The sequence below is a fragment of the Anabas testudineus genome, chromosome 24, assembly GCF_900324465.2.
Source record: "Anabas testudineus chromosome 24, fAnaTes1.2, whole genome shotgun sequence".
NCBI lineage: Eukaryota > Metazoa > Chordata > Actinopteri > Anabantiformes > Anabantidae > Anabas > Anabas testudineus.
In genome coordinates, this window is record NC_046632.1 from 7,169,405 (window position 1) to 7,239,622 (window position 70,218).

The 70,218-nt window shown below is 40.7% G+C and overlaps 7 protein-coding genes across 11 annotated transcripts; 4 read left to right on the forward strand and 3 right to left on the reverse strand.

The window, feature by feature from the left end:
- Positions 1-876: 876 nt before the first annotated feature.
- On the reverse strand, positions 877-2,108 carry rps29 (ribosomal protein S29). Its single transcript, XM_026340804.1, has 3 exons — positions 1,991-2,108; positions 1,407-1,506; positions 877-1,200 (listed from the first exon to the last, which is right to left on the reverse strand). Exons 1-3 carry the CDS (start codon positions 2,050-2,052, stop codon positions 1,192-1,194), a joined length of 171 nt encoding a protein of 56 aa, XP_026196589.1. The 5' UTR covers positions 2,053-2,108; the 3' UTR covers positions 877-1,191.
- A 1,261-nt stretch (positions 2,109-3,369) lies between these two features.
- On the forward strand, positions 3,370-7,428 carry mgat2 (alpha-1,6-mannosyl-glycoprotein 2-beta-N-acetylglucosaminyltransferase). Its single transcript, XM_026342172.1, has 2 exons — positions 3,370-3,647; positions 5,212-7,428. Exon 2 carries the CDS (start codon positions 5,473-5,475, stop codon positions 6,880-6,882), a length of 1,410 nt encoding a protein of 469 aa, XP_026197957.1. The 5' UTR covers positions 3,370-3,647; positions 5,212-5,472; the 3' UTR covers positions 6,883-7,428.
- A 3,448-nt stretch (positions 7,429-10,876) lies between these two features.
- Positions 10,877-17,687, reverse strand: wdr20b (WD repeat domain 20b). Its single transcript, XM_026341588.1, has 4 exons — positions 17,407-17,687; positions 14,478-14,660; positions 12,894-14,309; positions 10,877-12,672 (listed from the first exon to the last, which is right to left on the reverse strand). Exons 1-4 carry the CDS (start codon positions 17,653-17,655, stop codon positions 12,616-12,618), a joined length of 1,905 nt encoding a protein of 634 aa, XP_026197373.1. The 5' UTR covers positions 17,656-17,687; the 3' UTR covers positions 10,877-12,615.
- Positions 17,688-19,298: 1,611 nt separating this feature from the next.
- On the forward strand, positions 19,299-23,785 carry hsp90aa1.1 (heat shock protein 90, alpha (cytosolic), class A member 1, tandem duplicate 1). The gene is made up of 11 exons (XM_026342041.1): positions 19,299-19,599; positions 20,424-20,573; positions 20,684-21,050; positions 21,165-21,298; positions 21,447-21,752; positions 21,865-22,030; positions 22,196-22,386; positions 22,465-22,612; positions 22,694-22,962; positions 23,102-23,435; positions 23,539-23,785. The coding sequence occupies exons 2-11, from the start codon at positions 20,424-20,426 to the stop codon at positions 23,646-23,648; spliced, it is 2,175 nt and encodes a 724-aa protein (XP_026197826.1). The 5' UTR covers positions 19,299-19,599; the 3' UTR covers positions 23,649-23,785.
- A 432-nt stretch (positions 23,786-24,217) lies between these two features.
- Positions 24,218-29,188, forward strand: hsp90aa1.2 (heat shock protein 90, alpha (cytosolic), class A member 1, tandem duplicate 2). The gene is made up of 11 exons (XM_026341624.1): positions 24,218-24,396; positions 25,421-25,570; positions 25,725-26,091; positions 26,221-26,354; positions 26,467-26,790; positions 26,892-27,057; positions 27,225-27,415; positions 27,655-27,802; positions 27,930-28,198; positions 28,311-28,644; positions 28,748-29,188. Exons 2-11 carry the CDS (start codon positions 25,421-25,423, stop codon positions 28,858-28,860), a joined length of 2,196 nt encoding a protein of 731 aa, XP_026197409.1. The 5' UTR covers positions 24,218-24,396; the 3' UTR covers positions 28,861-29,188.
- Positions 29,189-30,866: 1,678 nt separating this feature from the next.
- ppp2r5cb (protein phosphatase 2, regulatory subunit B', gamma b) lies at positions 30,867-54,298 on the forward strand. 5 transcript variants are annotated; one of them, XM_026341016.1, is made up of 16 exons: positions 30,867-30,978; positions 31,529-31,588; positions 34,050-34,215; positions 44,326-44,525; positions 46,909-47,019; positions 47,139-47,231; positions 47,371-47,501; positions 47,605-47,664; positions 47,772-47,880; positions 48,006-48,059; positions 48,556-48,726; positions 48,861-48,988; positions 49,111-49,212; positions 49,412-49,484; positions 49,918-50,034; positions 51,349-54,298. In XM_026341016.1, exons 1-16 carry the CDS (start codon positions 30,952-30,954, stop codon positions 51,478-51,480), a joined length of 1,734 nt encoding a protein of 577 aa, XP_026196801.1. In that variant the 5' UTR covers positions 30,867-30,951; the 3' UTR covers positions 51,481-54,298. The 5 variants fall into 5 exon arrangements, with proteins under 5 accessions (XP_026196801.1, XP_026196802.1, XP_026196803.1 ...); XM_026341017.1 differs by having other exon boundaries at positions 34,053-34,215; XM_026341018.1 differs by lacking the exon at positions 49,918-50,034.
- Positions 54,299-66,058: 11,760 nt separating this feature from the next.
- LOC113149138 (thyroxine 5-deiodinase-like) lies at positions 66,059-67,740 on the reverse strand. Its single transcript, XM_026341021.1, has one exon. The coding sequence runs from the start codon at positions 67,430-67,432 to the stop codon at positions 66,626-66,628; it is 807 nt and encodes a 268-aa protein (XP_026196806.1). The 5' UTR covers positions 67,433-67,740; the 3' UTR covers positions 66,059-66,625.
- Positions 67,741-70,218: the final 2,478 nt, after the last annotated feature.

The following is a 70,218-nucleotide window of genomic DNA, read 5'->3' on the forward strand; positions in this document are numbered from 1 at the left end:
TGTAAGTACTGATACACTCCAAGTAATGCTGCAGCAATCACTGGTGGTTAACAGTTTCTGGCAGTGACAATGGAATCATTAGAACTTCCACAGATGTATTTTAGCAACACTACACTGCACTACTGGATAGCACAAACTGTGTAATTAACTACATTGTAAGATGAATTCAGGTATATTGGGATGTCAGGTAATTTAGGACAACCTGGCTAAAAACACAGGAGTGACTCTACTGTAAAGGTGCATTAACTGGACTGAGGACTGAATGAAGGGAGCATCATAAAATGTCAATTGGCTAATAAATATCAAGTACCTTTAGACATATTTCTGGTTAAGCAAAACAAAAAATCTGTTTATAATATTAATTACTAAATGTTTATAGTTGACTAATGGTAAACTATGCATTAGAAAAATTGACCTAGAGGAAATCTGAAATGTCCCATGTTGGGTCAACAATCACAAAATATAATTACAGAAAATGTCAATACCTGTAGCTTCAACCACATGTAGAGTGACACCAGTAGGTAAATTACTTTTGCTTTTTTTTGGGTGGCATTTTTTGCTAGCAAGTGACTTTCTTTGTGGTGCATTTCATAACCATTTCATTTCTTAAAAGGTACTTTGAGGTAAAGTAGCTGTAGTTAACCAAACTAGACTTGTCCCTAAGGCAGCTTTGCTCCAGTTCAGTTGTTTGTTGTCACGTAGATCCCCCAACACGGCTACTGTGATAAAAATTCTCAACAATGTAACCGTTATGTTTAAGTAGGCCATCCATGATGGGATACACAAGACACCCCAATTTCTAATAGCAAAAAAGCTTAAACTTCTCAATATTAATACACATAACATACATAAACATAGTCGGATAAGAATGTAATGTGAACTGTGGGATTTTCATTTATTAGAAAGCTGAAATGGACAAAACCAAGTCAAAGTTCTCTTCAAATATTCCTGTTAGCTTTGGTTGTTTCTGCATTGTGTCTTGAGCAGTTTGGTGATAATGTATTATGTTCCATATCAAGACCATAAACCGTTTCTAGAAAATCTCAGATAAAACAGAATGATCCAAATGCATAAGTAAACACAGAAAACAATTAAGTTGGACAAAGAAACATTTATTTGCAGTGAATTATCCCATCTTGGCAAGCTTTCCAAAGATCACAGCCCACCAGAGGACATGTCAGTGCATGACATCTAGTCCAGCTGTGTTATAAAAAGAAAAAAATAAAACAAATATTACTTAAGATCAAATATACAAATATCCCAGTGAATCACACAAATCGACATTTTCATCTTAATTTTGTAGCTGTATTTTAGAACTAGTCGTGTTTTCGTCATTAACAATGGGTCTACACCTGCGTGTGGTATGTTGTTACATGGAAGATAACTCAATGGACAACACTACTTACCTTGACGAAGCCGATGTCTTTGGCGTACTGCCTGAAGCACTGGCGGCACATGTTGAGCCCGTATTTACGGATCAGACCGTGTCTGTTCGAGCATACCCGGCTGGAATAAAACACAAGAAGGTGTTAAACGGTGAACCTTTATACGACAGGCTGCGTGCAACTCCAAGACTTAAACTAACGAGTGCGGAAGTCCGCACAAACTCAGACCCGGTTGTCGTTATTGTATTACCTCCCTATGAGCATCCATGCTAACGCTAGCTTAGCTAACCTCAGTTTAGCTCCAGAACACTTTGCGACGTTCAAAGAATAAAAACCCCACTCTAACATTCCCTGCTAAACATATTTTAACATGTTAGCCATAACATTGAACACGAGCAGTTTCGTATCAAAGCTGCCGGCGGTAAAGAGAACAGTGCTATGAAGATGGGGAGGCGCATCTCCACACCGCCATATTAGCTCAGGATCAGCACCCATGCGGTGCACATTTGGCGACAAATTACTGAACAACGGTAAACGCAAACACCGTCAAACTGCCTCGCTTTAGCACATCTGTCGATAACTGACACACTAAAGGCCGCACTGACCAGGATCGGGATCCCTGTCCGAATTTTCTGGGGTGACTCCAATAGAGCTGCTGATGGCCCATCTTGTCTCTTTCGCTCGAGTGTCAGAAAGGAAGAACGAAGCACGCGCGTGCGCAGATGAAGCTCCAATCGGGAGGTGTTTCCGGTTGTGGGGTTGTTGTGTAGCGCCTCTTAGTGGAGCCTCCGAGAACTACCAGCGAGTAGCTCTACAACTGCAGTGGGTAATCATAGACTACAGTACCTTCCCTAAAGTAGTACTACACCACAAGTAGGAGTACCACTTCAATTTCTGCATTAAAGTTAAAATATTAAATACAAGCTCCAAAAATAACCTCAAATACTATTGAATTCAACCCTGTTCGTAACTAGGCTAAATGTATGTTTAGATCAAATTAGTTGGAGAAACTCTCAAAGGTGAAGGTTAAACAAAAAAAAAAAAAAAATTGTGGTAATTAATAAAAAATAATAAGGACAAAAATCTCTGTGTGGAAACAGCAGCTGGTAAAGATGAAGCTGATTTTAAGCACCTTATATATATGGTTAGTTATACATCATATTAGATACAGTACATTAATTTACATATTAGATATATTATTAAGAATTTGCACACAATTTTTACACCAACACTGTTTAAGTTTGTTGCAAACCTGTACGCGTTACAAACTTACTTTGGACTCACATTTAATTTTTATTTATTGAAAAATTGAAAGTGAGCAATATTTTCTTCCAGAGCACAGATGTTGTGTATTGGTTTTTGTCCAAGTTAATTCCCAAATGGATTAAATATAAGATGAAATGCCATGTGATCAGCTTAATTACATTTAATACTGTATTTAGTTGATTATATTTTTAGAGAAAATGCTCTACATTCATCAATACATCTAGTAGGATAATGCATATTTTGTGTGGTCATATATCTTACTGTTCATTAATTAAAATATCTAAATCTGTAATGGCAACATCTGCATTTTACAACTTGTGTGTATCATAATAGAACTTATATAGATACTAAATAAAGAAATAAATGCAAAGCAAAAAGTAATATATACAGTATATCTTCTTCTAATTACATATATTAATTATTTTTTAGATTTAATATCCCTCTTGTGTTTTGAATTATTTCATTATTTTGAAATTCACAACCAACTTTTACAAGCATTAATATCTGCCAGGAAGAAGAAAAACTGGATTTTAGGAACACGGCACCTGGAGTTTCTTATTATAGACAGAATATGGAACAACTCTTGGGCCACATCCTTTAAAGTACCCCCGGTGAATTACTGGGGTTATTTTCTCATCCACAGCTGTGCGCCCTATTTTAACGAAAGAAATATTATAATAATATAATATGCAGTGGTTTAACACAGTGTGGATTTCTGTACTTGAAGAATTACTAGACCTCCTTCTCTCCATGCTGCACCTACAAATGTTCTCAGCACCGCGGAAACATGTCGGGGCGTCTCGGCTGCCCCCCGCTGGACCAGTGCATTGTGGGATAGCAGCAGGCAGTGGTTCCGTATTTGGGGTTGTGATAATCAGCTATCGGATAGTTGCGTTTCGATGCAGACTGCTGGACGGTAACGTTATGGAGGAGAACTGGACGCCACCGTGCTGATGTTTCTCCGTGAAAGGACCCCACGGCTACTCCGGTTTTTAGGTACCTAGTCTGGCGTTAGGTCTGGTTGTTGTGTTTCGCCATGGTCGCTGCTGTTGACGAGGTCTGGTCCGGACGCGCTGCTCGTTACGTTAACGTTAAGTTGCTAGCAGAAGCTAACTTCACGTTAGCATTGACAGGATGCTCGCTGCCATAAAAAAAAAAAAAAGAGCGGAGCTGAAACGCCAACTGTTGTTTTCAGTTTCAGTAGCTACCAGGGCATTTGACGCCAGTGTGTGGATTAAGGGTGATGGTATTTCATGTTAAAATCGATAAAAATAAAAAAAAAAGCTGTCGCTGGCTCGGTGGGGCTGACAGCGGCCAATTCAGGTCAGAAAAAACTCACCGTAATATGCTGGAAGTGTGGGGGACTGGGTGTTGAAACGAGCTGTGGTCGTGGCCAAAGTAGTCTAGTGGATTAAAGAGGCAGAAGAAACGTTTGACTGGATTTGGAGAAGTGTGGGACAGAGAAAGCATTCAACACGGAAAAGCCGTGCATGTTGCAAAGACATTAGACGTGTCGCTTAGACAGCTCTGTGCTTTAACGAGCTGCTCTCACAGATGTCCTAGAAAGGATGTGGTAAAGAGCATGTTTACTCCTGGCACACTGCCTCTCCTTGTTGAGTTGTGTAGCAGCTACCAACAGTGTATTAGTAAATACTATCACAGATTAAGAGATCTCCCAGGGCGGTGATGGTGCCAAACTGTGACTACTGAGATGAAGAGTCTCAGGGCAGAGATGAGACGGATGCAGGGGGCCAGGTAGGAAGCCAGAGAGAGCCCTAATTTAATAACTGATAAAAGATCGAGGTTTGTTCCCATTTGAGCAAAGAGGGCTAATGAGTATTGATAATGCAGTTAGGGACAGATATTTATGCAGAAGGTAATTTAGAAGCACAGAGCAATAATCAACATTGATGGTATATAACTAAATGTGGAGTGCTCTGAACCCGAGGAAAAACTTTGCAGTCCCAAGTATGGCATGTATTAAATGATGTTTGTGGTTTAAGTTATACCTTTTGTAGCACGAGAGCTAAACAATTGCTGTTTATCGAATGTTGGTCATTATATGATCTAATCGCCTTGTTTCACATTGGCAAACCCCTAAAATGTTTTAAAACCTTAACCTAAATCCCATTTCATGGTCGCTTACTTGTTATCTGTGAGCTACAAGACATGTGGGTGTATGAGATTCCAAAAGAAGCTAATAAGTGCACCTTGAATTAAGATTATTTTATATTGAAAAATACTAACAACTGTTGTTTTTTTTTTTGTTTTGTTTTTTGAAAGCTTGATAGTGGAGAGGCAGACGGGGAACATAGGGAGAGAGGTTGTGTGGGTGAATGCAACAAAGATCTCAGCCAGACTCAAACCAGGGGCGTTACAGTTACATGGCTTGCGCAATAACCAGGAGGCTTCCAGTGCGCTTACTTTACTTTATGCGTGCATACATTTCCCTAATTGATGATTTACTATTCTATATATGGAAAATATTCCTACTTTTTAAGCATGTTGGTAATATTTAATTAACTGCTCTAACATTCTGATTTATCTATTTCTCATTTAGGTGGTTCATGCAAACTGCTACTCTGCTGCCTCCTAGCACCCATCATGCCTTATGGAATATTCATCCACCACCAATGATATTCCAGCAGGTTCCATGTTTACAACAAAAGTTAATTTTGCCAACAATTAGCCTCATAACTTCTTTTTGGTCAGGCTTGATTGCTGTGCAAAGCACATCATTATAACTGCAAGCCTGTGTTTATTTTTTTTTTGTTACTCTACAATCAACTTCTCCCATTTTGCAAGAGGCTTACCCCCTATCATGAGACTCCGAATCTACAAGAGGAAGGTGGTGATACTGACTCTGGTGGTTGTCGTCTGTGGCCTAGCTTTCTGGAGCAGCGGAAGGCAGAAGAAGAATGACAGTGGAACGTTCCCCAAGGAAGTGGAGACAGTGAAGAGAAGCAGCAGTATTAGCAGCAGCAGCAGTAGTAGCATCAACAACCATATCCAGGTGCAAGCCACACCTGCAGTCAGCCGGGTACCTGTTCTACCTCCTGTTATTCAAACAAATGACACACACCCTGAGAAAACGAAGGATAAAGAGAAGATACCAAAGCCAGAGGTAGATAACACCACGTTAGTCTACCGTGGCATTGTCTTCCAGCTGAACTTTGACCAGACCATAAGAAATGAGGAGAAGTTTAAGATGGCACGACAGAAAGATGATCTGGTTGTGGTGGTTCAAGTCCATAACCGGCCAGACTACCTTAAGCTGTTAGTGGACAGTTTGCGGAAGGCTAGAGGTGTGGAGGGCATACTGCTGATATTCAGCCATGACTACTGGTCCCCTGAGATAAACAAAGTGGTGGCCTCTGTTGACTTCTGTCAAGTCCTTCAGATTTTCTTCCCCTTCAGCATCCAGCTGTACCCCGAGGAGTTCCCTGGAAATGACCCCAGAGACTGTCCTAGAGACATTCCTAAAAAGGACGCCTTAAAGCTGGGATGCATTAACGCTGAATACCCTGACTCATTCGGCCACTATCGTGAGGCAAAGTTCTCCCAGACCAAGCACCACTGGTGGTGGAAGCTCCACTTTGTATGGGACAGAGTCCGGGCACTGAAGGACCACAAGGGTCTGGTCCTGCTAATTGAGGAGGACCACTACTTGTCTCCGGACTTTATCCACCTCTTAAAGCTGATGTCAACTCTCAAAAGGGAGCAGTGCTCAGACTGCGACATCCTCTCACTAGGGAGTTACAGCCACATCGGCTACTCCAGCAAAGCAAACAAGGTGGAGGTAAAAGTCTGGAAGTCCACTGAGCACAACATGGGGATGGCTTTGAGCAGAGAGACATACCAGAAGCTTATTCAATGCACCGACACATTCTGCACTTACGACGACTACAACTGGGACTGGTCCTTACAACACCTGACTGTGGCCTGCTTGCCCTCCTACTGGAAAGTCATGGTGAGTGAGGCACCGCGGGTTTTCCACGCCGGAGACTGTGGCATGCACCACAAGAAGGCTTCTTGCATGCCAATCAGCCAGAAAACCAAGATAGAAAACATCCTACAGAGCAGCGGGAACCAGCTGTTCCCAAAGAACCTCCTGATAGCAAAGAGACTGCCAGCCAACGGGGCCGGAGGAGTGGCCCCCCATGTGAAAAACGGAGGCTGGGGAGATATCAGGGACCATGAACTCTGCAAGAGTTATGTTCGATTACAGTGACCTTAATTGTTACTATTATTATATATTATTGTCTCTTTTGCATCCTCGATAAAGAAAAAAAGCCTTTTAAAGAAAATCTTTATGGACTACTCTTCATATTGCCTGTTTTATTGGACTGTTCCAAATAAAGACGAATGTTGGATTTTTGGCTTCTTTAACACAAATATGTCTTTACAATGAATTATTTAAGTGATACCTGGCAAGTCTGCTTTGTTTTGTAAGCTGCAATTAACAATAATATACTAAACAATATATTGTTGTGTTTTCTCTAGCAAGGTTTTTCAGATTAAAGTATGTCTGGTATGCTAACTTACCAAAAATGTATAACATGTCTGAATACTGGTGATACTTGCTGTAGATTTAAGCAATCCCACTGCGCATGCATAATTAATTAGAAGTTATTTCTATCACATAAATGTACTCCGATCAAAGGAGATCCTTTGGGACACCTTGTTCCATTTAAAAAATCTCCCATTTGGCTTGACTTCAACAGGTTTGTAAAGCACACCAAATGTCTCATTACTCCTGACTGGAGAAAGGACGCCACTTGCAATACACAGCATCAATAAACATAGCAGTCATACTTGCATCAGAGGGTACACGGAGGAAGCTGTGGTGTTTTTCTATCAACCCGTGTTTCAGAGAGGCAGCGTGGCCCATTTTATTTTGTTGTGTTGCAATGCATCAGTGTCCAGCACTTGGGCGACTGTGTCTTTTGTGCAGAGATTTTGATTTCACAGATAAATGCACACCAGGCACCTGGAGAGATCCCAAGACGCTGATAGAACTTGTTCATGTTGTTGCTATTGAAGATGCATTTACATTTTAAGTGCTTAGACCCCAGCTCAGTATCGATGGTTTCTGCTGAGGCTCTATTGATCCCCTCCACCCCTCTGGCAATGTTTAACAATCAGTTCTGCACTCTGTACAAAATCTGAAATAACTGCAAAGTGATCACTGACTGGACCCTCCATACAGTTCATATGAAGTTCTGTATATCCTCTAGCAGACTGCTGGAGTGCTTTAAGAGACTCCTGTCTCAACATAAAATTGCTAAATATTGCCTGAATTAAATATGAAATGCTTATAATAAGGTGGATTCCAGACAAATGTTGGAGACTGAGCACGACTCACGCAGCCCAACGACGCTTCCTCTGTGCAAAACAGAAAGTCGCAGTGTCTGCAGGCTAAGAAGTCCCACTTTACTTCCTATCTGTGAACTTTAATTCCTAATGCACTGTGAAGACGTGATGCTGGGGCGGCTGTGCTGAAGTCATGTGTCGTGCAAATTGTACAGCTGCTCCCACGGTGGAGGCTTAATAATTGGGCCTGCACCTCAAGGGAAGCACGGCTTAGAATAGAATTGAGAATAGGAGGAAGTGGCACTGCTCTCGATTCTTGGTGACTAACGGTTAACTGATGCTGGAGCCTTTGAAACTGCAATTTGCTGTTGCTTTTGGACGTTCTATACCCGGTTTAATTTGCAAAGGTAAGAAGGACAAGGAACAGAAGCTATATTTTACTTGTTATGCTGCGATAAGATAGTCCCACTGCACAAAGTGACTAATGAAATAGAACAACTAAACAAAACTAGAGCTTAAAATTACACATGAACATGTGAAATGAAAAGATAAATTACATTCTCCTACAAGTTAAAGGCGAACATTGACTTTTAACATTTTAAGAGACAGAACATGCCGTCAAAATACATTTTTCATAGGGAGGAAATTCTGCAGACTATCATTATTTGGTTCACTCTCAGCATTTAGACAGTCTGAGTAACTGAGTAACATAAAGCATCACTTCTTCTCTGCTGTCATTTGAAGCGGTTCAACAGATCTGATGATGCCATCTGCAGGAAAAGGGTGACCAAGACTACAATCTCTGTAGGATGAGCTACCAGATGATGTCATCTGAACCAAAACACAGATATTCACTAGATATTTAGAGCAGTAGGCTTTAGCACCTGACGTTACCTGGCTACAGCATCTTTTTCCTCCAAATTTTGTCAGTAAGGTCAATTTAAAGAAGGAGCTTGATTTACAGTGTTCAATATGATATATGATCCTTTTCATTTTTCCTGCTTGCTAACATAAGTCGACCCGTGTGTTAAACAATTCCCCCTGTGGATTTTTAATTTCCTTTTAAAAAGGTTGATTTGAACATTTCCATGGCCAAACTAACCCAGTTCTTTTGAACAAGCGCAGCTGTGTGTTTGTTCAAAGGAACAATAAAAATGCATCTCTGACATCAAAAAGATAGTCTAGTGCATATGAATTTGCAAACTTTGCAAAATCAGATGCAAGGCATTCATTTTCTGTGTCCATTAACGTAAATGTTCATATTTATTTTTGCAACACATCAAGCGCGGCTCATTCGTTTGGCTCATAGGTCTCTGAGACTATATTAATCATTTATAGCCATTGCACACATTGCCAGGTAAACATAACTCTGGTCAATATGTAGAGGCATGCAGACGAGGGAATTGCATCACTCTGAGATGATGATTAAAGCAGGACTTTACAGGAGAGATGGGATTCTCACTCTGTGCATTGAATTTCTATCCACCCCGATCCCTTAGGATGCAAGATGAATGGAGCTGTTTTACTAAGCTTTTTACTGTATGACAGAGTGTTTTGATTTCTTTTCAAGTTGCCTCGAGGATAAAAGTGCTTGGCTGATGAATAATTGTGGGCGACAACATGTACTTTTGCAAAAGAAATCAACAGTGGATATATTAGTATGATGCTTTTATGTACGACCTCTCTCTAAGGGCTACTCCTGATTGACACCAGAATTGATATGTGTGGCCCTGGGGAGATTAATCAGTCACTCAGTCAGTCAGAGCCCATCGCGTGGTGAGTGACACCCTGACAGGATGATCGTGCCTCTCCAGCCTGCTGATCACTCTACTCAGCCTTCACACCCATGCCACAGGCTGCCAGTGAATGGCTGCGAGTGCTTGTGTTTCTTCTAAATGTGACTCATATATTATGGAGGAGCAGTTTTTATTCCCCACTCAGATCATAAAATATATATGAAGTAGGAAGAATATGTTCGTTGCAGGAAGAGAGAACAGGATATACATAGTCGGTGTTTCCCCTGTTTGATCAAGTGATGGCTGTTGTCTGTGGAAGATTAGTTGTTTGCTGTGAAGAACTCGCGAGCTCTCGTTGGTCTGAGCAACACTGCCACCAGCTGGCTTAATGTAACCCTAACATGCCACATTATGAGAGGACCAAAACATTAGAAACACTCCTGTCTGACTCCTCATAGACGAACGATCACCTTTCTCACAGTTTCAACAGCATGTAAAGTGAAACCTATTTGTTGAGTCAACACTACAAGAGTATGCTATAGTTGTAGATTGATAGACAACATATTGTTATCTAGATCTGTTTGCATGATCTTCCCGTTAGTCGTATAGAGCCTATCCATTTTTATGCAGGGCTGCCCATATAGGTATTATCCCAGTGACTTATTTACCTGGGTGTAAATTACACTAGTATGAGTAAAGGAACTGGCTCAAACTAACTCCAGTAAAAGTCCACTGCCTCCTTGTTATCATGGATGGATTACTGAATGAGCTTATACTGGCCCTGGGGCTCCCAGTGGCCCCTTGGCAGACAGCATTTCATATCATATTCTCCAGTGTGAACTAATTATGTAATGAAACAAACAAACAAAACAAAAGCTACGGGTTTTTCAGCCAACAACAGCAAGGGGAGATTTCTGCTTCACCAGCAGATGTAAAACAACCACAAAGAGATGGAAGATGACACAACACAAATCATCTACTGGAATGTGCAAAATGACAAAAAGAAAAGTCACAAAGAAACAGTGAAAATGACCTCAGAGACACGAAACGCTCCTACACTATATAGGAAGGGTGGGGTTTTGTCCCATGATGCATCCAGTCATGTTACATGAAGATGTGGTTTCATGTTAGTTGATTGTTTGTCGACTTCAAAAAGTAACACAAATGGAACATGTGGTCTGTCAAAGCTGTTTTAATAGGCCTCACATGGATTAAAAGGCTCCCACTGTTTAAATGTTCACTCTTCCTATGTGGGTGCTTGGGGAAAACAAAAACAAACAAACAAACAAACAAAACAAAAAAAAACACACCCTTACCTGAAGCACTTTACACCGCCAAGTGCTGACATTTGTCAGCTGGTTTTCAACACAGTGTCAACAGTTTGTTCACAAGTTCAGAATCAGTTCAGTAATTAATACTCACAATTACAGGAGTTGTGAAATTCAGCCCTGTCTGCAGAACATGGTTGTCTTGATTTGTTAGCTGAAGTGAATTCACACGCATGTTGATGGGTAGGGCTTAGTGCTAATGGGTGAGCGGGAACTCTACGCCAACGTTAGTCTTCCTGTGATTTACCTGAGCTCAAAGTGATGGCTGAATTACTCCGCTGCTTCTGCGCCTACCTTCCCGTGTTGTAAAAGGAATCTGCAGCGACAGGCTAGATAGCGTTCAGCACTACCTGTTAGATAAGAGGACTTCATAGACGTCTCCTATGCCAAACACGTCATTAATAAAAAATACACCTGAATTCTCTTTATGTACAACAGAAAAGAAACATTTTCACCTGCATATTCAAGATTCATTTTAATATTAGGTATAGATTTTCTGTATTAGAAATAGCGCTATTGTCTGAAATGAGAATCTTTCAACTAATGAAATAATGATCATTTCACCCATAAATCATCAAAGTACAATATTTACATATAATACAGAGCCCATTTAATCTGAAACAATATTAAAATAAATGTTCAATAGATACAAAGGTTTTGTTTTTTTTTTTAAATTCTATTTATATTTCGACCTTGTCAAGGAGCTCTTACACGCTCCAAAAAAAGGTAAAGCCATTCTCCTCTAACAAACTATTAAGTGCAAACAATTTTTTTTTTCCATATAAAAACTATGATTGCAGCATCCAGCGTTGAGAGAGGGCAATAACATGCCGTTTCCCCAAGTGCTTCCAAAGCTGTCTTCAAAATATTTTGCTTGTGTTCCACCATTATTCATTCCAAATGGGGGAAACGAGAACATGAGGAAATCTGTGCAAAACACATTTGTGTGATTAAAATATTGGTAAAGGAAGTAAAAAGCTGCAGTCTGCCATGAACAGGTGTTTGAGGACTGTGGCTGCCCATGACGTAAAAGAAAGAAAAAAAAACAAAAGAAAACTATAAAGAGACTTGGTTTTGACTTGGGGATATGCTGCTGCTGCTCTAACAATCCCTCGTCTTCTTCCCTTTATCTGTGACAAAAAGGTTAGGTTGAAGCATTACCACAATGCTTAAACTGTGTTTAGTCTTTGAAGATCTACAGGCACAAAAGATAGGGTACTAGAGTCGGTTATTGTCACACTAGACGTGACCTGATATGACCATATGTAACAGTGAGCCAGTCATCCTCTCCTATAAACCTCCTGGCTGATTTAAAGCTTGCCCTATTACTTCCATTAGCACCCTTTGGGCCCCCAAGACAAAAAGGGGGTCAAGTTTCTAACCCTGGTTCGCCAATATCGGTTTCCTAAACATAAGCAGTAACAGAATGAGAGAGCATGTGGGTGGTTCTAGTGATGAGAATTAAGGTGACACTGGAGATCATGTGGTGAGTGAGTGTGTGTGTGTGAAGAAGCGCTGCAGGGCCTTGGCCTTGGTCATCCCCGTCTCTGTTGCATGGAGCTGTCATTAGCAGCACCAGTATTGGGGCTATACTACTGTTCCACTGGGGGAGTTTGCTGGGTTGTTTTGAGATGACAGCAATCCCTGTGGAGAGACATAACACACATACATACCATAATGTGATTGATTAGGTGTCTATATTAAGGTGTGGTATTACTTTAACCATCACAATGCTGACGGTTTATATGTGACAAACACACAGGTGTGTTAACAGCCTCTGAATGCAGCAAGAAAATGCTTGTATTCCACACAATGTTTGTTAAGAGGTGTCACATGAGCGTATCCTCAATTGGCCTGTCACTCACCACTTTCCCTGGCCTAGCCCATGTGCAAACGAAACCCTCCTGACAGGCTGTTACCAGACAGTCCTCAAGGAAGATTAACACAGTGAGTCTCTCGTGAGCGATCTTCTTACACACCAGCGGCTCGAGCAGCGGCACTTCCTCCATGCGCGGGCACAGCGTAGTGCCTAGAGTCTTAGCCACATCGGCTTTTGCTGTTCGTGATGAGGAAAGCTGGTTGAGCTTGTCGCTGCTCTTGCTGCTGATGTGACCCATGCTGTGGTTCCGTTTGTGGTCCTTCTCGTGACGCTCCTTGCGCGACTCATGTAATGACAGTGTTGCAAACTTGCTCACCCCAGTGGCAATGAAAGAACTGTCCATGATGCTGTTACCCTTAGTGGTGGTGGTGGTGGTGCTGCTGCTGTTGCTGCTGCTGCTGCCTGTGTGACTGTTGGGTGTACTGCCACCTGCTGGATTGGAGTGTGGCAAGCTGTTAGAGCGAGGCAGGGAGCTAGGAAGGGAGTTCGCTGGGTTACCACCAGAGCTACTATTGCTCACATTGTCTTTACCATTGGTGCCACTTGGATTACTGGTGGTGGTGGTGGATACAGTAGTAGTATTCTGTCCAGTGGATGGAGGACTTGTGGCACTCATAACATTAGTGTGAGTCCTTGTACGGGACAAAGGGAGGTGAGGGAAGAGAATGTCCTCTGTAAGGTCCCACAGACACAGTTGGGTATCCTGGCCCACTGAGCCAAATCTGTAGGTCACACTAACAGGCCTACTATCTGTAGAGTTTCTCTTAGAAAGCCGAGACTGAGTACTATTAGCTCTGTCTCTACCAGTGCCAAAGTGAATCTGCTCATGGAAGTCCTCGTCACTACCACTGAACTCAGCAGGGGGGTCCCCGTCCTCTACACTGGTGGTGCAGTGGTCAAATGCCACCACACTCACCCACGACTTGTGACCATGCCCACGTGCAATCACTCTGCAGTCTGAAAATGACCACACTGTCACCAGGTCGTCCTCCCCTCCTGCCACAATATAACGTCCATCTGGGCTCCAGCACACACACAGTAAGCCACCAAAGTAGCTCTTCATTGTTCCGTGGAGCTCGGCAGCGTCAAAGCCGAATACCCGTAAGAATCCATCCTGACTCGCACAAGCCAGGAACTTGCCATCTGGGGAAAAGGCAAACTCATTGAGCGCCCCTTCACCCACTGTCCAGCGTAGTAATGGGTTACGGGCCGACTTGCTCTTGCAGGTATGCACAGCATAGTTTTCGCCCTGCTTAAGGAGCTGGTAGTGAGGTGCAGTGGTGCCACAGGTGTTCTCCACGTTGTAGAGGTACATGCTGCCACTGGAGTGAGACACCAGAAACAGGCTCTCTGAACCAGGAACCCATCGTACACATGTTACTCTTGACTTGTCTATTAGTCTCTGAGGGAGAGGGAGAGTCACACAAACAGAACACAAGAGAAACTGGTCAGCAAGTTATCGCACATCTGTATGACTAGTAGGCTCATAGACTATTGTCAGCATAATTACATATTAAATATCAGAAGGTTGTATGCTATGGTCTTCAAAACAATAATGACTGGAACACACCTCTTCATTGAAGAGTTTACTGGTTTCCTTCTTTATTGGGTCTATAAGCTGCACTTGCCCAGCTGAGAAACCCACCAGCAGGGACACGCTCTCTGCCGTAGCAGTGAGTGGGTTGAAGTCATGACACGTGGGCTGCGTTCCTTTGTATATCCTCTTGTCTATTGGCTTACTAAGGTCCGCAGCCTAGGACAGCAAATACACACAAATGAGTACATTTTAAAACATAAAAGTAATAATTTTTCTTGTATAAATACACAAAAAATCATGAAAGCTGTGAACAAGACACTAACTTGACTACTTTAACAAAAATAAAGTATAACTGCATATGAGCTATGTTTCAGACTTCTATTCCCAAGTGACCTGTAATACATTACACCACAACTCAGCACTTGTGTTTATCTCATAACTTTTCTCTAAAGATTTCAACTCAATGCACTTGGTTCATTATAAAAATGAACTGCCACACATGGGAAATCATTGTCTAAAAGCAGAGGAAGACCATGTCAATCAGACTATGTAGGCTAGTCTGTCTTTCAACAACAGATTTAAACCAAACATGACGCTGTGAGGCTTTAGGAAACTAAAAGGTGATCCAAGGTCAAAGGTATTCATGAGCATGTCATATTTTTCCTCATACCATTTGTTGAATGTTTAACTTTGTAACCTTGCATCTGCACAGAAAAAAGTCAGAACAGATCTGCTAACCTGATAGGAATGGATCTGGCGTCAGACCAGTGGAACATTTTTGTGATAGTTTTATGCTTTATTGCTGCAACTCTCTTGTGGACTATTTCAGTGCATTAAATGAGGCGCGGAGAAAGCCTAAGGGACCTAACTACAAAGATGTCAGCATTGTCAGAGCAAGACAGCTCTAAATAAAACAAGAGTCAGATATTGGCAAATTTCTATGATAGAGCTATTATAATGCAAAGCTTGACTCCCAAAATACTTCCATAATAAATAAATAATTCATTCCAAAATAATGTCAAAACCACAAGAAAGACATCTCAAATATTGAAGAGCAATGGCATAAACAACACAAGGCTTGCTCAGTCTAGATTGTTTTTCTCCACTTTGTCCACTTTAGTAGGAAATGGTTGGCATATTGTTAGTGAAATTCAGCTATTTAATGAAATCCCACAGTAATTATATTGATGCTGAGTCAAGACTACTGGCTGTACATGCAACAGTAACAATTCAAGGTCAAAACAGTAGAGAAAGTAAGCATCTAACATCAACATTAGAGACAAGACAGGCAATTAAACCCAATGTAGGAGAAACGTTGAATGAATGGATATGCACTGTTTGTGAATCTACTGAGATAATTAAGCAGGCTTTACACTAAATGTTTACAACTGCTTTAATAATCCACATTTCTACCCTGCTTTCATTTGACGTTCTATCGGCACTGTAGCTAAGCTTTAGACGTGACAGACCATGATGCCTCATTATTCGACTTCAAGTCTACAGCAAAATGTAGACCAATGTGAAATATCGCAAGAGAAGAATGGTAAGAGTTCAAGTGAGCTGAAAGGAACATGTGCTCATTGCAATATAAGTGAACCAAACAAAACTTCTTTCTATGATGTTTCTGCAGTACGGAAAACCACCCAGTATATAATGATGTGGCAAACCAGCATATGAGGTGATGGCTACAATAAGATGGCACAAGCATGACATTGCAAATCACTCCATTATGCTCTGCCCACATTCCCACTCTCCCTACTCCACTACACTCTTCTACCTTCAAATACTCATTATCAAATCACAATAAATCGTCAGTCCCTGCCAATATCTTCTGCAATGTATGTTTTTTTTCCCCCATTCATTTTCTACAGGGCAACTCAAGTGGTAAAGCAACTTTAGGATGAATAAGAGGCTCATTTTGCCCATGCAGTCTATACTACCTTCTTCCAAAAGTAGTTGAAAAATGTTAATAAAAACTTTATACCATATTGTATGGTGCAAGCCTTATACATAATAATAACAAATAATACTTTATCACAATCTAGAAACTATCAGCATGCAAAGCAATACTGGATTAGCACTGATACTGTTTTTAGAAGTTGATGAAACAGTTTTTCTTATTTTAAAACTTCTTCCAGCCTTATCTTTTACTAGGCTAGATTGAGTCCAAAGCAAACAGCAGATCACTATTGCTGATTTTTGCTACTCTGTACAAAAAGGAGTTCCCACCAGGCATACCTACATTTTAAAACATATCAGAGTTGTCCCTTTCACACGAGGCTGCATATACTGTGGCTGCTGCAACAGCAAGCACATCATCAGCACGATCACCACTGACACAGTCACCATCCCTTCTAAACAAGACCAAACGTGGCTTACTGCAATGACCTCATCACTGAATACAACCAAACAGTGGATCACATTGCATCACATCCAAGGCGGTGAGTGCACACAGTAATTGCATCACGAATAAACACTGCAGCTCACTTCCAAGTCCAACAGCTTCCAATGTGATCACTTTTTATTCCGTCGTAGGGACACAGCATTTGACGTTGCTGCTGGTGAGCACTGTTGACAACTTGTCACACACATATAACATTAGCCATGAAAAGGAGAATAAACAAACAAACCATACGACACACTACAAGCCCCTTTTTTTTCCCTCACGTTATCCAGCAGGCTGGAAAATCTCTTGTCACAACTTGTCACGGACTGACGACTCAAAACAACTCTGAAGTGGACACTCGCCGAGGCGCAAACAACTGTGGCGATGTTGGCTAAGAATGCTAATTGGCTCCTAACTTAGCTTGGTCTGCTACATGGCCTTGTCTTGACAATCTGCGCACTTCAATGACAGAGGCGAAGACAGGTGACAGCCAGGCTGCAACATGTTTGGAGACGCCAAACCAACGAGCTGCTTGTGGACTGCGCGGTCTTGGTCGCTGCAGCAGATTTTGTTTACCTTTCTCACGCCTTTGTATATATAAAAGTACAGTTCCCGGCCCACATTGAAACAGATCCTGTCGCCGTTGCCGGACTGGTCGTTTACATTGACGAAGGAGACCTTGACGGGATTGGAGCCCTGCGAGTTGAAAGGCACCCTGTTCGGGCGGCTGTATTCGGAGTGAGTGAGGAGTTTGTAGACGCCTTCTCTTGTGGTGAATTGAGTTTTAATCTCGTTCATCTCCTTCCCTCCTCCCTCCGCCGCCATCTTGGAAATTGGCGTTCATCCTTATCCAAGCCCCGGATGTTACCGACAGCGCATGCGCTTGACCGTTAAAGTCCAGCAGCCATGCGTAGAGACGGATATAAAGTCACGTGAGCTGGAGCTAGAAACATAAACAGAGAAAAAAATAAACAAAATAAGAAATCACAAGTACAAGAGTGCAGAAAATGCAAATAATACTACAGTTGCCACTGTTATTAAAAGACAAGCAACACCGAGTTCCATTATACGTGTTATAAGTCAATGCACAAATCCTAAAGCTGAGCAACATAAACCACTAAAACAACCTAGTTAAATTAGTGCATTTCCATAGACAGGACCTAGGATGAGATTAAAATCTGTAGATATAGCCTTTAGCCTAATATACCTATAAAGGTCCAAATTCTAGAAACATCTATTTCTTTGTGATGCTCAGTTTGCACCAGCACATCTTATTTAAACTATATCTATTTAAACTATGGGGGACCTGGCTGTGAAAATATCACCTTACAGTGGTTGCAACAGTTCTCTGCTCTGTGTTTCTCCGTCACATGGACAGTTCGCATCTAGTAGCGTCTACTAACGTCTCGAAACGTTTGGATTGCATAACAGAGCTGCAGCAAGTGATGCACTGCCATCCTCTGGACAACTGAAGTCACTGTCGATCACATTGGACTAGAGAGTTCCAGACTTCTGCATTACACAAGGTTGTGTAAAAGCTGAGAACGGACAGATGCAAGGCTGTGGGTGGCAACATCTCTGCATAATATAGACAACATATGTTGTATCCCAACACACAATGGCTCCACTTATTATTTCTTGCATCCTGAAGGTGTGGATCTCAGGCGTAGCGTAGCATATTATTTCATCTCATCCACTGTGAGGGTTTTGTGTCAGCAGACATCATCTAGTTTCAGCTTTTCATATGTATCCATATGTCACAGTCTGTGTGACTTTTGACTTTTCTCAGTGAATGTTTACACTTTTAATAATTCCTGAGTGGGGCCTGTTGTTCAACTATTTAATTCAGATTTTGTGGTTCAGGGCTTCTGTGTTTAAGTCCAAAACCTTTTCATGGATTGGAAGGAACTATCAACATTGTCAGACAAGATTGTCAGTATCTCACCAATGAGTTTAATTTTAAGAGATTTGTGTCCTTCAAACTCTGGAACATATTGAGGCAGATTCTGTTTTATCCACTGATGAAGGCCATGAGACTTGGCTGAAATCACTAGATAACTGACCTTATGCAAAGAATGTATAGTTAAGCTGCTATAATAAAGTTTATTATAATTTATTATGTTTACATGAATAAGATACATTTCAATAGATTCTTATGGGCAGATCCTGTAGTGTGAATCTCAGTTTCTCTTGCATACATTGCAGATAAGACGCATCTTAAGATATGTAAAACCCTTGGGTTTCACCCTAATCTTACATTCCAAAAAAAGACAAGGGCCTGCTATAGTGTGTCCAATGTGGCACACGGATAACAGCTGATAGCACAGGCAATGCACAGCTGTGATGCTCAAAGGGGGGGGTTAGGCCGAACAGCCAGTCATGCTATCAGAAAAGCTCTCACTGTGAGTGACAGGCACTCCTTGTGACTCTGCAGCCCTAAATGGCCACACAAGCTTTAGGGCTCTGATGTCCACCCCCCCTTCCTGGCCTTTCCCAATCACCCCCAGTACTACAGGTGAACGTATCTTCTGGAAACTTCTGAATGGGTGCTTCGAGAAACCAGCCCTTAAGTATAAAAAGAGGCCAACATGTCGTAGGGTCTGCATAGAGTCATAGAATACTCACTTGAACACATCAAGACAAGACTTACTGCCCACAGGAGCAGCAGCGAAGCGCACAGTCTAAGCTCTTCAAGAAGAGACGACAAGTTCAGTTAGACATTTGACGACTACCTGCAAGCACTGAGAGAAACTAAATCTTGTATTCAAGGTAAGACTGAAACACCTAAATTCATCTCTGCACTTTAAATGACAGAACAATGGCATAATATATATTAGTAGTGTGTTGTGTGCTTAAATGGTAGGACAGAGAGAGGCATTGGTACTTGTTGCTTGATGATATCAGTTATTATAAGTGTTGAAGAATAGCCTCTTTATCATTAGTATCGTAGTGAGACTGTCAGGAGCACATGGCAAGCAGGGTGACCGTGAGTTGGCAAAGGCAAACGGGCAGTAAGACAAATTATTAACACATTTGCATCTTAGTACAAAAACACAATAATAACAAGATTTAGTACAATTTTTACTAACAAATATATTCATTAATGTAGAAATTGCAAAAAGTATTGCTACAAGACAGTGGTAATAGTTTGGTATTAAATACATTTGCATCACTTGAAGAAAATAGATAATAGACTAGTATGGCTGTATAGTCTTTTCTTAAAACACTTTAGCTGCAATTGCTTTCTTAAACATAAATCTGTTAAATGGCACATGTTGAAGCCATTGGGGGCGGGGAGAAGCATCAAACTCCTCCCATTTTCCAAATGGCCAACTGGTAGTCTTTGATTGACAGAATGAACATATGTTCCTCCTCTACCATTAGTAATAGCTACTCCCTGCAAGCCACGAGGCTCTCTGTAACAAGGGTGGGGGGGAATTTCAAATAACAGCAGGAAAAAATATCTATCATACATTAAAAATTTATTAAATATCAAAGCAATAAAGTATAGCATGCATAAGCATGATGAGCATAATTAGAAATCCAGAATATACTTATATATATAAAAACAATATAATGTGTTTTTCCTTTAGATGCCTGAGAGTGCTGGACATGTTATGGAGGAGGAAGTGGAGACCTTTGCCTTCCAGGCTGAGATTGCTCAGCTGATGTCCCTGATTATCAACACTTTCTATTCAAACAAAGAGATCTTCCTTAGAGAGCTCATCTCCAACTCATCAGATGTAAGTACAAACAGCACCTTAATGCACATTTAACCTTTGTTTTCTTCATAACCAGCTCTTGCAGTAATGCAAAAATCTTATATTTCTCATTTTAACACACTTCTGGACAGGCCCTGGACAAAATCAGATATGAAAGTCTGACAGACCCCAGCAGACTGGATTCCTGCAAGGACCTCAAAATTGAAATCATGCCTGACCTGCACGCTCGCACCCTGACCATCACTGACACAGGTATCGGTATGACCAAGGCTGATCTAATCAACAACCTGGGCACAATCGCAAAGTCTGGCACCAAGGCTTTCATGGAGGCTCTGCAGGCTGGAGCTGACATCTCCATGATCGGTCAGTTTGGTGTCGGTTTCTACTCTGCCTACCTGGTGGCTGAGAAGGTGACAGTAATCACCAAGCACAATGATGACGAGCAGTACATGTGGGAATCTGCGGCTGGAGGCTCATTCACGGTCAAACCTGACACTGGTAAATGTTATTTTCCTAACTGATACATTACTCTGATCAATAATTTGCATGATGAATATAAACTGACACATTGTCTGTCCCTTCTCTTATCATTGATTTTATTGCTACTTCTAGGAGAATCAATTGGCAGAGGTACAAAGGTGATCCTTCACCTCAAGGAAGATCAGACAGAATACTGTGAGGAGAAGCGCATCAAAGAAGTTGTAAAGAAGCACTCACAGTTCATTGGCTACCCAATTACACTTTATGTAAGTTCTCAGGCCCGTGTAGTCAGGGCACTACATGCCAAACTGAATCACATTGCCATCATATTTTAAATATGATATTAACACTGTTATATACAGTACATAATACAAATACAAAATGTCCTTATTGCTCTTTTTCTTTTTGTCAAAGGTGGAGAAAACAAGAGAAAAGGAAGTGCCACTTGAGGAAGGAGAAAAGGAAGAGGAAGTTGAGAAGGAGGCTGCGGAGAACACTGACAAACCTAAGATTGAAGATGTGGGCTCAGACGAAGATGAAGATACAAAGGACAACAAGAACAAGAGGAAGAAGAAGGTCAAGGAAAAGTACATCGATGCTCAGGAGCTGAACAAGACCAAGCCTATCTGGACCCGTAACCCAGATGACATCACCAATGAAGAGTATGGAGAGTTCTACAAGAGTCTCACCAATGACTGGGAGGACCATCTAGCTGTGAAGGTTAGCTACATATACCCCAAACTGTTACCCATGCACAGCATTTCACATGTTATTATCATTAAATTGAATATTTAAAGCTAATAAAAGTCATAATTTGTTCTTTTCTCTGAAGCATTTCTCAGTGGAGGGTCAGCTGGAGTTCCGTGCCCTTCTCTTTGTGCCAAGAAGAGCTGCATTTGACCTCTTTGAAAACAAGAAGAAGAGAAACAACATCAAGCTGTATGTTCGCAGGGTCTTCATCATGGACAACTGTGAGGAGCTGATTCCAGAGTACCTCAGTAAGTAACATATTGTTATCACTAATCATTCTGATTCAAATTCAAGTCAGGTCTAAGATACTGTATCAATGACTTTAGAACAAACAGATCTAGAGTCACGTTTTTTTTGGAAATGATCATAGTCTGCATTTGGCTGCCTAAACAGTTTTTGTTCTCCCTATTCAGATTTTATCAAGGGCGTGGTGGACTCTGAGGATCTGCCTCTGAACATCTCCAGAGAGATGCTGCAGCAGAGCAAAATCCTGAAGGTCATCCGCAAGAACCTGGTCAAGAAGTGCCTGGAACTTTTCACAGAACTGTCTGAGGACAAGGACAACTACAAGAAGTACTACGAGCAGTTCTCAAAGAATATCAAGGTAGGTTGAACCATCTGAATCAATTCCCTTAATCCTTCAACTGAAATATTTGAAAGTCATATTCAGCTTTAATTTCAGCTTGGCATCCATGAAGACTCCCAGAACAGAAAGAAGCTGTCCGAGCTGCTGCGATACTACACCTCAGCCTCTGGAGATGAGGTGGTTTCCCTGAAGGACTATGTTTCTCGCATGAAGGAGAACCAGAAACACATCTACTACATCACAGGTAAATATTCTTTTCGTCTTTTACTGAACATTATTGCTTAGGTTAGCTCTTCAACTCATGCTTTTTAATTCCTTTTCACAGGTGAGACCAAAGACCAGGTGGCCAACTCTGCCTTTGTGGAGCGCCTTCGCAAAGCCGGCCTGGAGGTCATCTACATGATTGAGCCGATTGATGAGTACTGTGTCCAGCAGCTGAAGGAGTTTGATGGCAAGAACCTGGTGTCAGTGACCAAAGAAGGGCTGGAGCTGCCTGAGGATGAAGAAGAGAAGAAGAAGCAGGAGGAGCTCAAAAATAAGTTTGAGAACCTGTGCAAGATCATGAAGGACATCCTTGACAAGAAGATTGAAAAGGTAAAAGGAAATGGAAATAGATTAAATATTTAATCTATTAAATATTTAATCTATTATAATGCTCCAGTCATATTATACTAATATAGCACAGTCAAGGTTGTTTGTCCTTTACAATAATATTACATATTCTTATTCATAGGTTGTAGTCTCCAACCGCTTGGTCTCTTCTCCCTGCTGCATCGTCACCAGCACCTATGGTTGGACGGCCAACATGGAGAGGATCATGAAATCTCAGGCCCTGAGAGATAACTCTACAATGGGCTACATGACAGCTAAGAAGCACCTTGAGATAAACCCCCTGCATCCAGTCATTGAAACCTTGAGGGAGAAGGCAGAGGCTGACAAGAACGATAAGGCTGTGAAGGACCTGGTCATCCTCCTGTTTGAGACCGCCCTGCTGTCTTCAGGTTTCACACTGGAGAACCCACAGACACATGCCAACCGCATTTACAGAATGATAAAGCTGGGTCTCGGTAAGCATTAGCTTTGTTTTCATGGCACTGCAGCCATTCCATATACAGTTTATTATAGAGTGTTAATGGTTGGTTTGCTAATGAGTGGTATTTTTATTCACAGGCATTGATGATGATGATACTCCAGCTGAAGAACTCATTCAGCCTGTTGATGAAGACATGCCAGTTTTGGAAGGAGATGACGACACATCAAGAATGGAGGAAGTTGACTAAAACACTTAGTAGACTTCTTTCTCAGTTGTTATTTTGTAAATTATCGTTTCTTCAAATAGACATTTCATTTTTAGTGAATGAATGGAATAAACAATATATCTACATTATATTTACTGCTAATGATTAAGAGTAATATATTGTCACTGGGACTATTACTTGTTTCTCATTTTGTAACGATCACATTTTGTATGAAATGGATTCAAATTTGTAATAAAATGTATTCAGAAATAAGATCTGCGGAGCAGTCTGAAGTGAATACATGCTGGATTTCATCGCTTTCCTTGATTTTTAAGGAATAATATTGGCTGAAAATGAATATTCACCATACAAGTGAAGAAACTTTCATTCTCATCTTCCATTCCACCATCTGTTCTAGTCGACGTTGTGGAATCTTCTATCAACGCCCCATGGGTGTTGTAGTTTTTACGGCGCTTGTATTCGCCTACACGCCTTCCTCTCTCGCCGCTGTCCACCCTCCTTTAGCCCCGCCCCCTTCACCCAATAGACTAGAGAGGCGTATGGCCACGCAGTTGATTGGCAGTCCGCCGATCCTATCAGCGACCGACATCGAGCTGCTGATTCCAGACGGTTCTGGAAGCTCCGGTCAGGATTTCTCGAACACTCGGTTAGGGTACAAAACCAGCCCCGCTCCCGGTGTCCGCCAGTGATCCGACCAGCCGGTTGACTGGCACAGAGAGAGGACCGACACTAACTTCTCAGCGGCGACTACGAACCACTGCGGACCAAGGTAAATGAATGAAACGAGCCCGTCTATGATGCGCTTACAGCGGAGGAACCGACTGATGAACAGAACGCTGCACTCGCTGACACTCGTTTTACGTAACGCTAGCTATTTTGTAATACAGCAAGCTAACGCAAAAATGGGACGTTTTAGGATGTGGAAACAATGTTATTCTGATATAGCTTGTTAAGAAAATGTCAAACAGTTAAGTGGATGCAGCCATGCTTATAGTTAGTGTCATTACGCTGTTTTAATCTGTTTAGAGGATTATAATAACCATATGTCGTTTTGAGGGGATTTGACATCACGGACATAACGTTATACAAGTAATGAGAGATGGGTTTATCTGGTTATTCGCCTTGTTGGTACATTTCTACAACTTTTCCCAGTATTTTCTTATCACATCCAACTCAAATGAACGTAACCGTAGCCTTTCTTAAAGCAGTGAGACAGCAAGCCACATGCTGCATCCGCGGTGCGGATTACAAAACGTGAATCGTCCTAATCAGTGCAGCTTATTTCAGATTTCCCGAGCAACGATACTGCTCTTAAAGAGTCTCTCCTCCTCTGTTGTCACGGTGGATCTGGTGAGATCTTAGCGTTAACGTTGCAGGGCGTTCATTCACCATCCTCCAGAGGAGGAGCGTCCGATTCCCATGGAAACTGCTGGAGAGTTCTATCCGCCTCCTGGTACCTTCTAGAAACTTGCATTGCGACAGGGACGCCGGCAGGGGGCGTCGTTTCTACTCCATGTGCTGCAGCCAATCCACAGACCAATGAAATTGATTAGGATCACAGGTCCAGTGGATGGCTGTGAAGCTGCAAGAATGGCAAGAGAGCTATTAGAACTACCTGGTATTAACAGAATAAAAAGAGTGCAATGTTGCTGGCAATAGCAAAGCAGTCAGCTCTCTAATCTTAGTTGATAACTATGCAGGCATGTGCATATTGTACTTAAGGAAGCCTTGCTGCTAAGTGATGGGACACTTAAATTATTTTGTATTTAATCCATGATTTCCTCTCTCCTTAGATGCCTGAGGCACACGACCAACCAATGGAGGAGGAGGCAGAGACCTTTGCATTCCAGGCTGAGATTGCTCAGCTGATGTCCCTGATTATCAACACTTTCTATTCCAACAAAGAGATCTTCCTTAGAGAGCTCATCTCCAACTCCTCAGATGTAAGTTTGTTATAGTATTACACGTGTCTATTGAGTTTTAAGGAAAGTTGTATCATATGCTGTGACTGTAATACACAATAAAATGCTAGTGGTCCAGGCATAAATTAAAAATTTAGCTAGAACCTTTCACTAATGTTTCTTTTTGTTTTCCCAGGCCCTCGACAAGATCCGCTATGAGAGTCTCACTGATCCCTCTAAGCTAGAGACTGGAAAGGACCTCAAAATTGAAATAATTCCTAACAAACAGGAACGCACTCTAACCTTGATTGACACAGGTATCGGCATGACCAAGGCTGACCTAATCAACAACCTTGGCACAATCGCAAAGTCTGGCACCAAGGCTTTCATGGAGGCTCTGCAGGCTGGAGCTGACATCTCCATGATCGGTCAGTTTGGTGTCGGTTTCTACTCTGCCTACCTGGTGGCTGAGAAGGTGACAGTGGTCACCAAGCACAATGATGATGAACAGTATGCCTGGGAATCGTCTGCTGGAGGCTCATTCACAGTGAAGGTGGATAACTGTAAGTAATGTGACCCTGTTTTGCGGTTATTAAACAATTAAGCTCCATTGTGACATGAATGCCTTTAGAGAGTTACTAAGATTGTCAGGGACCTTGCCTTGATTCATGTTTTCTTTTTTACTTGCACAGCTGAGCCAATGGGGCGTGGCACTAAGGTGATCCTGCACCTGAAAGAGGACCAGACAGAATACCTCGAGGAAAGAAGAGTCAAAGAGATTGTGAAGAAGCACTCACAGTTCATTGGCTACCCCATTACACTCTTTGTAAGTACTTATTTAATTTGTGCAATAAATTGTCACATTAGTTCATATTAACCAACCTGGGTTCATGTAGCTGCAAAATCATGGGAAGTGACTGAATTTAATTATTCTTCAGGTGGAGAAAGAGCGTGACAAGGAAGTGAGTGATGATGAGGCAGAGGAGGAGGAGAAGGAAAAAGACAAGGACAAGGATGAGGAAGAGAAGGACGAGGACAAGCCTGAGATTGAGGATGTTGGGTCAGATGAGGAACAAGACCATGAGAAGTCTTCAGAGAAGAAAAAGAAGAAGAAGAAGATTAAGGAGAAGTATATTGATGAGGAGGAGCTAAACAAGACCAAACCTCTGTGGACCCGTAACCCTGATGACATCACTAATGAGGAGTATGGAGAGTTCTACAAGAGTCTTACTAATGACTGGGAGGACCACCTGGCTGTCAAGGTTGGTCTCTTGTTTGTGTTTTTTTTTTATGTTGTATGTCAATACAAGAAATTTCATGAAATGTGAAAACTAACCTTGAAATGAACATGTTTCTTCCACAGCACTTTTCCGTAGAGGGTCAGCTGGAGTTCCGTGCCCTGCTCTTTGTGCCGCGCCGCGCTCCGTTTGACCTCTTTGAGAACAAGAAGAAAAAGAACAACATTAAGCTGTATGTGCGCAGAGTCTTCATCATGGACAACTGCGATGAGCTCATCCCCGAATATCTCAGTGAGTATTAATCCAGCCTAAGTGTGGAATTCCTGATCTGATTTTTGACTTTAGACAAATAGAAGCAGTTTGTGGTGTCTGTGGCTTTTAAATTTGAATAATAAAGATAAAGGAACCAAGTAATCAAATGTCAGTTTTGTTTAATGTGTCAATCTTTGTTTACTCAGATTTTATCAAGGGCGTGGTGGACTCTGAGGATCTGCCTCTGAACATCTCCAGAGAGATGCTGCAGCAGAGCAAAATCCTGAAGGTCATCCGCAAGAACCTGGTCAAGAAGTGCCTGGAACTTTTTACAGAACTGTCTGAGGACAAGGACAACTACAAGAAGTACTACGAGCAGTTCTCAAAGAATATCAAGGTTAGTGTTCTCTCCTTGTACTGTGCAAGCCGTGAGCTTTCCTAATATTGCCTCACTCCAACCTTTGGCAGCCACATTGTGTTAAGGCCTTGCACGCTGATTTGATACAATGTTGATCATCAGAAATTACTCGGTCTCGGTTCTGGGAAGTTATTTCAGCCTTTTTTCTCATGACCTTTTTAGCAAAAGGTGCAAAATGCAACTGCATGTTACTGACAGTTGAATGCTTTGTTTTTCAGCTTGGCATCCATGAAGACTCCCAGAACAGGAAGAAACTGTCTGAGCTGCTGCGATACTACACCTCAGCATCTGGAGATGAGATGGTTTCCCTGAAGGACTATGTTACACGCATGAAGGACAACCAGAAACACATCTACTACATCACTGGTAAGTATCCTAACCTTTAAACCATCGATGATAATCAAAGCCTTTTAAATTAAAGAGTAATACAAAGTGAGTCAGTGAATGTGCTTCTGGATATTACTTTAGTGACATTCCAACACTTGTATTATAGGTGAGACCAAAGACCAGGTGGCCAACTCTGCCTTTGTGGAGCGCCTTCGCAAAGCCGGCCTGGAGGTCATCTACATGATTGAGCCGATTGATGAGTACTGTGTCCAGCAGCTGAAGGAGTTTGAGGGCAAGAACCTGGTGTCAGTGACCAAAGAAGGGCTGGAGCTGCCTGAGGATGAAGAAGAGAAGAAGAAGCAGGAGGAGAAGAAGGCTCAGTTTGAGAACCTGTGCAAGATCATGAAGGACATCTTGGAGAAGAAGGTGGAAAAGGTGAGCACATAAATAAATTAAACAAGACTGAATGAACCCATGAGGTGTTCAACTTTTTATTGAGCGGGTCTTTAAAGCAGAAGATGGTAATAACTCTCATTTACCTTTACAGGTCACAGTCTCCAACCGCCTGGTCTCTTCTCCCTGCTGCATCGTCACCAGCACGTACGGCTGGACGGCCAACATGGAGAGGATCATGAAGGCCCAGGCCCTGAGAGATAACTCCACTATGGGCTACATGGCTGCTAAAAAGCATCTTGAGATCAACCCTGACCACCCCATTGTAGAGACTCTGAGGCAGAAGGCAGAGGCTGACAAGAATGACAAGTCTGTGAAGGACCTGGTCATCCTGCTCTTTGAGACCGCCCTGCTCTCCTCAGGATTTACATTGGATGACCCCCAGACCCACTCCAATCGCATCTACAGAATGATCAAGCTAGGTCTAGGTGAGTATCTGTTTTGTTACTCAGTGTTGACAATGGCATAAACTTATATAGATTAGCGATGTACTTTAAACATCAGTCACTCACAATCCTCTTCTTCTTGTAGGTATTGATGAAGATGATGTGACGTCAGATGATACCACCTCTGCACCCACTGAGGAAATGCCCCCTCTTGAAGGTGACGACGATGATACATCCAGGATGGAGGAAGTGGACTAAGCTTGTTTATAATGCCTGCTAGTGTTCAGAAGTAGCGTTCTATAAATTTTCAAGTTTAATGTTGTAAATGAGCCTGGAATGTCTCTCCCTCATCACCTCACTGAAAAAGTTCACTTTACCACCCACCCCCTCTTTGCATTGACTGGATGCAGTGCAGATTCAATTTCCATTAGAACTTGATTTTTTAAGTTGTCATATTTTGTATCTTCAGTTTGACCAATGCGTTTTATTTTGTATTTGACATTCCAATGTTCTTTGTGTGTTCTTTAACTGTAAATATATGAAAATTAATACTGTTATTTGGAACGGTGGGACTCAAATAAAGGTTTACCACATTAATAACTCCAGTTTTGATCTTCCTAACAAACCTTCTGATAGGAAATTAGTTTTCTACTCATTAGTGTCAAGTGCCAGCAGTCAACTAGAATTTATGTAGCAATAGTAATATTGCGAACAGTAAGATTTTATTATAGATTATGTCCTCTACAGAGGAGAAAGGTAAGATTAAATGTATTGGTGGGAGAGAGACAGTAGGGAAGTAAGGGGAAGACTAAATACAATTATGTACTTTGACCTGAGGGTTAACTTCAGAAGTGACTAGAATAGGGGGGGACTGCAAATGCATGCTAAAGGATGACTTGAGGTGGGCAAACATGAATTACAATATTCATATAATTACCTTCCTGTAAAAACACAGAATGTGTTTTAATGTGTGGTACAGCATGGTGTGTGGAGGGTATAGTAGGTGTTCAGGGTTTAATGCTGTCCAGATGGACAACATGCTGAGACGGTCAAAGTCATCAATGAGGGGCAACTGGACAACTGTTTCAGTATCATGTTGTGGGAGTAGACTTTTTCATATAAGCCATTAAAGTGGAAACAGGCTTAACTATTAGAAAGAAAACTAAGGTTGGGGATGGATAGATGTTGCCGGGTGAATATGGGCTGTGCTCTGGTTTTGAGGAAAGGAGTCAAAGTGATAAGGCTGAGGACAGGAGAGACTTAGCTGGAGAGTTTTGTTTCCCAGTGATGAAGATGCAGATTGTTAAAAAGCAGGCTGGAAGAAATGGGGTCCTGAGGTCTGGTTATAACTTTCCTTCCAGTCATGATGTGGGAAAGATAACTGTCAGAGAGTTTAAGTTGTAAAGAGGTGGTGCATGTTTTTCTTTGGCAGAGAGATGGTTAGAGATGTCAGGGTCATGGCTGTAGATGGCCGAACAGATTGGGCCGATGAATACCCCCATGTTTGAAGGCGTATGAGCAGTAATATTATTTATTTTTCTTTAAAAGTAAGCACACTAAGAGTCAGTGATGTTCCAGTAGATGGCAGCAAAGCAACATTAGACACATCAGTTCAAATATTCTAGAAACTTGTGCGGTATAGGGGTGTTACCAGCCAGATAGAGACAGAATTCAGTGACACAGTAAAATGAGTAGGTATTCAGTTTATGAAATGTGGTGAAATTAGAAAATAGGAAAATGCTCATTTTACAATTGCACAGAGAATGATTCCCCCAGAAAAAGATCAACGAAGATGACTTCCTGCAGACATATAGACCAGACATTATGCTGTACACTGCTTCTATAATATCATGTAAATATGATTTACTTATTCATATGTTATATTCCTCTTATTTAATCTATGTATCTATGATACACTGTGTTTACAACCTACACATTCAATTATGTAAATAATTACTGGCCATTGTGATATGCACATTTTGCACTCTTCCCTATTCCGTATACCTCACTCCCTTCTACCTTTCTCAGTCCATGCTCCATGCCAAATTGTTGTCATTTCACTATCACAACTGGGAGTAATATTTTGAGAAATTTGCAACATAAAGTTCCTGTCAGCTTGACAGCAGTTCAGCTCGGGTGCTGTGTAGCCCACCTGTCACCAGCAGGGGGCTCCCGCTGTCTTCGAAACGAGGAGTGCGTCAACCTGAGACGCCGGGGTCAGCTGACACGCAGCAGCCAATCACAGAGCGAGGACACGCTGAACCGCCTTGCAGTGAGGTGCCCTGAGAGTTGTCAAGGTTTTGGTTGTGGAGGATCCGAGGGGGGAGCAAGGGCGGCTACATTTGTACAATGCCGAATAAAACGAAAAAGGACAAGGTAAGTTTGAGAATTGACAAGAGCTTATAAGAGCAGTGAATAAAGTTTGCATGAGCGGCATTTCACTGCGTTTATTGATAAACCGGTCTCATAGCAAGACATTTAGCGTTAGTTAGCTGTCAAGCGCAGTGTCCCATCACGTTAACGTTAGCCAACCAGCAGTAATCACCAGCTAGCCGCTATCCTGCCAACATGTTAGCACTTGGGACATTGTGCTTCCTTAGTTAAATAAAGCGCCGATAAGCAGATACAGATAGTCACCCAAATATCGCGTGTGTGTTCTGAGGTGTAAAATGAATTACTTTATATGTTTTAAGAGCTCAAATCCGAGTTCGTGCGAATGGTGTTGACTGTGAAGTAACATTAGCTAGCTAGCAGCAGCAGACTTAACCAGTGTGTTCAAACAGGAGTGTGAGACTGGGCGCAGGCATGCTATATTTATCTAGGATTTCTGCATGGCGGCATTCACTGCTAGACTACTCATTGATGTTGTCAACCTGCTTGTGCGCTAATGTCAAGTTGACCTAATAACTTAAACTTTTCCTTTCAGGAGTCCTCTAAGTCTGGCAAAGTCAGTAAGAGTGGAGGACAGGAGAATTCAGAGCATGAGGTAGGCTAAATCAGGGCATCTTTTCAGTCATTTCCTGGGTGACAGTAGGTCTGTCTGAGACAAGTTTAAATTTAAATGCTGCTGATATGACACTGACACTGTTTGAAAATGGACTGCATTATCAGTGAGATAATGAGTCAACACACCCGGCAGCTGGATTATCATTGTTCACCACAGTCCATTTAAGTGATTTTTGGGGAATGTCTATATGACAATGCTGAGATACTCTCAAAACCATAACGACTACTACGTTTAGGAGGTCTTGGTGTTATGTGTTGTAACACGTTGTAAAACAGACAGCGTGATTTATGTATCTTTATCTTTAAGTTGGGATTATCTTTATTGTCATTGTTTGCACACAGTAGTACAAACCAAGAGATGACTTTGCAGCTCTTAGGATCCCTTAAAACAACGAGTGATAAATAGTTAATATTAGATGAAACCAAAATGTAAAAAAAAGTATAAACAGTAGTGCAGCAACAGTGTAGTGTTATAAAGTGCATCAGTAATGCACATATGTTGCTGAATTATAAACAACAGTGCTATTGTATAATTGCACACAGTATAAATGGTATAACATATTCAGAGTTTTCCTTATCATATAGTTTATGGTTTATAAATATTAGCACAGCTGCAACTGGTACTCCTAAACAAAAACATTGAATCCACTACAGTTTCCCCACCTTTTATGATTTTCTTATTTATTTTGTAATTTTAATTTCAAGAGTCAAAGGTGTGTTAATACAAAGATGGGGGGAATCAGATAGATGGTGAAGTGTCTCTGAATATCTAAATTCCAGAAGTTTCCTTTGTGTAGGCCTCATGATTCTTACTAAGAAAGATTGCAGAGACATCCAAATAAACTAAAGGAGGACAGTGTTCAATATTTTAGCAACTTATGCCAGACATGACCAAATTACAATGGGATAGTGCTTTGTTCATCTTGGGTCACCACAGTGTCAAAAGTTAAAGCACAATTTCTTTGTAATCTGTCAAGGTGTATAATAAAAGAATAAACAAACAAGCAAGATGATCAGACTTAATTTTGATGTTTTTGCTTACATCTGGATCGGATCATATCTGGAACAGCCAAAGGGTAGTTTCAGCCTACAACTGTTACACATCGTTGAAAGCACAGGCATTTGGCCTTAATCACTATGTCAGATTATTATGTAATATACTGTACTTATAAATTAATATGAGCGAATTCAAAATGACAGGTGCATGGTATGGTTTAATCGCTGTCTATTCCAAGAGTAAATGCAGCAAATACCTCTGTGGCCATAACACCATGTCTAAACATCATTGAGCCATTATGAAAAGATTTTAACTTCCTTAATTCTTCTAAGTTCTGTGGGCTATCGTTTTGCAAAGATAACCTAAAATCTTGACACGCTTACTTCAGGGCTGGTATGACAGCTAACAGCTGTTTGTGCAACTTGAAAAGCAAAGGGTGGTCCTAGACATTTAATATTCATATTGTGAAGGCTGCTCACCACCTGTTAGTATTGCCTTGGCACACACTCGTCAGTTCTCTGTTTAGATCCCATATACTGAACATTTAGTCTAAATCCCACATTTATAATTTTACAAAAAGTATTACTGTTTGACTCATTGCCTGTTAGTTAGGAAGAATTGTTATAAGTATTTTGTCCCCTGTTCACCTTTAGAATACACTTTCTTTCTGTTTTTTCTCAAGCTGTGCTTTCAGCCTACCACTTGCTGTGTAATAGTCCTACATGCTGTTGTGTGTCAGCAGCTATGAAGCAGATCTGCAAATACACAACCTTGTGTAAAATTGAAATTGCTTGGCTCCCAGCTGTTCTTGTTGATACTACCCCCACCCTTCCCTTGGCCTCATACATTGTACTTCTTGTTACCATATGTGTATGAAAGTGAAACAAATTTATATAATCTGTAGAAAGGTGTCTTTTGTATTCTTTTCCTGTCTTGGCAACAAACAACTGTTATGTTATAAATATAAGTAACAGATGTTTTAACTGTGGCTTAATGAACTTAAAAATAGAACTTAAGAGTTAATGCCTATCATTGTAGTACACAAACATGTATTCTAGTTCTTATTAGAGCCCTGCTTAGCTTTATTTACCACTTTACTAGACAGCTTGCTAGTGGCCCAGTTCCTAAGCTCATGGCTTGTAGTGCTGCAGACTGTAGCCAACTTTAGCTGACTCTTAAATGATTCTGATAAATTCCATCAGATTGACACAGCTTCAAAGTTAAATGTAGTATTTTATGACTGTAGGTAAAGAATGCAAGTGACTGTCTTGTTGTGAAAATTGCAACATGCTGTATGCAATTAATACTACCTATTTAGCATATGGCAGTCAGAGTGTTTAGCAGATTGTGTTTAAATTAGGTTTAAATGAGGTTCACACTGCTGTTCAGCATGTACTTGCTCTTACCTCAGTGTCACTAATGTGTGTTTTTTCCCTTGTTTCAGCAGAGCTCTAACAGGAAGGCAAGTAATAGTGTTCCTCCTACCACTCAGCTGTTAAAGGGGAAGCAGCCAGGTTCCCAGACACCTGTCAAAAAGGACAAGAGGCAGAGCTCCTCTCGCTTCAGCTTGAGCAACAACAGAGAGCTGCAGAAACTGCCTGCTTTCAAAGGTATTTACCCTCAAAAGTGACGTGCGCACGCATGTGTGTGTGTATACATTTAGCTTAGCTTTTAGATTTTACACTTAGTTGAGTGAGTGTAAAGAAACTGTTTTGAACTAAAAAAAAAAAAAAAGAACCAGATGTGATGCATAGAGCTCAATTATTCTTTACATACATGAGAAAAAAACGTAAAAGTGGTATGTAAAAGTGCACACTCAGTTATTTCCACATTCTTTCTGAACAAAAATTTCTATGGGCATCCCCTACTTCATCACACTCATTTTATTACCAGGCTGAGCATGACATTACACAATACATGGAAGAAAACAGGGGACGTACATGGCATGGACTTTGCGCTGGATTTAACCCAAGCATCTATATTTAGTGGTAATCCAGAGATAAAGCTTTAATTCCATGGTGCTTGTGCTTCAGGATGTTGCCAGTGACCAGATAAGCAATGCCCGGCAGCTATTCTTACTATTGCTGCTCTCTTCTTTCCTTTGTTGAAGACAAATTGGCAGATATTTGCATATATTTACTTTAAGTCAGTATTATCTGTTACAAGGCCTCTTAAAAGAATGAAATCCCATTATCACAATAATTTGCTTAAAAATTAAACATACTCGATGCGGAAAAATATCAGTGTTACTGCTGCTATTACATTTCATATAATTAGATTATTATTATTATTATTATTGAATTTGCATTAAGGATTTCACTGTTGTATTTGGTTGAGGTAGATCTTTTGAACCATTATGTATCCAGCTGTAACTAATGATCATTTTCATTATAAATTAATCTGCTGATTATTTTCTCTGTTAACTGATTGATTGAGTGGTTTGTAAAAATTCTAAAAATAGTGAGAAATGCCTTCACAGGATGTCTAATGATTTTTAAAATAGCTGCCAATTTTACTGGAGGTGCGCAATAGCACAGACTGATCATGTCTGTATGTTTCACTCACACACTTATTTCAGTCGGATGTCGGATGACATAATTTGTATGTCAAAATTCAACCTAGAACAGCAGCCCATTTAAGACAAACTTTGGTGTTGGCCTTTATAATGCATTGAATGTTTTAGTTTATATTTTTCTTAGATAAGAGTGCCCAAGTTTTGATTTTCATTGCAGCTCCTTAAGCCTGAATGTCCTACTTCCAATGTGCACCTCTCTGCAACTCACTAGAGCAAAGGCCACATTCCTCTTCAGTGAGAATTTACAAATGTTATTTCTCTTTTTAAAAGACTTTACCAATAGAACAAACTTGAGTAACTACCTGTGACTTGAGATGAAAGCAGCTTTTGTGTTATTGTGCATCATGCATTTGTTCACCATTCTTTAATGGGAGATTAGTATCAGATGGCACATAAAGGAGTTGAATCAACTATAAAATATATTTATCTTGGTTAACCATTAGGCTAGTACTGTGTCAAAAAACCAATAAGCCAATAATAACTTGATTTCACTTCCCACACCCCAATGAGAGCTTTGATAACATTCTGCAAAACATTATCCTGCAGTGGCCCAGTAGATGTTATCACTTAGTCCTGTCCAAACAGGCTCCTCGCTTGGCCTGTTTTCATTCCAGGCATGTTCACCACCTCCTGGTAGAAACACATGTCTGTGAACTTGTCCTGCAGAGCCACAAGGTTGGAGCAAGACTCTCAAAGCACTGACCAGAAACAGGCCTTTCCCATGAACTCCCACAACAAAGTGTGCTTATTGTACAATTTAAATGTCCCAGCTTTTGCATTTTTATTGCACAGTAGTATAAATACTTCATTTTCAAAGGCTCTACCAAAATACAGCAAGAAATCTTTTTGACCACAGCTTGTAAACAGGACATAAATGCTCTACAGGTGCCTGTTTATTTCCCTGTAGTCTTAAACATGCTTGCCAAATATTACAGCACCACAGTTGTTGCTGCTGTATGAGTTGAAAACTATCCTGCATGTAGCATCCATGTTACAGGGTTTGTCGCCATCTCCTGGCTCGAAGAATTTCAGTTACACTGGTGGAGCTAACAATTGTCATGATATTAATGTAATACAATCTCCCTCTGATATTTTAATCTTAAAAACCAACCAATAATTCTAGTCTAACCTACCTGTGTCAAAGTTAAACATGACATATAAGTCATGTAATAGGAACAATAACATTTTGAAATTCATTTCAATAAAATAAACTTGATTTTTGATAAACTTACATAATTATTTATTCCAGATACTGTGTCCATATATTGTGCACCTTTTATGTATAAAAACTGTTTTATAATGACACACATTCCCAATTCTATTAAAATATTAGAGGAAGGGAAAGATGTAGCTTCTGCTCGTGTGTTTGTGTTGCATCACTTGCCATAAAGAACAGCTGTCTGTAATTTTGTAAGCGTAAGAAAGTGCATGTGCTATAGTGATTACTTAATGTGTAAAACTAAAACATAGTCTTCTATATTTCATCTTAGTCCCATCTTTGTCAAGTTCTTTGTTTTTAAGGGTCAGCATTTTTTTTTTTTACTGCCTAGATGGGAGTTGCACTGAAACTCAAACTCAAGCAGGTATTTTTGTTATTATATGTGGTTTGCTGATTCTTAAAGCAGGATGCACCAGGCAAGGAAGGTTTCAGAGAAGGATTTCCTTTACCACACCTGCAAGTGGTAGAGGAAAAGACTCCTGCATCTCATGAGACTTGCTGCCAGGTCAGATATCTCATATGAAAATACAAACACAAAACGATTACTAGCTAGCAAACAGCCCATGTAAGCAATAGGTTTTGTAAACCATAGTTCTCCTTGTAATACACAATAGGTTGTTGGTATGTTGTTATGGTATGATATTTTACAATTTAACACACATTCATTCATACACACACGCACACTATTTGCTATCTGGTTCAACCAGCAAAAGTAATGTATTATAATAATATATTTGTCAGTTATGTAACACAGTCAGGTCTTGCAGCAGTATGTATGTGCCATGGGTATTTCCACTTGAATGAATAAGAAATAAATACGATTTGTGATTGGCTGAGACCCAAAGTAATACTCCCAAAATAATGATTTTGTTCAGCTTATATTTAGAAGCCATACAGAGTAAAACCACATCATATTATACAATTGTACTACAATAGCTCACTTCATAAAGTGTTAGATTATGCGGATAAGTGAGAATTTCTCCAGGATATGAATAAAGTTACGTTTCTATCATTGGAAACTGCTTATGGTAAAATTAGGTACTGCTACTGTTAAAAGAGCTTGTGTTCTCAGCTGTGTTGGTTTGTTTCTCCAAATAGAATTGAGCCTTAAGCGTGAATTACACAGTGCCAAGACACTGAAGATCAGCAGACCTGTAACTAAACTACTGATTTGTGTATTTTAGTGTGTCCGATGATAAATTCATATGAAGTTATAATGCCCCGCAATTTCACTCTCTTTTCAATACCAGAAATAGCACAGACACAGCAAAAAGGCTGAAGCTTGATGAATGCATGTGCCAAATGACCATTTGGAGAACATTTAACATGTCTTAGTCAGAACAACAGATCTTCAGATGGGAGGTTGCCCCATGACTAGAGAACCTAATAACAAGAAAGAGGCTTTTATACACTCACACCAGATGCTGCATCTGGAATACCCCCACTATTACTATTGGAAAATACAACAAGCTAGACTAGACATACTGAATACGTACTGAAATTGTTACCTAGTTTAATTAAGACAATGTTTCCTACTTTCTGACATGAGTTTACAAACTGTATATCCAGAAACCTTGTTTAATGCCAGTGACATCCTGACTTGAATAATCACAACACCTCCTGCATCTTTTTAGGGCAAAAGTGGAAACCTACAGGGAGGAGCCCTGACATGCCATTATGTGTGTAAAATGGTTGTGCTTTCTCTAAAGTTCTATAACTATATATTATGTATGCGTCTTGTATCTTGATTGAAGGCCTTTTTTTTACAGCTATATTTAATATAAAAAATAAATTATTAGCAATATTTATTTCACATCAAAGTACAACTTATGTCCTCTGCTTTGGCATATTTCAAATAAATAGTCAATGCCTCTATATGTGTTCAGGCATAGACATTTTTTCAGCTGTAAGGTATTAGGGAGGCATACTCTAATATTAGTATGTTATTTGCAGCCCTAACAGGCAGTCTTCATTACTAGCAGTCTAGTTATAAAATGCTTATCCTCATGGGGTGAGCCAGTTTGCGCAGGAAATGACTTTTCCCCTAGTTTCTCATTTGCTTGGAACTTGGATTGCTCCTCCAAAACTGATAGCAAACAATACCAAATTACAAAATTTTAAGCAATGTTTCACAATTTAAAAATGCGGGAATGGGAAAGATTTGTATGGTGCTTTGTTAAGGATACAGTGGTTGTAAGTTCACTGTACATTGTTTGTATGTGTTTATGTAAATCCTTGATCCTTGCAGCATGGTGACACATAAAGTACACATGGAAACAGGTGATGGTGTTGTCATAGAAATGTCATGATGAATACGCTATGGCTAAGTGCACACTGTGATACAGCTCTGTTTTCTACTAGGATGATGTTATATGGAAGGCTGCATGTGTTTATAAGATCTTAAAATGTAATAGCTGACTGGGAGAAAAAAGGTTTTGTTACTTTATTTAGGACGTTTATTGTATTTGAAGGGCTCACTTAATTCCACATAGTGTGTGAGTATAGTGAATCTATTTAACTTTAAACATGTAACTGTATGCGTCAGTGTATATGTGCCCTTTTCCTGCACAGCTTTGCAGTGCAAGGTTTTTCCCCACTGTTGCGGAGACAGAGTGCTGCTGACTGCATATACACATCCTGTGTTGCTCACATTGAGACTTCCTGCCTTCCTGTTTCTCTGTCACATACACCTGGGCTCGGGCTGTACTCCTGGAGAGCCATCTGTCACGCAAAACATACACACACACAAAGAAAGCACACGTGCAGATGGTCACATAAGTAAAACGCACTGACCAGCAGTGTTAGTGTCTTTTGTCCTGTATAATTCTCAGTTTATTATTGACTTCTAGTTTTTCTTTTACATCTTAGAAATGTTTTATATTAAGCAAGAAACATGGAAATATGCACTCTGGCGTTTATTCTTAAAGCTTGTGGTTACATATTTGTTATGTTTTGAGTCGGACCTGAGAATTGTTGATTGATTTGTTATATTATTTGTGGTATGGGTTTTTGTTGGGTCTGAATGAGAAATGAGAAGTATCACTTTACCCATCCTCTGATTTAAGCAGCCTGCATGTATGTTAGGAATATTTCTTTCCTTGTGTTATTTTTATGTTTATAACAAATTCAGAACAAGCCAACTTGAATTTGAATCTGTAGTTTGTGCTTTAAAACTCCTGACAGATGTAACTGCCTTTGCTCCAATCACAGTAGCGATCCCCCTCCCCTTCCCTCTCAGCCCACTAGCCAATCCCTTTCCTCATGTTTATTTATTCTGATAGCTAGTCCACGTGATTGCCGCCAGCCAACGGGGTAGCTGCAGTGGGGGATGACATCACTAACTAGCTGGTTCCCTCCAGCAGCAGGGGAGCTTCATTTTCTGCTCCTAGTGTTCGTGCTAAAATGGAGGCTGGCTCCTCGCCTTAGCCTGGGCTGCCCTCTCCCCTGTCTCCTGTCTCGGCTCACTGATGTTGGCATGTACTAGAGCTGCCAGTGGAATGGTTCTGGATGCATCAGGCTCCAATGGGCCTTTCCAGTCTGTGGCCCTCATGCATTTTAGAGGTGAGATTAGGAAGTTTACCTCTTTTCCTGCTCTGTGTTTGTGTGTTTCAAGAGGAGATGGGGAAAGAACGTTGTCATTTAGCAACTGGAGCTGCTAATTTGGATTTTGTGGAGGAAACAACTTTTGTTGGTTCACTTTACTTAAAGTTACTGCATTAGACTGAGAGCATTTACCCTGTTAGTGTTGGTGGCATGATATTTCTGGATGAGGAAGCGGGGGATTGTGTTTGTATGTCAACAGGGAAGGGTTTTGGCAAGACATTGCATAGCTTAGCTACAGTCAGGGAGGAAGAGTGAGAGAGTGAGGAATGAGTGAGTTTTAAGTCTCCCTTCCCCCCGTCAAGACTGCTGATGTCATAGGAAGTGAGGTCAAAGCTTGTCAGTTTCTGTGTCTGTATTGTTTTGTATTTAGGTTTGTGGTGTCTTGTCTCCATTAGGATTCTGAATCAGTCTCATGTTGTGATTTGCAAAATTGCTAATGGCCTTGTGGCGTTTAAAACAATGGGGATAATTGCCGACAAATAATAGCTCATAGTCACCTCTCCTAATTTGCATTTGTTAGCCTATGTCTGTAGGGACACACAGTGGGTACCAAACATTTGTCAGTGATGCTGCTTCATTAATGAGTTCATTATACATTCACCTGTAGACTGTGGGATTGGAGATTTGTTTTTTATGTCTAATTTGTGTTCATGAGTGGTTTCCTGTGTGCAAGCTGGAGCCTTTAGATGAGTAAAGGTTATTTGCCCATCCATGCAGAGAGGCTTGTGTGTGAAGTCTGCAGTTGCACAGCATGTCCCTTAATATTTTAGGCCTGTTCAGAAACCCTAGTGCTGTTGTGTAACAGGAGATGGTAGACCTCTTGGCACTCGGAGGCTGCTGAGATGAGGTACTCATGGTTAGACCCCATGTTTAAGCTCTTTATTAACAGGCACAAAGTTTTCAGATACAGGTGTACTGAACCTAAAATCACCTGTCATTTGTGTCATTGTCATTTCCATTCATCTAAATAAACCTAAAAGCTTCTGATGATGTACATTTATATTTGCTATGTTTCTTTGTATTTTTAACTATCTCATGCGTTTAGAGAGTTTAGCTTTCATTTAGACAGGGCTAGATACTTTTTTTATAGGACTGTCTGCTAAAGAGAAATTTGCCTTAGGGATCAATGATGTCTTATCTTAAAGGAGAAGCAGGTTGAGCAACATTGCTGTGATGGACAAAGAAAATGTCAGCAAGGTTTTCAGCACAGCTTCACTGTTTTAAGCTGTAGCTTGTGAGAAAGGAAGAGAGAGAAAAAGTATATTGCGGCGTTTCTTACATAATGTATAAATATAAAACAGATCTCCATCAGTTTTACACAGAGGTGGTAGCCAAAGCTCAGGAGTAAAGCACACTTGCAGCTTTTTGAACTTTTATGTGGTCAATTGTGTCCTGTTTGTGACCAGTAGTTTGGATAAAGAGGATCAAGTATAATGTTACTAGAGAGCTACTTAGAGCCATATCACTATTCTACATTTCTGAATATAAGCTCAAATGTTTTGTAATCAGTTTCCTTGCACTCCTGTTCCAAGGTACTGCACAAAACAAGCAAGCCCTGGGGCTGTAATTAACTTAGAACAAGTTGTATGACGCCTCGCCCGCCAAAGATTGAAATGCTTTTTATGTACATAATTTAGGGAAAATCTGAGCAGGGTATCTTTAATTCAATAGATCAATAAATAGGCAAAATATTTGATTTACAGGCAGCTGTGTCTCGTTTTGCTGTACTACTGTGACTCACAACATGGAGGTGTAGGGAAAGTCCGTCTGATGCTGCTGTCAGTCCCAGGTTCAGGCTCTACTATGTGTGGGAGTGTGCACAGGCTACAGTACTAAACATTTCAGGATTGAGTTATTTCACCAGTGGCATGTTATTACATTTTTGCTTGGCATACACTTTGATGTTGGTACCAATTCCCCAAGTGCAATATTAAAAAGAGGACTGCACAGAAATACTACGAAGTTAGTAATCACAGACTACTGTATTAGCAGTTTTTTTTACTGCAACAGCTAAATTAGTTAGAGAAGTTTGCATGTCACCTGCAGACTTTAAACTAAAGATGTTGTCTATTCTCTGTATAGGAGGCTGTGCTTTGACTTCGTCTAGTTTTCTTTTCTTCTTTTTTTTTTGTTTTTACTTGTGTGTGTGTGTGTGTGTGTGTGTGTGTGTGTGTGTGTGTATAAATGCGTTGTTCTTGTGTTATTTGTAGGTACGTGAGGTTTTGTGGTGCACACTTTCAGTAAACATCATCTAGTGTTTGTCAGCACAAAATGTGTCGGTGTTAGCTTCAGAAAAGCAAAATCACCTGTTTACACTGGTCTGGAATCTGAGTTTCACATGATTGGGGTGCCGCATTCATATGCCTAAAATGCAAATGTTTTTCCTCAATCTGACACTAGTTTTTACTGTTCTAGTTATTTTTTGCATTCTGATGTGAGGTTATAGTAATATGATTTATGGCATTCACAGTATGTGAGAGTACAGGTTACATTTGCATTTATTCATTTGGCAGAATCTTTTAGTCAAAGTGACTAAACTTCATCTCCTGAAGTGAGGCTGCCCTACGCACATTTTCTATCTTAATTTGTCATACTTATTGTTATTGTTAAAATAATGTGAAAGCCTCAGCTACTGAATCAGATAGGTCTTCGAAGTTAACCCTATTTACTAATCTGCACAAGTGCCCCTTATAGGACTTTTTATTTAAATAAGAGTGCGACATGACAATTCAGGAACATGTAAATGAGCAATTAGTGAACATTTTTAAAACAACCTACTGTACTGCTATCCTATCTGAAACAACCTGTTTTTGTTTGTTCTACTGTCAGTTTCTTTCCATTGATTTTTAGATTATGTTTCATAGAAACATCTTGGACTTTTCCCTTGAGATCAATTAAGTTTTTAAACATTCTTCTTCAATGATATAGCCGTGTTTTAGGGTCTTCTTTATTTTTATTTATGTGTGTGTGTGTGTGTGTGTGTGTGTGTGTGTTCTCTAATGCACAGGTTGATGTTTTTCCTTGATTTTCACAAAGTTGAGCAGAATATCTTTAAACTGTTGCATGCATCTCTGATTAGTAGCGTTCACCCCTTTGGTCCAAAGTCCTGCCTCTGTCTGTGGTTACCATGGCCACATCCAGTTTACATACAGATTATTAATGGGGAGACAAAGCTGACTTATAAATCACTGGCTGTCGTGAACAAATTAACACATGTTTTAAGGTGACATTATGTTGTTATCAGTCTTCTTTTTTGGATTTTCTTTCTTTTTATAACCCTTTGAACAGTTAGGGCAAGTGAGAGTCTTGATCTCCAGGAGCTTTTTATTTATTGCTTGTTTATTTGTTGTCATTTTATCAATTTGAAGGCAACCCAGTTTTTCTTTTAGTGAAAGTGTTCCAGTGCAGTACCTATGAAATGACAGCAGTTTCTATCATTGCTACTTATTCAGTGCAATACATTTACTTATTGTAGTGATAGTGTCTCATCTGGTCTTGACAAAAACCATAGGCTTTAAACCAATTACACTTCACACAAAATTATGCTGTGGACATTCTGACAAGAACCAGAGGGAGAGTACACATTATAGTTATTGTCAAATCCCTGCTGCCATTGTTAGTTGTATGTTTAGAATAATGATAAAATGATTTTGCTGGTTTGCTTGATTGTTTGCATTACATGGCCTTATACCTTTTTAGTTTGAAAAGTCACAAAGCACGAATTGGGGAAGCCCTTCACATCCCTTGGGAGCAGACTTGTCACAGTTCTCAAGTGTGTTTAAAAAAAAAAAAAAAAAAAAAAATCCTCAATGATTCTGTATTTAGCTTCTGAGCTCTGCATCTTTGTCTTTATCTAAGGGTTCATGAAAATCTGTTTTAAGGTGAGCTCAAAACTTGCCTTTTTGGCATGCTATTTAAGTAAATATATTCACTTAGACCCTTATTTTTATAATAAATACAGTTTATTAAATAAATTGATATGTTTTGTTTATTTAGAGCGCTGCTCATTAATTTATTGGCGAGAGCTCTTATATGGTGACTATACCAGCATGCATGCTGGTGCAGAATGGAGGTTGACTCACACATGATGGGTGCAGTAATTGCAAAAAAGTGTGGAATGATTTTTAAAGTAATGATTATAAAGGGACAGGTGCGTCTCTGTATACCTTAAAGCTTATTTAGAGCCTTTTCATTATTGATGTGGTAGTGATAATATCTTTGTTGGGCAAAATTTTAAATTAACATGGTACATCGCACCACAGTATTGTAAAGTATTATTTTCAATGTGTTAATTGCCACCTTACTTCTGTATCTGTTTCCTAGACGTTCCCCCTGCAGAACAGGAGAAATTATTCATCCAGAAACTGCGGCAGTGCTGCGTCCTTTTTGATTTTGTCTCAGACCCACTGAGTGACCTGAAATGGAAGGAAGTAAAACGTGCAGCGCTGAGCGAGATGGTGGAGTACATCACCCACAACAGGAACGTCATCACCGAACCCATCTATCCAGAGGTGGTTCATGTGGTCAGTATTCAAACTGAGTGAATTTGGACTTGTATTTTACATTTGCACTCACATAAAAGAAAGTTAACAGTCCAAAGCCATTTTTTTTTTTTTTTTAAACTAAGTTTGATTTAGATTTAATTATTTAAATTGCGTAGTTTGAAAAAAAATTATATAGATATAGATATAGATAGTTTGAGCACTGGACATGTTGAGGTTAGTTACTACCACACATTATTTAACTGTAAGGAAGACTAAAAGGCTCTGTAGATACGGCTTTGGCTGCTGTTGTGGATGGCTCAAAGTTTAACTAAGTGAAATCTTGGCAGTTGTTGTGCCTTTTAAAAAATTTTGTAATTTTCAATCCAATGCAAAATTGAAGATAATGTGTTTTATAACAGCAAGTTTTCAGATATGCTAACAGGTTGCCTTTTTACTGTTTTATACAGTTGAGGATCTCTCCTAATTTAAATTTCTAAATTGGTAACTTGGCAGCCATAATCACATGATGGATAGCCTAGGCTTATGCTACCTAGTAATGCTATTTTGTCATTATATGTTATTATATTATGCTCCATTAAACATTTTATTTCTGACTTCTGTGTCAGTCAGGTAAGATAGCAGTACAGTATGTTGTTTTAAAAACTCACTAATTGCTCATTTACATGTTCCTGAGTTGTCATGTCGCACTCTTATTTAAATAAAAAGTCATATAAGGGGCACTTGTGCAGATTAGTAAATAGGGTTAACTTCGAAGACCTATCTGATTCAGTAGCTGAGGCTTTCACATTCTTTTAACAATCTGCAATTTAAAATGTAGGTAGATTTTATGGGTAGACAGCATACTGTGGTTTCCAGTATGTCTAGCAGTATGGGTTCAGTCACATTTAGTTGTTATTTTTTGACTTGTTACTGAGTCATAGGAAACCCACATGAGCATCACTGACCTCAGTTTGAACCCAAATATCTGTGTCATATTAACTTAACTCAACTGTTATTCTTTAAATCATTGGTAAGCTATTAAGTGATTCATTTATTTTGTTTTCCACATAGTGGTGTGTGTCTAAAGATTTCTAACCCATTTGATGTCCCCAAACCTGAATCATGCATTCACTGAGTCTGCCTTCAGTGTGGCTTCCACCAAGCTCCTACTGTATATTTATTAGAAATGTGTTCCTCTGAGGTTGTGGCCTAGATGTGTTTATGGTGCCAGGTTCGCTTTCCCAAGCCAAATTAAAAAGCCTTTGATGTTAATCAAAGCCCTGCCTCAATACGACATGGTAAACTGCAGATGATCAAGGTGCAAATTTCAACCTCATCCTTCTCACTGTGGCTTTATTTCATCAATACAGCAGAAAATGCAACAGAGCTGCCGCATCAGCATGAAAATATACTCTTATTCCTGGCAGCCCCTTTCTGCTGCCCCCTTAAAGACAAAGACTCTTTGAAGTCCACTGATGGCTTTCATCATCAAAGTAGAGATTGACAGGGTAAAGTCCTTCATAGTCATAAAACGTGTATTCTTATGTTAAGGCTGTGTGTTTAATTTTTCCTTCAAGCTCCTGTTCTTTCAGGGCATGAAACCTCAGTGTTGATAGTCTAGAACAATATTTTAGCAAACCTTTGGATGACATGACATGAATCTGTTTTTCCATTAGTGCAGTTCTCTTGGGGGAAACGGTTTCTACTAAGAATATAAAACATGATATGGAGTGAGTGTGTTTTGAGCTCTGATTATCTGTACAGGGAGTGTGTTGTCTGGAAAGTGACAATAGACTCAGAGGGGAACAAATGTATGCTTCACAGTTGAAATGCTGTTTCACAATGTTTCAATTCAGTTTTGGTTTGGGAAAGTTTCATGACAGAGCAGGGGGGGAGGGGTTGTCATTTGCCACACAACCTATTGATTATTTGCAGTGATGTAGATTGATCACTAATTGAACAACCTTGATTATCAAATGTTGTGGCTGATGTATTTCACAATTCCACATTCAGTCAGTTATTTCAGCAGTCACGTGTTTTAGAACCAATCGTTACAGTGCTATCTAGACTAGACGACTTCTGGTCATCATCTGGTAAGACGTAAGGCTAAGGCAGTGTTGCTTACTCACTTGTGAAACACAGCAGTTCAGTTTTGAGCTGCTATTCTTCTGTGTGTTATAAGTAGGCCAAACTTCTAATGGAACATAATTAAAAAATTTCACATTATTCAGTGGTTCTTTCTTAGTTTATTTAAAATGTATTTTCTTTCTTTCTTAAGATTTAAGCAGTATTAGAATCCTTCAAATCTAAATATAGTATGGTAAAATGAATTTGTGATTTGTGTGTTGAAACATGTATTATGAATTTCCTATCTTTAGTGGTGTGCTGAGCTAACCTACTTGTACCTGTGTTTTTTCCTCAGTTTGCTGTGAATATGTTTAGGACATTGCCGCCATCATCCAACCCCACAGGTGCTGAATTTGACCCAGAAGAAGATGAGCCAACGCTAGAGGCTGCATGGCCACATTTACAGGTACACATCACACAAATAGTAGACACACTGAAGGTTTTGCTTTTTGAATATAAATTAATGAGAATAAATCAATTGAGCAGTGATTAATAAGTGTTTTAATCACTTATTTTCATCCACAGCTCGTTTATGAATTCTTCTTACGGTTCTTAGAGTCGCCTGACTTCCAACCCAACATAGCCAAAAAATATATTGACCAGAAGTTTGTAATGCAGGTGAGCACATACAATATATGTTTGTGTGTGGTATTGTAAATATTTGCTTGAGAATATCTGTTGTTTTCTGTCATTGTACTCTGTATTTGATGCTGAGATATATTTGATATCACTGTCCCATTGACCTTTTCTTCTGCAGCTCCTAGAACTGTTTGACAGTGAAGACCCAAGGGAAAGAGATTTTTTAAAGACCACTCTGCATCGTATCTATGGCAAGTTCCTGGGCCTGCGAGCATACATTAGGAAACAGATTAATAACATATTTTATAGGTGAGTGAGCATGCAAATTAGAAACAATGGTGGTGCCTGTGTTGTTGTGAGTGATGGAGTGTATTTTGTTTAATGTTTCTGGTTGCTTTTTTTTTTTTTGCAGGTTCATTTATGAGACTGAACATCATAATGGAATAGCAGAATTATTGGAAATTTTAGGCAGGTAAGATATTTTTTGAGGTGCATTTATAAAAGTTTCCTGCTATTGAGGGTCATTTTGTTTGGTTCGTTTTCAGTAGTGTTTACAAGGGTCACATTTTGTACTTGCAGCATAATCAATGGATTTGCATTACCATTGAAAGAAGAGCACAAGATATTTCTTCTGAAAGTCCTGCTGCCTTTACACAAAGTCAAGTCTCTCAGTGTATATCACCCACAAGTAAGTCCTTTGTCAATGTGCAATTATGCTCTGCTTAGCCATGACCAAAATATTGTAGCTTCAGTGTTTTATAATACTGTAGTTTTGTAACTGCGTTATAATAATATGTTGTATTTTTCTCTTAGCTGGCCTACTGTGTGGTACAATTTCTAGAGAAGGATAGCACTCTCACAGAACCGGTAAAGTCTGATTTATTAATGTTGTGTTGTTAATATTGTTGTGTTCTCTTAAAGATACAATTCCAGTCAAGTCATTATTGTCATTTTTTTAACTCTGGACAGTCACTGGAGGATTTGGTTTAGACAGGGTTGAGAAATATGTCATGTAGGTCGATATTACATGTTCAAGGGCGAGGGAAATGCGTCTTAATTGTTTTTAATCCAATATTTGCTTGCTGAACTTGTGTAGCTGTAACAATAGACAGGAAAACAAACTATCTGAATTTAGGGGATTTAAAGCATCTTAATCCCAAATGACAAACACACGGATTTACAAGTACATACAAACAAAGTATAAACATAGTTGACTGTGCTTCATTTGTGTAAATATTTTCCCTGCTGTGTCTGTGGTGTGCCAGAGAACTTTAGTCAATGCTAACACATTATTAGTTCGACAGATTTGCTGTTCAAGCATACTTCTCCCTCTCTAACAAGCCTGTTATCCCTGTGTGTACAGACGGTGATGGCTTTGTTAAAATATTGGCCAAAGACTCACAGTCCGAAAGAGGTGATGTTCCTCAATGAACTGGAGGAGATTCTGGATGTTATTGAGCCCTCAGAGTTTGTCAAAGTCATGGAGCCCCTCTTCAGACAGCTGGCCAAGTGTGTATCCAGCCCGCACTTTCAGGTCTGACATCCATTCCACTACACATTATGTGTGTTTTAGTTTATTTTTGTACACATGCAGAGGTAACAATATATTTTCCATGAAAGCTTTTAGTGTGTGTATGTAACCCTGTCATGTAACTAATGTATGATTAGGTGGCAGAGCGCGCTCTGTATTACTGGAATAATGAGTACATCATGAGCCTGATTAGTGACAATGCTGCCAACATCCTGCCCATCATGTTCCCAGCCCTCTACCGCAACTCCAAGACCCACTGGAACAAGTGAGTCACTTCACTGACTTTCCCCCCTGTGTCTGTCTGTGTGTTTGTCTGTCTGACGCAACGTTGTGATGACACTAAGTACATAAATCAAGCGACCCGTGATGATCTTTGTTTGTCTACAGGACAATCCACGGATTAATCTATAATGCTCTGAAACTCTTCATGGAGATGAACCAGAAGCTGTTTGATGACTGTACCCAACAGTTCAGAGCAGAGAAAAGCAAGTAAGTCCCACATTCAAATCATCCTACAACGCATCGTAGAATATATTCTACAAATGTCAGAAATGGAAATAATGACTAAGAAGATATTATGCCAGAAAAGTAAACTGTGCTTTGAACATAGCTGGTTGATGACATCAATATCTGAGAGTAAATTTTCCCCTTTGAAGCAGTTTCTGTATTGTCTGTTGTGTTGTGTCAGAGAGAAAGCCAAATGGAAAGAGAGAGAAGAAGCATGGCTGAAGATTGAGAATCTTGCAAAGTCAAACCCACAGGTAACCCATCAATTCTATTAATATTGCAGATAGTCACTGGCTGACGTCAGATTTCAGTTTTGCATAAAGAACTTGAGTATTGTTTCAAATAGTTCTGTTCTCTGATTACAATGAACTCTGTCTGTTACAAGAGCTTCAGTTGTGCTTGCACAATCGCAGTATGAACCATTCACCAGTGTAACATAAATAAGCTGAGTTGGATGAACGAGTCACTCCGTTTCCACGAACATGTGGTGGCAGTTAAGAGCAGTTCATTGCAAAATGAGTCTGAAATTGAAACAAAAGATTTTTTAAAGTTGAATAAAAACACACATGCACACTAGAAAAGTTACTAATAAAAGTTACTAGTACTAAAATGAGTATGTTTCCGCATTTAGTGGAAAAGCAAAGACTCTTTATAATGTGGTTCCTCTCTCCTCCTCTGTCTGCACAGTTTCTGATGTACATTGACTCAGTAGGCTCAGGCAGTCCGATGGACATGGAGACAGACGGGCCTGTGCTAGATGATGTCAATATGCTAAAGAAAACAGTAGAGGAGGAAGCCACACAGGTAACGAGTGTGCCATAAACATGTTTGTCAGGGCTTGTAATAGATGCAATAAGACACTAGACTCAATGGACAGTTAGACTGCCTTGTGTAGACCTACTGAACTGGTTGGAAATGGTAAATAGGACTGTTGTGTTTTATTAGTTTTGGAGCATATGTGCAGGTAATGGAAATGTTTTAAAAAAGATCAAATTCAGTTGCTTTAAAAACATTATACAAAAACATTATACAAGGCATTTAAAAGTCTTAAATTTTGCTTGACTGTAGTCAGTGGACACTGTATAATGCTTTTTTGTGGAGTTTTAGATGTGTACCAAACTGTGACTACTACTAGCTAGAACCTTTGGTGATCTCGTTGTTTTGTAATGGATCCATCCATTTTCTGCTGCATATCAGGGTTCAACTCATAGTAACTGATTAATTATATTACTAAAAGTTACATAAAAAGGAATAAAGAAATGGTAAATAACTACAGGCCTTTGTGCTCCTGTTGGTTTTGTGTCGTTCTTTTAAATAAAGATTGGAAGCTGTGCCATACGTTTGAGTGAATATAATTGATCACAGATGTAAAACTTCCATTGTTTGGTTCTGTCTAAAGTTGCCACTTAATGAGATGTTTTGCTGTTTTCCAAAGTTACAGTAGTAAATTACTACTACAATTTTAAACTTTTGATATTATTATTATTATTATTATTTTAGTTTTTCTCTCAAAAAAACTCCACAGAAATGGAAAATAGAAAACAATTTTCATTTGGATATTATGCTAAATTAAGTGTGCAGCCAGCTTTGAGGTTATTTCAGGTACTAGAAAGAAAAGCAGTCTCCTTAACTCAGTCCCATAAATAATTTCCTATTTTGAGGATTATTCAAACCTAACAGACATTGTTCATGTGATTGGCAAAGTGTTGTCCCAGCTCAGCTGTCTTTTATCTGCCAAGTGGAACAAAGGGCAAACCAGAAGAACCTGACTCCTTTTTTTTTTTGCCTTTACATGGGATGATGCTTTTTTAAATATTATTATTATTATTATTACATTTTCATGTTGTAGAATGTCATTTTCAGCGTTCTGGCACTTATCATATTACCACACAGCTTTGGTTAGACGCGCAGATCAGACATGTCCTTTTTCCAAAGTGTGTACGAGGAGTCAAAAGTCATATGTTTTTGCTTGGATTGGATTCCAGAGGTGAAAAATGACAGATGACACAATGACACTTCTGTTTACCTTGACAGGCAGACTACAGTGTGGAAGTTAAATATCGGTGAAGCAGGGTAGAGTGTGTCATTGCTGAATGTTGCTGCTCTCTCTGTGTCCAGATCGTAAAAGATCAGCGTAGAGAGCGCCCACTGATGAGGAGGAAATCGGAGCTCCCCAAGGATATCTCCACTGTCACGGCCTTGGAGTTGCACAGGAGAGCGGAGGAAATGTTGACACACGACGGCCACTAGGAGACGCCCACAGATCCACCTCAAACCAGCAGCAGCATCCACAGAGAAACCACAGGCCCCGAGAGGCCAACACAACAGAACTCTGTTATCCACGTTCAGCCCATCCCAGCACAACAACAGAACTGAACAGTCCCGGCTCCAGCTGACATGGAAAATGTCTAAAGCCACACATCTAGGCCTGGTTCAGCTTTTTGGGACAAGCGGTGCTCAGTCCTTACTGACCCTCCCCCTCCCCTTTTCCCCACCTGGTTGTTGTCCAGCAGAGACATCTGTGGAGCTTCATGACCATGACATGCACCGTGAACTTCACTGTAGTGTCGTTCCCTCCTTTCCTTCCTCAGTCTTTCTCTTTTCCTGTCCTCTCAACTCGTTGTGTTTTTTGGGGAGCTGTGCTGCCCCCTTCTGGTCATTTCTCTCAGGTGTTCTGTTCTGTGTGTATGCACATGTGTGAGCTGTCTTCTCTTCTTGCCTTTTCTTTATAGATGTCAGGTGCTTGTAAAAATAATATGAGGCCCCAACTGGACTTCTTCGTTAAAAAAAAAATTCAGATGATGAGAAAATGTCAGTTGTTTCTATATGTTTAATATTAGATATTTTCTCAAAATGTTTAAACTAGACAGCTGTTTATATTTTTTCCTACATAGTATATTAGGATGTCCTCTCAAAGTAAATCACACTTGTTGTCTAACCGTTTTGCTTGCTATGCTATTTGTTTTGCTCTTTTATTCAGTTCATTTTCCATTAGCCATGAAGAGTTATTGATCATTCTGTTAATCAGGACAGGGTCATCAGGGACTTGTCAGCAGAGTGTGTCTGGATTACAACGTTCTGTTCATCAAACAGTGCTGGTCTAACTGAGGTCAGGTTTTACATCTACCGGATCTCTGTTTTGTAGAAAACTGCATAGCAGTCTATTTCAGTGCCAACCTCTCTCAATAATTTCGGTGTTTAATTGTGTAGGCAATAAGTTAACACAGGTTGTGGAGTGTGTCTGTGGTCAGATGAGTTCATTATCATTATTAGATCAATTTGATTGGTGCTTGGGACAAGTACAGCTCGAGCCCAGTTAGCTGCACCAGTCTCATGAGAGGGCATCGAGGCATTTGTTTTGGGTTTCCCGCGATTGTTCCAGTGTTTTTAACGTGGTCATTAGCATTCAGTACAAGTCAGTGTCATTCATCTGAGGCTCATGAGAGGTCAGAGAGCTACATTTGCTCGTTCCACAATGTTGCTGAGTGATGGCAGAAGTCAAACAGGCAGGCGCTGTGCTGTGCCGATCGCTTTTTCTACTCTTCTCAAGCAAGACCCTTTTATTTATAAAACACTTGTTAGAGATTAGACTGCGTCATAGATGAGGTTTGTTTGGTTTGAAGAGGTCAAACTTAAGCCTTTCTTTTCACAGTGCCTTTTATAGTCTAAGGGGATATTTGCTCAATGGAGAATCGAGTAGTAGCATGATGAAAAGTGTATACTAAAACTTTATTTTCAAAAAAGGAAGAAAAAATAAGAAGCTGCGTTCCAGTCCGTGCTCAGCCGCTTTAACTCCAGCACATGCCTTGTTGAAGCTACACGTTACTTTTCTAGTTAAAAGCTAGAGAGGAGGAGCAGAGTGGTTGCCCCAAACCACTTCAGCAAATGAAGCACTTCCTGAGAAAACTTGAAAGAACATAGAAACACAACTGAAACAGTGAACTAGTGAGAGTCGAAATCCGTGATGCTGTCTGTCTCGGTGTGTGGGATCACCTCCCCTGGGTGCGTGTCCATAAGAGCTAGCCTCTGTCACAACTTTTCCATTCTGTGCGCCCGCTGTCCCATTCCACTTTTAATTTATAATGCTGTTCGACGCCCCCCCCACCCCATTCTGCACACTGGCTACCCGCCCCCCTTCCCCTGCCCCTTTCCAGTTAAAAACCTACTACAACCCTGTAGGACTCATTGTTTGGAAATCTGTTTGTTCTGCCTATGGATGCTTGCAGGCTCTTTGTTTATTGTGGTTTTATTCTTCCTTTGCCAGCAGAACCTTTTGCCAGTGTTTCAACTGAATGTGCAAATTGTAAATAATATTGCAGTCAGCGTTGTTCTGTTCTTTCCATGTTTGTCTTGAAGAACAACATTTACCAAAGGCTTTTACAAAAACCTCACCCCTCTCCACCCTGAGTATTACAGTGGATTTGATGAAAGGGAAGTGATGCCGTACCTTCACTAATCTGCGCCCTTGGATTTTTGGCTGTCGGGCAGTGCTGCTGGAGCACCTTGTTGGGTCCCATAGGTGACTGTTGTTCTTCTTGAAATGGCTTTAATATTGGCTTCTTTGGAGCTCTGTTCATTTTACATAAGCTTCGTTTTCTTTTTCTTTAAAAAGAATGATTATTACAAGTGTCCTTTAGTATAAGTCTCATACTAAATGGCTTCATCTAATACTGTACATATAATGTACTTTTATGTTATAACTATTATTAAATGGTAGATTTCATATTTTGTACAAATTATCCTGTGTACAGAATCCAGAGGTTATTAGCAACTCAGTTGGTATGTGGCACAGACTTCAACACATGTGACTATTTCCATTTAGACTTCATATAGGATTTGGATAGTTTTTTTAAAAATCTATTTGTAATCTATCTTTTTCCTTTTTTTTTTTGTTTTGTTTTGTTTTGTTTTTTGTTTTTCACCTCCAGACTTGTGTTGACATCCTACATACATGAGCTTTTTGTGTGGTTTTATCCAAATCTCCAGTGGTGTACATCTATCTATATACAGCAAATAAAGAGAACATGTGAGTTTTATATTTTCATCCTATAAAAAAAAAAAACTTTGACTTATGAGTCATTATTTGTTGAATTCAAGCTGTATTTTTTCCCCTTGCAGCACTTTTGATGGACACCAGCCCCAAATAACCACATCGCTCCTCTCTAGAGGAGCAATGTGCAGTTTTTTTTGTGTCTGTCAGGTTAGAATGAGCATCAGTTTCTATGTGAAATTAGAGATGATCCTGTTAAGAGCCTGAGATAGATAGAAATGTGTTTACATTCTTTCTGTTCAGCTGCTTTTGTACCTACTATGTTGCTGCAGTTGTTGGCTTCAGTTGTCTATGCTGTTTGTAGTAACCAACCAGCACTTGACACAAGTAAATGCAGTCAAAGACCTAGTAATGAATTTTCTGTGTAGAATAGATGAGGCTACAGATGGAATCAAACAAACAAAACCACACACTTAAGCTTAAAAAAATGGATAAAATTGCTCTAAATAATATCAGTGATACAACATTAGTTGACAGCTTGTTCATTCACTTTCAATCAGTGTTTTCTTGAAATGGCCTTCAGTCATAAGAAGCAACACTCATTACTCAATGAGTAAAAAATAATAAAAATAAAGGAGCCCACTCTTCTAATCTTGCATACAGCAGTAATTTGTAATTAGTTCTCCCTTTTAAATTTGACAAACTAGACTTGAAAATGCAAGCCACTGCTGCCACCTGCTGGACAAGAAAAGCAACCCTGAGCACTGCAGTGTGGAGTTACAGGATGAGCTTCTGTTTAATGAGCCATATAACTGCACATTTTACCACAGGACAAAACAAACACAACAAGATTGAGCTTAGAAGTGTACTTAACTTATCCGAGTTAGATTTTATTGCATTTTGTTTAGAGACTGCTCTGATTTTATTTTATTTTGTAAACAAAGGCCCGTGTTACATTTTCAGATTTGCTTGGTTTTGTTTGAAATCTCTGTTATTTTATTCAGCTGTAGTCATCGAATAAGGACACATCACACAGTTAATTCATGGATTTCTGACTAAGCGTGCATTGATATTCAGGTCTAATTCAGAAGCAGTCATATTTTCATACAGGCTGATTTGAAGGACGCCGCTTGCTTTTCTTTAGGTGTTGCTAGGTGCTGCTATCAGCCATTCACACTTGCCCCAACACTCTCTAAATTGGCTCGTCTGAGGTCACTTAAGTTCCTCTGATCATTTTTAGACAGCAGTGAGGTTTTGCACCCTCCCTCCCTCTTGTGTCTAGCACCCCTACTGGGATCTTCACTGAACTCAAATGAACCTGCAGGGATTTAGAAAACAAACAGACCCCTGCACGTTTTTTTCGCCTCTTAAACACAAACGTTGGGCTCCTGCCGTGACACTGATTAGGACACAATGGGGGAAAAAAAAAAGACATTAATATTTCCCCTGCGATCGTGCAAATACTTTACTAATGTCTATTTAATTTGATGGATGCACACAGAATCTATCAGGGTCAAACATACATTCCCCTATTTACAGTAAACGAACAAAATACTGTAGCATAATAGTCTGTGTCTCTAAATGACTGCTCTAATGAGGATGCAAATTGTCTCCCACAACAACCCCAATTTGCCTCATTATCAACACATTGTATCCCAATTATCTTAGAGATGAAATATTCCTCTGGTCTGGATGCGTCACTGAATATCAAATTACGTCAGTGGTTTTTGTGGGTGGTTAAAAGAGTCTGTGTATCTCTCTCTCTCTCTCTGCTCTCAGATGAGGTCACCGGGGTTCATTGTTTTTTGCCTGCAGACGCAGCGCCGTGCTCTCGTTCTTAACTTCAAATACGATGCGTTTCCTTCCTTCCTTCCTTTAATTTTTTTTAACTTAATTGCTCTGTGATCAGGGTGATGTGACAACCTTCTTTCACTGTCACTGTTCCAATCTTGCTGTGCAAACCCCCCCCCCCCCCCCCCCCTTCCCCGGTTTTTGCAACCAAAAAACATCTTGTCACGACAGGATATGTCAGAATCTATCGCCATGGAAACAGTGCTCAAAAGTTTGGAGCGTCGACCCCCATTGTGACTGCATCCAATCAGATTTTAGGAAAAGCTTTCAGTGCTGCATTACTTTACTGTGTAGTGCGGTGTGAGTACAGTTGTGTGGACCTGATCGTGTGTGTGTGTGTGTGTGTGTGTGTGTGAGGAATGGCAGCCAGGAAGTCACACATCGCACTACCCCAGGAGTTCGAGATCCGACTTAGCTCGCCCGTCTTGTATTCACCTCATTCCTCTTTTGCACTAAAGCTCTGTAGCACCTGAAGTCCTCTTGAGCAAAATGACGAGACACACCTCACACTTCAACATCCTCCCAAGGGCAGAGGGATGGGGTGCAGCCCAGTCCCACTTTCTTTGATGCTTGACACTCGGCTTCAAAGTCCTCTGCATCAAAGCCAGGGACTTGGGATCAGGCCCAGCAGCAGCCGGGCATCCTGCCGTACACACACAAGAGAGAAACAGGATAGAGCTGTCTTCCCTTCATCCGGCTTTAGCAAGGCTAACTTCCTTACAAGAGGCACCATAAGAAAGGAAAAAAGTTTGTGAAATACACTTTAGGGCTAAACGTGAAGCTTAAATGATGCTGAAAGTGTTTTCTCATCAAAAAAGCAAGTGAAAATGAAAATGAGATGCAAGGTTGATTTGCTATGTTCAGATGAAGTGGGGCGGTGTTGATGTAGCTTTTGACAACTTTAGACAACTCAGAGACACACTGCAGGTCCACACGTGCAAGCTTCACTGTCTTGATGTTTTATTTTGGAGCGCACGAGTTGGATTTAGTTTCTCCACACACTGTAACAGATGCAAAATGAGCACATACATGATGTGCACAAGAACTTCCTCCTCTCTGTCCATTGGGAAATATCTTACTGGACATGTTCTAAATGGTATGTGCTCCAGGTAAGACCTACAGGACAGAAACTTTATTTTTATGGTTTGATTGGTTTTATGCTCAATATTATCTTAATTTTATTTTAAATTAGTCAATTAACTGATTAGCCCATAACTTTATATCAACCATGGTGATAATGCATCAGTAAATTAAAGCATTCAAGCAGGAAATTAAGACAGATCTGATCTTGGGAAATGTATTTGTAATTTTTTGATGTGCGTTGTTTAGCAGCCTTCAGTAGCAAAACAGTAAAGTCAAATATATTAAGAAGCCTGTATGCTTGAATCTAACCCTGATATGATGAGGACAGTTCAGATGACACAGGGCCATGACTTCCTAATGGCTCTTCTGCTTCTACGTACATAAAAGTAAAAGCTGCGAGCATCGCTACTAAACATCTGGTTTGTTCCAGGTGCACGTGGACACGCACGTGCTCAGGAGAGTTCGACTGGGAGATAAAACTGTGGCAGCAGCATCTCTAGCTGTACTCCTGCTGTCTGTCAGTCTAGGCAAAACAAAGTTATGCCAGGACTCTCTTCCACTGCGTCTGTCTGAAACACACACACACACAGTGTTAATTATTGTCCAGTATCTGGGACACCTGAGAACGACACCGTTGTCTGCTGAAGCCATGCTGACACATAAGCACTCTTGTCTGTACAAGGCACACCGGTAACCGTCTGACTGTATGTGGGGCAGGTGAGCCAGAACAGCGTAGACACCGGCAGCCTTGCCTGACCGTCTGGGAACTTGCTGCTCTCAACACGCTGGGTCAGAAAACACTTGAGAGACACGCAGGGCAGAAAACACTACGAGCCGAGCACTGGCACTGGGAGGAGAAACAGATAAGCGAGAAGAGAGAGACACACGCAGAGGTCTTTCACACCCTTTTGCTCTTTTTCCACTTGGCTGAGTGATAGACGGATGTGCAGAAAGTGATGGAGGCAACCTCTGCCAGGAGGGGATGTTGAGATGAGAAACTTTATCTAAACTGCACAGGTGAATGAGTTTTGCATTTCTGTGCTGTCGGTACTTTGCACTTATCTTGTCTCTTGAGGTAAACTGTTTCTTGGCACATTCTCTTTTCCATTGTAATATTGTAGTTGTATATAATTATTTATACAAAGTGTGCACTCCACGTCATTAACCCCTTCAAGTCCCCCCCCCCCCCCCCCGTAAGCCTCTTATTAGCACCAGCTCCAACACACGATTGCTGTGAACACATGCTGCTGCAGTTCAGTTTATCCCAGATTTCTGTGTGCATGAATAGCAACATGCATACATGCTGCAGTGACAACACGTCGCCCATTGGATCTAATTAAAATGTTGCAGCCATGTGGACTCAACTGATTTAGTGCAGCTCAGTTTCTAAAGGGTCTCATACAAACAGCATAACCTGTCTGCCTTATTGATTTTGTTGTAGGTGGTGGAGGAGGGATAATCTGCGGCGAGTCGACCCTCTGCTGTCAGACCGAAGGAAGTGGAGTGCGTCTTAGTTGCTGCCTGGACTCAAGTTCTGCACTCTCAGGTTAATTCATAGGTCATGATCATTTGCTAACGCTGTCTGCACATGTTGTATAGACTTGGAAAACACATGCACATCCCTAGGTTACCTTAGGAACTGCAGGATGCTCACGAAGAAAAGAACAGACTTTGTGTGATGTAATGACACAGTTGTTTCTGTTTGTGATCAAGATTGGGGCCAGAATATCATGCTTGATGTTATCTGTAGGCTACCTAATACTGAATTATACTATTTAGTGATTTGCAGTGAAAATAATTAAATAAATCAAGTGATTAGACACACCATTTACACACATCTCTCTGACTTCAGAGCCGTCTTGTGCACTTCCGGCTCTTGGTGCACAAGATTGTGAAGACTGTCGTTGACATTTATGTCAGTAGCAATGTGCTGCAAGAATGATGCCAGCTAGCATCGCTAAGTGGAAGTACGCTTGGGTTCTCAGGCAACAGGTGGACAGTGTTAAAAGGTTTGTCAAGACTAGTGGGACGCACGTGGACACATGCTCGTGAAAATACTACACTTGAATGGACTCTGTACCTGTTTGCGTTCAGCCACAGTTAACCTTCAACCCGCAAACAAAGTCTTCATGTATTAAATAGTTAATGAAAAGTTGCGTGCAGTGCCTACATGAGCTGACTTGTTTCAGCCTCTGTGTTGTGATCATTGCAAAAAGACAGAACAGCAATATGCAGATTTTTATATGCAGCTCAGGGGAATTAACTACTGGAAAGCAAGTAGGTGGTATTCCCACTCCTGAACAGATCCACACGTCAGAGGTGCAGAGACATGCGTCACGCAGGGGCCTCACTGTACTGCGCTGCACCGAGGCTCTGAAGTGGAGGAGGATTAGCGATAAGAGAGAGGCTGGGGAAGGGGTGGGGGGGTGGGGGTCTGTATGTCAGACAGCACTTTGATTTTGACTGGCATCTTATGGTATTCATCTGATACGCCGAACACTTCAAGGTGCACATTTAGTTCTGTGTTTTTGACAGAATGATCAGAGGAGGGATGGCAAATAATTGCCAGTGATTCACTGCTGGACGATTTCCAAACTGTCTGACACTCGACAGGCATTTTTCTGTCTTTGCTAAAATCTTTGCTGTCGGTCGAGGGTCACAGTAAAGAACACGTGTGAGCCTTTAACGGTCTGTAATTTGACCAAAGCCTCGTTACTGAGAGCAGCACCCAGTGACATCTGCAACTGCCAGATCTCCAGATAAATTGATCTCATAGCAACCAAATTGCCATGGCAACCGGGATACAGATGCCATGCTGAGGTGATATGCAGAGTGACTGGCCACCAGACTGACATTTTTTCCAAAAGAAAAAAACATAACTGAATGATTCATCTAGTTTCCATCTGTAAATTACTGTCTGCATTATTTGCCTCCTACCATTTCCTGCCTATTCTTCTCTAATGACCTTTTATTATCACCATTATTTAACTATGGTAATTATACAACTTGAAGTGAGATCTAAAACAACACATTGCACCCTTGTACATTTCATCTCAGCACTTTCCAACTTGAACTTTCACTTGAGCTTTAATGATTTGCCAGTATTTTTCTATAATTCAGTTTAGTGATTAGTTTTGAGATCTGTTTAAATTGATTCCAGTGGAGGAGATTGTGTTTGTGGTGAAAACCTTAATGGATATACAGTAAGCTTGTGGCTTAAATACCTGTCAGGCTTCATGCTCCTCTAAAGGAAATGAAAACATCAGATCTGTGAGGAGCGATGAGGAGACCAGCACTTATTTTCTTACCTATTTAATCTCCTCGGACGCTGTTTCCCTGATGCCACTGACCCATTAACAGCACTAGACTAGAAAATTGATTCTCACTGCTGCTACATGTAGGATTACATTTATTTTGAACTTATAATATTAAGAGTAGATTGAAACATGTTTTATTAAGTTTTTTTAAGCTGAATTTTCTGTAAATTCAGTTTTGCTACACAGTGGTTTCAACAGTCAGAGACAGTCTGGGACAGCCCTTTAAATAAATGTATCAGTGAAAATGTGAAACTCAGAACTCGAAACTAGTCACATGACTTCCATCCATTACTTTAAATTAATATGAACATATATCAGAGTCAGATATCAGCATTTACTGTCGTCTCTGGTCAAGTCCCCACTGGAAACGACTCCTCTCTGCTCCTTGGATTCTTATTGTCATATTATTATTGCTTATTCTGTGTGTGCAGTTTATGAAAGTGACTCTGCTCTCAGCATATGTTGTTTTGTTTTTTTTGTTATACTGTCTGAACATTTCTATACACTATATGAGACTTCACTCTCAGGAGCTAATACCCCTGCTCCACAATGCCCAGACATAAGTCTATTAATAAAATCTTGTTCAATGGAAGTGTGCTGAAGCTACTGTGTGTTCCTTTTTTCAGTCCAAAGGAAAATCTCACATGCTATAGTTATCGCACAGATTGCTGTGGTCAGGGCTTCTCAAATGAAATCTGTGTCATAAAGAGACTCACTGCATGGATACACTAACCCAATGGTTACAAACCCACTGTTTTCTACATCATATGATTTTAAAGACCTGCAGCTAAATGGAAAGTCATGGGATTGTTTTGATGAAGAGAAATCATTTCAACAACAATCTTGTTAAGCAGTGCCTTGTCCCAGTTGCGTAATTATTATTTCATTTTATGAACTGTTTGCACCAGCTGGGCTCGAGAGTGCCAAGGCAGCACTTATGATCCTGAGAGGGCAGTAGGGGACGCTATCCTGAGGTCTGTAAGTAATTCAGCACACAGAGGTTGAAGTCCTGGGTGCAGCAAAAATGATTGCAACAACATTTTCTACAATGCATACTTGAATGCAACCTACAAAAAAGTAGAAAATATGATAAATACAAATACAGACAAACATCCTGCCATTATAGTGGCAGTGCATTTTCTGAAGTGTGTTCTTATGATGGATAAGTTTACTATTAGTGATCATTTAAAGCTGCATCAAGTGATTTGATTTTGTTGGCCACTTGGGGGCGGTAGAATGAGCTGTTAACACAACTTCAGCCTTTTTTCTCACATGAACTCTTGACATGGTCTGGAGAATCCAATCTGGACATATGGTTGCCTCCTCGCATTCGTAGCGCACATCAGCAGATTGCGTGCTACAATCTCGTCTTTTGGAGCTGCACTCTGGTTTAGGTGAGGGATGATGCTCCCTGTGCAAGAGGCATTGCATGACATTAAAAGCATGCTACAAAAATCACAGGGTTTCACTCACAGCACAAGGAAATAGCGCCACATGCATGACAGAAATTGTTGATAATATGCCCGTTCACTCGTCTGGACTCTGAAAAATCTGCTTCCACCAACTTCTGTGGAATATATCTGGCTTTTTAGCTGCAAAATACCAGCTAGCTGCTAACTTTCCCAGGGTCCACAATGGTAATGGACAAGTAGCAGCTTCTTGTGTATTTCTGTCATTATATAAAAAAGAGCATTTAATGCACCTTTAAGTAGACATAAGGGAGCGTTTGTAAAAATCCATCCAGTTTAGGCACAGTGATTTTAACTCTACTACCTGACCAGAACATTGTAGCTCAGCCACACAGTTATAATTGATATTTTAAAGTCCCAGGGTTGCTCCTCCTAGGTATTTCCCCACATCCTACATGAGGGATTATGAGTTGAGACTGTTTTTGTGTTATTCAATAGTTAATAACATTACTTAACCATCAAATATCTTATTGAGATTAAATCTTTTTTGTATGCTGCAAACAAAACAAACAAGCAAAAAAAATGTTTATATTGTAGTACATGTCTCATGAACAAAAAGGATCTTCTTCCTACTTCTTCTTGGTGCCTCTTTGTCTGTTTAGAAGATGCATGCAGAAATAAGGGTGGAGAAACGGCAACAAATAGATGCACCACAGTTATATTCATGTAGGAAATCTGATGATGGCCCATTATCTTTACTTGTCTTTTCAGTTTACAGGTTCTCGAGAGATAAGACATTCTACAGTGCACAAATAATGAAAAGCTTTTTGTGCATTTAATTTTTAAGTTTTATCGGTAAAAGTTGTGAATTTAAACTCTTTTCACTTTGCTCTCAGATGTCAGCCTCACACCCCAGGTTGGTGGATTAGAATATAAAAGGGAATAAATAAATAAAAAGTGGAATAATAAAAACAAAGCAAACAGAAACAGTAGTAGGGATGAGAGGTTGACAGTTAATTCTGCCAAAGGCTGAATGATATTTCTGAAGTGCAGGGAGTCACAGACCACACGCTAGAGGGAACAGACACATGTCAGTCACACTTTGTGACTCATGACTTGCTTGAAGAAGAAACCAGCATCCCCTACTGTTTGGAGTCGGTGCCCCGGTACCGACCAAGCGTGAGACACAATGTTCTCAAGCCCTCCTTGAGACCTGCCTTTGCACAGTCTTCTTTTTATTGTTACATGAATAATTTGGACCACAGTAAAAGAAAATGAAGTTGAAGGCCAAACAATGGCGAGGAGCAGAATTGTATTTGACCTCGTTGTGCCACTGATGACCCTCTAACACTGACAGAGACTAACCTGTAACCATTATGATCTAACTTTGAAACACACAGGCAAGCTTAAGGCTGTGGATCTGTGTATATTCAACCTGTTTTCATTCTCAGGCTGTCGAATGCTGACAGTTTGTGAAATCCTTTGGCATCTCTTAGACAGACCTTAGGTGTCTGTGCACTGACATACTGTATAAACGCTGACACAGGCAGGCAGATGCAGTGAAGCGACTGTAATAACCCAGAAGTTACCAAAACAGCTAATCAGGCAAACATCAGCCAGTAGGACCAGGTTCAGAGACAGAATCGAGATAAAAATAACTCATAATAATAAGGATGTGAAACACAACTGTGTGTGGCAATCTGGCGTGAAGCAGGTGGAACTGAAATGAGATGGAGGGAAAAGTCCAGGTACCAGGTAGAACGTTCTGAAGACATACAGGAGGCTGGGGAAGTGAGAACGCGGATGATGGTAGAGACAGAGACAGAACAAGCAGGGGCTGGGATTATCATACTTGCTGTAAAATTAGATGTCCACACTAACTCCTCCAGCTGTCTCCTGGCTCCAGTGGAAACCTATTCTGGGTAATACTGAACATCCTGAGTCGAGGCATGAGACAGATTTTCTGTCAAAACAAGGATGGGAGTGTTTTCCCACACTGTAAATACTGCAATGTTTAAATGATGAAAACCTTGGCCAACAATAATCCCCCCGGATTGTTTGCACGGTTATCGTAGTTATCAAAAATGTCCACATTTAAGGCTCAGACGAGTCCAAAATGTGACAGTCACAATATGTATGTGAGTACATATGATGTTAATGACATCTTGTTATGATGGATCACTAAGAACCGCAGCACAGTAACGGAAACTACATGTCACCATGCTGCGTTTGTTCAAACTTTGCGTTTTGCATGTTTCATAACTTTGTGTCTACAAACAGAAAGAGAGCATGCAAGCTGATGGGAGATATGCAAACAAAAAGAACTCATTATTCATCACGGTAACGCCGCAGTAAATAAACATGCTTAGGAAGTAAGAGGTGTTGGTGCCACCTGGAACAAAAACCAACATGGGCTTTGAAATTCCTGGGGGGTAGCTCCCCCACGCTGGTCCAGGTGGCCTGGATAGCAAATGCACCGTGTGCATACAGTTTAAATTAAATGTAAATATACTACTAATGTGTCTAAAATGAGGTAATTAATCTGAACCTATCAGAAAAAGTGGTAGAAGTTGCTATGGTAACGCTGGTGATGCCATCCAGAGCTTTTCTCCGAAACTAACTGCAAAACAACAAAAAACAAAAACACAAATTCTTTGAAACAAACTTGAAATGATTGGAAGTCTCTTATTTTTAAGAGACCCCCAGTGTTTTTATGTCAGGTGCTCACACTACCTCGCCACGTGGGAAGGGGAGCGTGCCTGCGGGTAACGCTCGGCTACATTTTGAGAGACAGTGATCAAGCACTTAAATCAGACCCTCGAGTCCTGCGCGTTTATCACAGCTACACTTGGTTACATGTAAGTGAGATTGCCTGGAAAAGCACAATGCCTGATGCAAACTGTGGCCCAATCTGATAAAACCCAGGACGTTCTGTCCCTCCGCTGTTACGTGGAAGTGATGTTTTCACTGCTCTCTGGTTAGATAAGACAAGTCAGACCTCCTTAAGGCACAGAGCTGTCACTTTTAAAACAAGTATTACTATTGGAAAACTTTCCGGATTCTATTGCAACAGTTTGTGGTGTGTTTTGGTTCAGTAGGGTGCTAATTTTCTTGTGCTGCGGGTGCTAATAGCATGTTTCTTTTTTCATTTTTTGTGTTATCCGTCAGCTTCGGGTCACCGCTGTAATCTTAAAATAGCTCTTTGGCCAAACATTGCTGATTGACTGACCCTCTTTTATCACTTTACCGCTGTGTTTGTGCCTGTAATCGATGGGAGGCTTAAATGGGGGGCACTTTTGTTTTCTTTTTGAAACAGCGAAGGAGCAGGTTTCAGGAGTGGGTGCCATGTCAGCTCCCCTCAGCCCTTGCAGCATGCTACATGGACACAAGCACAGATGTGACCGTACATTACATGCATGTGGTGACAGGAGAGTCAGCTGAGCATGAAGGAACCTAACACACTCCAGACACTCCATATAGAGGCCATGTGCGATCTACAGTAATCACCTCGCTCTTTAATCCTAATTATATGTGACAGAGCTTCTGTGTCAGCTCCTGTTCCTGCTTCTGTGTGTGCATTTACAGAATAGAGAGGATGCAGGGCATGCATGTGTAGATAACCAAATGTTAAATAGAGGTTTTAAACAATTGTTAAGTGATCTTTTCCACTAATTCAACATTTTGATGCCAAACTGTGAAATGCTGAGCTTTTAAGGCCTTTCGCTCGATCATCACAGCTGTTTCATGATTCACCGTCGCTGTGATGAACCACATTACACTTTGGATTTCTGTTCCTTCTTTTGCCCTCACACGAAAAAGTCATTTCTAGTTTCCCCTTTCTCGCATGTTTCATGCCCAGAAATGACATCAGTAAGGGCTTGAAAAGCTCCGCGGTTTGGTGCATCACTTCACCTACAGGGCTGGTCTGCCTGGGAAAACACGGCCCACACTGTAAGACACATAATGTATAGAGATGTAGTCTGGCTTTAAACAATCAGGAAACACCCTGAAAGGGCTCACATGAAGAAGCTATGACGTCACCAGATGGCAAGTCAATCAAATATGTTGTCACAGGCCTCAAGGCTGAGCAGTTGAAAGAAATTCAGCTGATGGTCTACCCAACCAAAGACCCTCCGTTTGCTCCACAGTCAACAGTAGCCTAAATCATACATGTGTGATCTGACATTTATTCAAAACATTTGTTCAGTTACACTGCATCAACATTACATCGTTTGGCAATCAGTGAAGACGTCCTGCTAATATGAACCCGGTGTCACAGACATCAGTGTCGGTTTTCTGGCTGCGCCTTTTAAAAACCGAACTTCACAGATACACCCAAGTCGGATATTAGACTGAACGCATGCACGCACACTGGCACACACACACACACACACACACGCACACACGCACGCACACAGTATTGTAGAAAAATAGAGTGATCACTAATTGAATCCCGCTTCAATTGATTGAAAGACTTTTCCATACAAAAACAATACAAATAAAAATAAAGAACTGGCTATGCGCAATCAGTTAAGGTCATCACAAGCACAATGTAACAGCCTACAGCCTACATATGGGCTTCAACGTGACTTTAGGCTATTTGTCAAAGAGTCCTGAATATCTTAATGCGAGAAAAAAACAACAATGTGCCATTTGGGGACATTCGATAGCAGCATCGGAATATTTTGCACTGTGGACTCGACACTGAAGCAGAACGAACAGAGCAGCAGAGAGTTCATTTTCAACTACACGTCGAGTACCGCCGTTTGGGAATTCACCAAATCGGTCCTGTACTGCTCCAGCCAGTTCCTAAGCTCAGAAATGCGGTATCCCTCTGGACCTCTGCCTCCCTGATACACCACCCTCTCATCCCTCACGATGTAAAGTCTCTCAAAGTACGCTCCGTACGCGGCGTTGGAGGAGTTGTCCATATTATCCACCACCACGTTGCCCCCGGGCACTTCGGTGAGCATCAGTTGAGCGGCTCTCAGTCTGTCCTCCAAGCAGCGGTGCTTGGGGATCTGATACGGCGCGTCCGAGCTGACCCAGCCGTCGGACGGATGCGCCTCCTCGATGTACACAACTAAAAAGTCCGCAATGTCTGCGTACTGTCTTACGACGCGCTGAAACGCCGCCAGGCGCGTCATGAATGGCGGTCAGGAGCAGCTGCCAAAGTTAAGAATGAGTGGTCTTTTCTCTTTCATACAGTCCAGGATCCGGACCTGCCTCCGCTCCTGGACCATAACCACCTCGGTGTTAGGCGCAGTGCGCCCGAGGTGCGCAGATTTGAGAAAGTCCAATTTCTGGCCGTACCACACGGCCCTGAGGGACTCCAAGGTGAACATCTTATTAGAGTCAGAGACGCACACCGGCGGGTCATCCGGGCTGTCCAGCTTCTCCCCCATTTTCAGCAGCACTTTTTTCCTTATGCACAAAAAATCCAGGAGCCACAGCATCACGGCGGCCAGGAGGAACCGGGGCAGCAGCATCAGGCACAGGGCTGCGTGTTTCAGCGTCCTCGCCATTTGGACACCACCGGAGTCGTGCATCATCCGTTCCCCTGCCAACAGGATGCGACTGGGCCGGCGAAAGCAAGTATTTAGTCACCTTTACCCATCGGGGGAAACTATCTGACGCATGTAGCCACTGTTTTTATAGGTACAGCAGCATTTGAATAATGAGAAAAAAGAGAGGAAAAAAAAAAAAAAGAAAAAGAAAAAACACGCCTCCGGTACCCACACCGCCCACTCACATGGTGGGGATTACCTCCCGTCAACTCTGGGCTTCAAAGATCCAAAGAGAGAGAGAGAGAGAGAGACTCAATGACTTGTCTTCACTCCACATTTGCCGATAAAACATGTGTGTGTGTGTGTGTGTGTGTGTGTGTGTGTGTGTGTTTGTCACATTATTGTGAGACACTCGGATTAGTTTTAATTGCTTGTAGCTGAACGCACGGTTGGTCCTGAAAGTCGTCATAAAAAAAAAAAAAAAAAAAAAAAAAAAAGGCAAAACATTTGAGTTCACGTCATCATGCATGTGAACTCAGAGCTCCCTGCTCCCCGTGACGGCTGCAGGACTCCGTGGAGCCACTAGACGGCGCTGGATTCATACGGGACTGTAAACGCTGGATGACTCATTCCCTGATGTGCTGTGGGGCCCCTGAACACCTTGAGGGGAACGGAAGGCGGTATAAACCTGCCACCACCAGTTTCAAAACTAAAAGATAGCCAGTGTTTCAGAGCTCAAGTTTCTTTCTTTTTTTTTAACCATTTCAAAAGAATTAAAAAGATTACAAAGATTAGGACGCGTCTGTCTCTATGTGTCCCCCCCCCTGTGATAGACCACGTACCCTGCCTCTACCCAGATGACAGCTGGGATTGGCTCCAACACCCCCACGGCTCTTTACAGGAAAAAGAGGTTTTATCCAGTAATTCATTAGCTATTTTACATGTATACCCAGTTCAGTTATTCTTATTTTCAAGTTCATGTTGTCTGCTCAACACAACGTCACCCTCTCTGATCTTAACCTTGACCACAGCAGACCTGTCAGTCAGATCACCTCACTTTGAAACATCATCCCAGTGAGCCTCAAGCCATCCCACTCATTAGAGTATGTCTTTTTCCTTTACTTCGTCCCTCCTCTTCTTACTGCACCCTTATCTCTTTCGTTTTTCCCTGCCCCCCGTGGATCGTGTCTCTATGGAGCGTGTGTGTCATCCACCTCCTCCAGATTAAAAAAAAAAAAAAAAAAAAACCTGACAGAAATATCCAGTTTATTACTGCCAACAAAAACTTCCTCCTCCCTGATGGAGTTTCATTCCCTCAAACGACAAACGCTTTCATTAAAAGAAGGCACATACAGGCAGAGGTGGTGCTGTGCGCACCGTGATGCTGACCTTACAGCGCAGAGTGATATTTGAGGGAACATTACAGAGGTGGAGGGAGATGTAAAGCACAAACGGTGGAGAGGAGAGACGCCTTATACAAGTGAGGAAAGCAGCATCTTAGGGAAACAGAAGCGAGAGGAGGGAGCTTCTTCCATCACTTTGTAGAGGAAGTTAGATGACTCAAAGAGGTGCTCCAGTCACGTGAAGACTTTCTACAGATGTGTCTGGCTTGAAATTCTCCTTGATATGTAATGATGTGAGGTGATGTAGGGTCGCTCCTCACGCTTTCCCTTCAACATACAGAGGATCACCAAGAAACTGTCAAACTGTTTATTCCATATGTTTATTATTTGAAATGATTTTATATCTATACAACAGTTGACACGGAGGAGAGGAGAAAATAAAACAGGGTAACTTAAAGGACATGAGAAATGAGACCAAAGTGAATAAAGAAAGGTGTGTCGTGAGGAGGAAATAGCTACTGAACTAATTTCACATTAGTGCTGTAAAGATGAAAATGAGAAAAAGTAAAAATTGTAGTAATAAATTTACTGATCAACTAATCACTAGCATAATAATCTGATTACATCTTCTTGTCGTAAAAGTAACTAAAACATCAAATGGAAACACTCCAGTACAGACACCGTGTAAAACAGACAACTTGTCAGTTGTGTTTTCTGTCAACTTGAAACTCAAGTTAAACTGAAATACAAGTCAAGCTGAGTCTGCCAAATGTTCATTTCCAGAGAAACGGTATTTGTGGAAAACCAGAGAAACTGCTAGCTCAAAGTTGAATCAGGAAGTTGTTCAGTAAACTGTGATTAACTGCTTACTGTTTTGATTTTATATCTGTTTCCTAATAAACTTCTTCCCCGAGGGTCGGTGTAAACCGGATCGTCACACCGTACGTGTTTCTTGCCTCTTTCTTTTATTAGTCACACATCACACGTCACTTTGATCAAGTGCATCCTTATGGTGCACTTGATCAAATGAAAGGAAAACAAGATTCAAGTTGTAATAAACTCACATAACCCTTTAGCACATGTTGCACATTTCTTTGAGAGCTACACCTGCAATAAAAGCACAGACAGCCAGGCTGGAACAGTTTAGGAGCTCTGGCACTCGAGGCTTCTGATGGTGTTTCGCAGAGCTCTGAAGAGAACAGCAGACGACCTGGCAAAAAAAAAAAAAAAAAAAAAAAAAAAAATGGCCATAACAAACCAGATGTGCACCTTGTCTGACGTCTCCACTACAACATCTGCAAGTGTGAAGCTTAGTAAACAAAGTAGTATAAAGGAATGTGAGGCATAAAAAGGCAAAGCCAACGTGAAGGGATTATGTTATAGTGGATAATATTGCAGTATAAAGAGAAGAAGGAACACTGAGGAGCTTCAAATTGGATTATAGCTCATGTTTCATCGAAACAGTGTGACAGTTGGATTCTCCTCTAA

Coding starts and splice junctions, on each gene's coding strand:
- mgat2 (XM_026342172.1), top strand. CDS start 5,473: ATGAGACTCCGAATCTACAAGAGGAAGGTGGTGATACTGACTCTGGTG.
- ppp2r5cb (XM_026341016.1), top strand. CDS start 30,952: ATGCCGAATAAAACGAAAAAGGACAAG. Junction 47,020..47,138: donor CTGCATGGCCACATTTACAG/GTACACATCACA, acceptor TTTCATCCACAG/CTCGTTTATGAATTCTTCTT. Junction 48,989..49,110: donor TCCAAGACCCACTGGAACAA/GTGAGTCACTTC, acceptor GTTTGTCTACAG/GACAATCCACGGATTAATCT.
- wdr20b (XM_026341588.1), bottom strand. CDS start 17,655: ATGGCGGCGGAGGGAGGAGGGAAGGAGATGAACGAGATTAAAACTCAA. Junction 14,661..17,406: donor TATACAAAGGCGTGAGAAAG/GTAAACAAAATC, acceptor TTGCTGTCCTAG/GCTGCGGACCTTAGTAAGCC. Junction 12,673..12,893: donor GGGCTAGGCCAGGGAAAGTG/GTGAGTGACAGG, acceptor GTCTCTCCACAG/GGATTGCTGTCATCTCAAAA.
- hsp90aa1.1 (XM_026342041.1), top strand. CDS start 20,424: ATGCCTGAGAGTGCTGGACATGTTATGGAGGAGGAAGTGGAGACCTTT. Junction 21,753..21,864: donor AGGACCATCTAGCTGTGAAG/GTTAGCTACATA, acceptor TTTTCTCTGAAG/CATTTCTCAGTGGAGGGTCA. Junction 22,387..22,464: donor AGTTCTCAAAGAATATCAAG/GTAGGTTGAACC, acceptor CTTTAATTTCAG/CTTGGCATCCATGAAGACTC.
- rps29 (XM_026340804.1), bottom strand. CDS start 2,052: ATGGGCCATCAGCAGCTCTATTGGAGTCACCCCAGAAAATTCGGACAG. Junction 1,507..1,990: donor GGACAGGGATCCCGATCCTG/GTCAGTGCGGCC, acceptor GTTTTATTCCAG/CCGGGTATGCTCGAACAGAC.
- hsp90aa1.2 (XM_026341624.1), top strand. CDS start 25,421: ATGCCTGAGGCACACGACCAACCAATGGAGGAGGAGGCAGAGACCTTT. Junction 26,092..26,220: donor CACAGTGAAGGTGGATAACT/GTAAGTAATGTG, acceptor TTACTTGCACAG/CTGAGCCAATGGGGCGTGGC. Junction 27,803..27,929: donor ACACATCTACTACATCACTG/GTAAGTATCCTA, acceptor CTTGTATTATAG/GTGAGACCAAAGACCAGGTG.